The 71,364-nt window shown below is 38.5% G+C and overlaps 6 protein-coding genes and 1 long non-coding RNA gene across 8 annotated transcripts in view; 2 read left to right on the plus strand and 5 right to left on the minus strand.

The window, feature by feature from the left end:
• Positions 1-16,596: 16,596 nt before the first annotated feature.
• Positions 16,597-18,508, minus strand: LOC128612567 (rho-related GTP-binding protein RhoB). The gene has a single exon (XM_053632865.1). The coding sequence runs from the start codon at positions 18,351-18,353 to the stop codon at positions 17,763-17,765; it is 591 nt and encodes a 196-aa protein (XP_053488840.1). The 5' UTR covers positions 18,354-18,508; the 3' UTR covers positions 16,597-17,762.
• Positions 18,509-19,162: 654 nt separating this feature from the next.
• On the minus strand, positions 19,163-25,050 carry LOC128612566 (b(0,+)-type amino acid transporter 1). Its single transcript, XM_053632864.1, has 6 exons — positions 24,110-25,050; positions 23,575-23,708; positions 23,328-23,457; positions 22,939-23,063; positions 22,422-22,509; positions 19,163-20,422 (listed from the first exon to the last, which is right to left on the minus strand). The coding sequence occupies exons 1-6, from the start codon at positions 24,818-24,820 to the stop codon at positions 20,192-20,194; spliced, it is 1,419 nt and encodes a 472-aa protein (XP_053488839.1). The 5' UTR covers positions 24,821-25,050; the 3' UTR covers positions 19,163-20,191.
• On the plus strand, positions 23,014-24,261 carry LOC128612568 (uncharacterized). The gene is made up of 4 exons (XR_008386759.1): positions 23,014-23,117; positions 23,348-23,487; positions 23,618-24,002; positions 24,134-24,261. It is a non-coding gene; the product is annotated as an uncharacterized LOC128612568 (long non-coding RNA).
• A 1,087-nt stretch (positions 25,051-26,137) lies between the features above and the next one.
• LOC128612565 (b(0,+)-type amino acid transporter 1-like) lies at positions 26,138-30,402 on the minus strand. Its single transcript, XM_053632863.1, has 6 exons — positions 29,070-30,402; positions 28,677-28,810; positions 28,423-28,552; positions 28,133-28,257; positions 27,626-27,713; positions 26,138-26,627 (listed from the first exon to the last, which is right to left on the minus strand). Exons 1-6 carry the CDS (start codon positions 29,811-29,813, stop codon positions 26,397-26,399), a joined length of 1,452 nt encoding a protein of 483 aa, XP_053488838.1. The 5' UTR covers positions 29,814-30,402; the 3' UTR covers positions 26,138-26,396.
• Positions 30,403-30,509: 107 nt separating this feature from the next.
• Positions 30,510-43,242, minus strand: LOC128612569 (b(0,+)-type amino acid transporter 1). 2 transcript variants are annotated; one of them, XM_053632867.1, is made up of 6 exons: positions 42,235-43,242; positions 33,220-33,353; positions 32,991-33,120; positions 31,778-31,902; positions 31,279-31,366; positions 30,510-31,081 (listed from the first exon to the last, which is right to left on the minus strand). In XM_053632867.1, the coding sequence occupies exons 1-6, from the start codon at positions 42,931-42,933 to the stop codon at positions 30,851-30,853; spliced, it is 1,407 nt and encodes a 468-aa protein (XP_053488842.1). In that variant the 5' UTR covers positions 42,934-43,242; the 3' UTR covers positions 30,510-30,850. The 2 variants fall into 2 exon arrangements, with proteins under 2 accessions (XP_053488842.1, XP_053488841.1); XM_053632866.1 differs by lacking the exon at positions 42,235-43,242 and adding an exon at positions 34,278-35,157.
• A 2,775-nt stretch (positions 43,243-46,017) lies between these two features.
• Positions 46,018-46,740, minus strand: LOC128612584 (b(0,+)-type amino acid transporter 1-like). Its single transcript, XM_053632885.1, has one exon. It carries the CDS (start codon positions 46,555-46,557, stop codon positions 46,018-46,020), a length of 540 nt encoding a protein of 179 aa, XP_053488860.1. The 5' UTR covers positions 46,558-46,740.
• A 13,281-nt stretch (positions 46,741-60,021) lies between these two features.
• Positions 60,022-71,364, plus strand: part of LOC128612792 (syndecan-1) — an 11,910-nt gene continuing 567 nt past the window's right edge. The window contains exons 1-5 of the mRNA XM_053633201.1: positions 60,022-60,274; positions 68,498-68,570; positions 68,871-69,484; positions 69,634-69,772; positions 70,009-71,364. The exon at positions 70,009-71,364 is cut by the window's right edge and continues 567 nt beyond it. Of these exons, the coding sequence (XP_053489176.1) occupies positions 60,209-60,274; positions 68,498-68,570; positions 68,871-69,484; positions 69,634-69,772; positions 70,009-70,175 (1,059 nt within the window). The 5' untranslated portion in view covers positions 60,022-60,208 and the 3' untranslated portion in view covers positions 70,176-71,364. The remainder of the gene's footprint in view (positions 60,275-68,497; positions 68,571-68,870; positions 69,485-69,633; positions 69,773-70,008) is intronic.

Raw genomic sequence — 71,364 nt, forward strand, 5'->3', positions numbered from 1 at the left:
GCAAGGTTGTAATAGTTTAATATTATTGCAGCTTTCATTTCTATTATTCCTTTTCTCTGTGGAATTATATTAAGTTTTGATTACCCTGCTGAAAAACTCGGTCAAATCGCACACCAGCTGCCAAAACACCTGAACTGGTCAGAGTGGCATACCAGCTTCCACCTGATAAGTCATTTTCCAACTTCCTTATTACTTGTCTAAAGTGAGCAATTAATTAGTTCCAGTAATTCAGCAACTGTTTCATTCCTAGTATATGTAATGTTATATTCAGTGTAAAGAACCTTAGTGGGTGCTTTACAATTTCATTAGCTTACACTGAGCTTACACTCAATTCCAATAAGAAAGTCTAAAAAGGGGAAATGGTATTATAGGTTTCAGACTTTAGTTGAAAATAAGAAATGACCCTATTCGTGTAATTAATGTCTCATATTATATAAAACATAAAAGAACCGATGACAGAAGTAGTCAGAGCATCTGCTTTATTTATAGGAATATAAAGTCAGTTTAACTGATAGGATTAAAATAAAGTCAGTGCAGCTCTGACACTACAACCCCACCTCAACTAACCAAATGCCAGACGAACCATCTGGTCATCTACAACTTATAATTTGCTATGTATGTATGTAGGTAGGTAGGTAGGTAGGTACGTACGTACTGCTTTGTTGGAGTTATGATTGAGAGTTATTTTGCTCAATGTTGTAGCTGGATCTTAGTGCTTTGCTTTATTCCTCATAGACTTATCTTGGGTAATGACTTTGGATTGTGTGTTCTTAACGGTCTCTGAGAGCTGTCGTTAGGTCCCACTTCCTGTTTCCTGACACCAGAAATTTCCAATACGTCTCATTCACTGCAAATAAATTTGACCATTTCAGTTATTGTTACAGACAATGATTTAAGTTTTAATTAATGTAGTATTTTATGGAATTTGTGGTTTATGTTCTTAATTTAGCTTTGCATTTTTAAAAATCCAAATACCTGCCAGCTTCCTTTCTTTTCGTCATGGTTGTAGCTTGTCCCCATTTAATGGCAGTCTCATCTGTCTGGGACTACAAACAAAGCTGGGAAATGGCTGACCCAGGCTTGGTTTTTTTTGTTTTTTTACTGGACTCCACAGCTGTCATCGGCACAAATGTTTTGAGGCCCGCTTCCGCTCTGGCCCAGCTTTGAAAAGCTTTTTTTTTTTTTCTTTCTGAGGGGGAAATCCTGGTTTATAACTGAACACAAGAGCAGTGTTATCCATAGAGATTCTATTTTGTGTCTCTGGATTAAGTATAAGTTCACTGAAAAAGATTGAATGTTTTTGTGGGCATATATGCAACAGAGAAATCTACCACAAAGCAGAGCAGCAGCCATATTAATTGAATATTGATTGCAGTTTTGTGGTTCCCTGTTTACCAATGCATTTCACTGACCAATGCATTTAATCTGTTCTGTCAATGCTGGTTGCAAAACCTTGGTACCGCATATCAAGAGCTTTCTCCTTATGAGTCATTTAGATAAAAATATAATAAGGTTTAATTGGACTTGCAGATCAAGAAGGATTTTCAAGAAGATATAGTAGGTACTAGAGAGGCCTGTGTCCTGCACAATACTGTATGAGGCATTATTAATCATCACGAATAATTATATGAAAAGAAGAACTGCCTGTTGTTTTGTGGACATTGTAGAGAATTACAGTGTATTTTATTTATTTTTTCAAATATATGATCTCAAAGTTATAAGAATATAAAGTTATATATCCAGTCTAAGGTGTGGGGCGCATGGTGGCTTAGTGGTTAGCACATTCGCCTCACACCTCCAGGGTCCGGGGCTCGAGTCCCGCCGGGGCCATGTGTGTGCGGAGCTTGCATGTTCTCCCTGTGCTGCGGGGGTTTCCTCCGGGTACTCTGGTTTCCTCCCCCAGTCCAAAGACATGCATGGTAGGCTGATTGGCATGTCTAAAGGGTCCGTGGTGTATGAATGGGTGTGTGAGTGTGTATGTGATTGTGCTCTGCGATAGACTGGCACCCTGTCCAGGGTGTACCCCGCCTTGTGCCCGATGCTCCCTGGGATAGGCTCCAGGTTCCCTGTGACCCTGAAAAGGAGTAAGTGGTAGAGGATGGATGGATGGATCCAGTCTAAGAATAATTGTAATTATGTTATTTTCTTATTAGATATTGTCTTATTAGACACTGATTTTATTTGTTTGTCACACAGAGCTTAATTAATTCTTTAATGCTGTAAAGTAAAATCACTGTGATTTCCAAGCTGCTGATGCCCCACACTTGAGTTTTATTTATTACAGGGGTGTCCAATCTTATCCAGAATGGGCCGGTGTGTGAGTGCAGGTTTTCACACCCGAGTCTATTAAAAGCCAAGCTCAACTCATTAAAAATATGGAATCAGCTGTGGCTCCTGCTTGATTTAAATGAAAACCTGCACCCACACCGGCCCTTTGCGGATAAGTTTGGACACCCCTTATTTAGAAGGATGGATCCACTTTCCAAATATTAATTAAATTAATATAATCCTCAATCTATTAATGAATAATTCTGGTTGAAATATTTTGTATTTTAACCATGTCAGTTTCGCTAAACATATGTTTGTGCTTGATCTATAAATATTAGTGGCCTTGACTGTGGACTGTTTTGTGCAGTGAATCATAAGAGCATATAATCAGCTCCCTTATAGCCTATAAATGTTCACTGTGCTCGTGTGTGTGTGTGTGTGTGTGTGTGTGTGTGTGTGTGTGTGTATATATGTATATATGTGTATATATATATATATATATATTGTTTACTTATTTATTTTTTCAGGGATCTTTCATTCCCTGAATGGTCACTTTTTGTTGTTTTTCTGTCTGTCTCCTGTCTGTGTGGAGTTTGTTCCAGTTACGATAGCAGTCTTTGAGAACAGGAAATGTGCGGTAGGATCACGCTATGCCCCATATAAGGAAATCTCTAAAGGGGTCAACAGCACCATCACTTTCAGTGTGTGTGTGTGCGTGTGTGGTGTGACTTTGTGCTGTGTATGAAAGTAAGTCTGTTTGACGTGGGTTCAGTTTCATTCCTCATAATTTGACCGAAGAGATGCCTCTCTACACCACAATGGTATGTCAAGCTCATCTGAGCTTGAAATGTGACACTATTGGAGTCACCAAAAAAGCACTTGATACACACACACGCACACACACACACACACCAAGTTCAGTTTACTCTGAATGCTAACGACCGTTTAATCATTTAGGTGTCTGCTTTAATGCTGTTAGTAGTTTATTTGGTTGTGTGTGGATTCTTTTAATAATTCTGAATTCTTTGAAAAGTGACAAAATATTTCCCCCAATAGCTGATGAAGGTTTAATCTATCATGTTATTTCTGCTTCACTGTTTGTCTGACATTGTCTGACAGTAGTGAACATGATGTACTTAGACTGGGCAGATACAGGAACTAACAGGGCAGCTACAGGGGAAAATACAAGGTGTACATGATGCCAGTACCGCAGCCTGACTCCTGCTGTGCAGTTCACCAAACAATAGAATACATGTGTGCCATAGACTCCTGAAGAATACACGGATACGATGAATAAGATCAGAGGGCATGGTTAATTCTTTCTTTAGGATGTAGCACACAGAAAGGCAGTGCAACACAAACACACCCCACCTAAACCAAGTCTGGCAAGTCAGTCTTTCAGCTGCTATTTGCATTAGGTACGATTTACACTGAAATATTGGTCAGACATAATATAAAGGTTTACCTTGTAACTGCTCTCAGAGTTTATATGACAGTGAGCAATATGTAGCAGAGTTATTCTGTTTTCTGAGATTCACTAGTATGTTTTATAGGAAAAAGCAATGGTACATAACTTTAAAATGTAATTAGGACATTTTTAAACTCTGAGTAGCAGGTGGTGTACCCAGAGTAGTAAATGTTGCAGGGAAAGAAAAAAAAGTAATTACACTTGATGACTAGATTTTTCATCTTCACCCTGCTATTTTCACAAGGATTTAAAAAAAAAAAAGAAAAAAAAGAAAAGAAAAAAACCGTAAAACAATAGAACAAAGTGCTACTCAAAAACACACTGTTCCCAAACCTTCAGCATTTGTGAGGATGTTATTTTATTTTTTTAATCAACATTTCAAAAATTTTGATCTTCAATGGTTCAAGAACTAGTTGGTCAGATGAAGTTGACGGCAGGAATCTAGTGCCAAAGAACACCCCCTTTTGGTGTGCATATATTTTGTCATCTGGTGTACCATATATTGATAACAGATATGATGATAATGAGTCTTTATTGGCCACATATACAGTAGAGAACAGTGAAATTGTTTTCTTCGCATACCCCAGCTTGTCAGGAAGCTGGGGTCAGAGCACAGGGTCAGCCATGATGCAGCGGTCCTGGAGCAGAGAGGGCCTTGCTCAAGGGCCCAACAGTGGCAGATTGGCAGTGCTGGGGCTTGAACCCCTTACCATCCGATCAGTAACCCAGAGCCTTAACCGCCAAGCCACCACTGCCCCTATGGAGTGTATTCATATGTGTACAGTGCTGAGAAAAAGTATTTATGATTTCTGTGACTTGCTGGACGAGTAGTTACTGTGCTCTTGGAGGAATTTGGGGAGGTCGGTCACTTCTGGGAAGGTTCACTACTATGCTGAGTTTTCCCATTTGGAAATAATGGCTCTCACTGTGGTTCTTTGGAGTCCCAGAGGCTTTGAAATAGGTTTGTAACCCTTCCCACACTGATGTTTTTCAATCACCTTCTTCCTCCTCATTTCTGGAATTTCTTTCAATTTTGGCATAGTGTGTTACTGGGTAAAACCTTTTAACCAACTTCATGCTACATGCTACAACAATAGAAAAAGTTCTATTTAAGTGTTGATTTGATTAAACAGGGTTTGCAGTAATCAGACCTGGTTGTGTCTAATCCAGCTGAACCCCATTAAGACTGCAGTTTCATAGATTTGAGGAATTAGTAACTATGGGGGCAAATACATTTTCACACAGGCCCAGTTGGTATTGTATAACTTTTTTTGCTTTACTAAATGATGTTTTGGTAGAGAGGAGTCAGTCCATGTGAATGGTGAAAGGTTTTGAAGATGCTTTGAAGATTTGAAGATTCAGGGTAACTGACTACTACCAGGAACACCCACAACAATGGTTTAAAAATTAACACATGTATATAATTTTGTCACAGGATTAAGATGTTTTTCACCTATGTGTTTCACCTAAATTGGCAGCTTCTGTCCTAGCAGGTGTTGAATATAGTGCAGGTCACATCAGACAAGTGTGTGAAAAGCCTTGATGCAGCCTTGATGCACGAGTTCCATAGGTAAGTTGCTTTTGGGGGGGGGGGAGTCTGCCAAATTAGTAAATGTATATCTAAAATGTACGTACTGACTTGTATAAGGAATTATAACACAATTCTGTACATTGTAAACACAGTCAAAGCAATAGATTTAACGGTATGAGTCTTGCTGAAGCAATGTAATGCATAGTAATGAAGGGACATAAACACACACTTTCTGAATGCATGCTCCAAGGAGTGTTCCTCTTTTTATTCCAGACAACACAAATGCACAGAATCTCGACATGACTCATGGACCCTTTTTTTTGTTCGGTTCACTTTAACAGGCCTGGAGTCTAAAACTAGCAGAGCTCATTAAAGACAGACAGATGTAGGTCAGTTCACTTACCGAAGAAATGAGAGAGAGAGACCTCACAGGAGTAACACTTCCCAACATCACTATCAGTTTAATACTGGATTACAACTTTTCAAATCTCAAACTGATGATTGCATTGATAAGTTTAGAACACTACTGGAAAACACTGCATTCAGAAAACAGTGGCATGGTAAATATAGTAAATATAGCTACTGTAATTTGTTTGATGATAGAGCTAATGTACTCTTTGACTAATACCATTAACTAGCCTTGTTCTTTTGATAGTACACTCATTCAGCTGACACTGAACCTCTTGCAACTTCAGATTAGCATTCCACACTTTACATTTCTTATGTATGCAAAAGAGGCTAAGCTGTATGAAATGAGAGGAAATTGATAAATGAGGCATTGTCATGGCAAAAAAGACACTGGAATCGCATTGAAACTGAACAAAAGCAGAGGACTGGCCTCAAAAGCTCACTGGGTGTTTTGTAATGAGTTTTTTTGTATTCTGGTGAAGCAGCGGCTGAGACGTGAATGGATCTGAACTGGTGTGTGACAAATAAGCTGTGAATCATGGGAGCAAGCTCATCCATGAGTAATGCGAAAATGTAGGCCAGGCCCATAGGCCAGTGTAGACACACTACTGTGTCTGAGGAACGAAGTTCAAACATGTTTATGATTAGTGAGAGAAATATGTGTGGTGACCTTAAATTTCAACTATAAAAAGGTTTAAAAACTAAAAGCTTTCCTGAACTGAAAAATGAATATTCACTTTTTTGCAAGGTTAAAGCATTTTAAAGTCTAGTTGCACCCAAAAGTGAAAAAAAAGGAGAAATTGCATTTAAAGATTTCATTCCACATCTACATTTATAACCTAATCTACATTACTGCCAGATTTTAAAGAATAATGCACTTATTATTCTTTCACTGAGATTATCAGCATCATCCATGTCAGTCTCTGTCTCTTCACCTGAGGTAGAAGTCACTCGGGACATTCAAACACGAGCTCATTCTCATCTCTTCACTCAACCGACATCTGCTCACGCAAACATTGAGTAAATAATCACTGTTTAATTTAGTCACTTCTTTTCTTTTGTCTTTTTTATTAGGTCACATTGAAAAACTTTGCCCTCTGTCATCAGTACAGAGTGTGTTAGAGCTTTTCTCTGTTTTAATGATAATCAGTCCAGGAGCATCGTAGACATTTTGATTAGGCTTATGTCAATTTCACTACAGCAGATAGCTCTGCACCAACTTGCTCAAAGTGTGCTATTCTTTGTCTGAGGAAATGACACTTAGCTAGCAAGGTTGTAGGCACCTTTAGGCAGACTGACTGCATTTACTGCTGCTTTTGTTAAACTGGCTCTTTACCCAACATGATCTTAGGCAGATGCCAAAGCATGGTTAGAAAGTATTTCCACATTGTTTTGGTAACTTATATTTGTTTTCTTGCAGATGTCAAAGAATATTATTGGCAAAATAATTTTGCCAATTTTTTACCGTTTTGGTAAACAATGTTTTTTTCATCATTGTCTGTGGCTGTTTTCCAGAATTTAACCACTCTGATATCTGATAGATTTCTCACATGAAAATTTATTTACATATCAACAATCCTGAAGTCAAGCTGTTTGAAACTAAATTATAACAAGTTAAATATGTTTATAATGAAAATGTGTTGAAGAAGGCTCTCTCTTACAGTTTGGAAAGTGGCTGTGGGAATTTGTGACTGTTCTAAGAGCATTAGTGAATTTCGTGGACTGATGTCAGATGAGGGGGTCTGGCACACAGTCAGCATTCCAATTCATCCCAAAAGTGTTCAGCGGGGTTGAGGTCAGGGTTCTGTGCAGGCCACTCGAGTTCTTCCTCTCCAACCTTGAAAACCATGTCTTCATTAACCTTGTTTTGTGCACAGGTACAACATGCTGGAACAAGTTTAGGCCCTTTAGTTCCAGTGACAGGAAATCTGAATGTTACTGCTTACAAAGCTATTCTAAACAATTCTATGCTTCGAACTGTGTGGCAACAGTTTGGGGAAGATTGTCAGGCGTCCACGTACTTTTTGCCGCGTGGTGTACATTAGTAAACAAGATTCCAGCCATCTGATTCTGAGCACAGCAAAGTGGATAAGTAGCTGTGTTGTAATTTCAACAAACCAGATCAGACTGGATCCATCAACATTACTCATTTAACAGTGTCTACCACTGCTGGATTAACTGCACATGTGTTTTTATGACAAAAATACCTTTCACACTGCTCATCCATATCCATCTTCCAGATAGTCTCTTCAGATTGCAAAACAAACTGTTTAACTGAGAATGAGCAGCTTGGTAGATGTATCACATTGGTGAAATTAATCTTGTTGATAGATGTGTTGGATGTTCTCAAAGAAAAAAACTGGCATACTTGAAAATGAGAGCTACAATTACATTGACATTTACATGTATTCATTTAGCAGACGCTTTTATCCAAAGCCACTTACAAATGAGGAAATACAAGCAAAAGAGCTAGTTTTATTTTGTTGGTGAAGTGAATGTGTGACACTCTTTAAAACACAGAAGCATGATTTCAATAAATGTAACAATGCCAGAACTGTTCTGAGTTGATTCAATTAGATTTATGAGACACTCATTTCAGCTAGATACATAACCCTCTATTCATACCCTGTTTCCATAAATCATGAATGCTTTATGAAGCTTAGCAGTTCCTTTAACACTATGGCTGTTATGGTGTTACCACTCACCTCACCACTCACCTTTACATAATACCTAATAAAATGCTTTTTTTTTTTTTTTTTTTTTTTGCTCAGCACCGCCTTTCCTCACAGCCACTCCCTCTTTCAGCTTATAATGACAATGTGGTGAATAGCCTACTGAAAATGTAAGAAATTTTATGGAAATTTCATTATCAAAATTGTTTTCCTCAAATGTCTTTCCATTCAAATTGGACTATTTTTATATTGAGAGGTATGGTAATATTATTATTATTATTATTATTATTATTATTATTATTATTATTATTATTGGTGTATCATGTCAAAATCCATCATATAAGTAGTTTTTTATGGTCTGTACGTGCACATGTTTGAAAAGATTAAGCAGTATTTGAACTTCTATAAAATAACCAGTCAAAATGACCCCAGGAAATAAACTATACACTGTACATCCCATCTGAATTGATGTTGGTAAACCTTCTTCTGGAAAAAAAGAACCTTTAATCTTTTTCTTCGGTTATAGAGACACTCCAGGAAGTTCTCTCTTCTAGCGTTTCCTGTCAAAACCCAGTTTAAAATAGTAATAAAAAAAAACAAAACATAGATGACACTTAAATATCTGAGAAGTTACACTTTAGGGGTTTTAGGTAAGTTAGGGAGTGCCTCGTACAGGTACAGTATAGCCTTCATAAATGTTATGGCCATGTGACCTACTAATGATCAAGCCATGTGAAAGTTTCAAACCATACCACCCCTAGCCATAACTCAAATTTGTGCTATTTTTAGAGGTTTATCTATTTTCTAATCACAATGCTGAACCCTGAAACTGATCATTCATTATCGCAAAGGAAAAAGGGAAGAAAATGTATTCATTTGTCAGTATCTTAATCAGGCCTGAGAACATCTCCTTCAGTCATGCAGTCATTTTGGCTGTTTCCCAGACTCCGATAAAGCTTGTTCCAACTCCACTCAGAAGGGCTATTGAAGAACACTGTGCAGATTCTTGCCCCAGGTTTAGTCATGTGTTTGCAGGCTTATGTTTTAATCAGCAACGCTGTATCCGAGACAGGGCGTTTTTGATTCCTCCTCCATGGAGTTGCTGTGTATAGATCTCTGGAATGTTCAGCCCTTTATAAATCAATCCTATAAACCTGTCCTAGCAATCTAGCTCTGTGTCCTAGCAAGCTATCAGCAGCCACATTAAACATTTGACATTCTCTGAAGGTACAAACTGTAAAATAGACATTACTAAATGTATTATGATGAATGGATGCAGATCAGAAACACCATGTTTATTTGTTAGACATATCGATATGGATAATGATATCATTTTCAGTAAATTACTTCATCAGAGCTGAAAAATAATACATAGATATGTGAGTTTAATACAAAAGCACGCAGACATAAAAGCATGCACACATGGACATGCGTAAATATTTGCAAACTATCACACCTTGCCTGAACACACATGATAAAGAGCAGGAAATTCCAAGCTTAATACCCCCAGATCCCATTCTTGCAACCTTTCTATTTAAAGTGTTATAAACACTTCACCAAAAAATGTACCATGGCTTTTGTGTATCTTGCTCGTCTCTCCCCCCTCCACACACACACACATTTGAGTACAGGAATGGACTTTAAAAAAATACTACACAGTGGTGGCTGGCATTGCTCTGTTCTTGCTTGGTCTGGAAACAAACAAGCTTGGAGACCTTCCCAAGTGAGTCATTCATTAGGCCAATGACCTCAGAGCACAGATTTGGCTGGAAGAAGTGTTTATCCAGTGTACAGATCGGAACTCTTCCCCGAACTACCATCCACCAGGGAACGCTGTACAGATCCTCCAGCTCTTTCTATCCCCGTGCTTACTCAAGCATGTTGCAACTGCCTCTGATTCTTGTCTTTTGCCGCCAGTCCTGTACAAATATGACTAACAAACAATTACGACTGTCTAGATGGACCGAGCTTGAAGTGACATCAGTTGTTTTGAATGATGCTTCCTGTTTATAGAGAAATGTCATTTGCGTAGGTCTAACTGGAGGTCTGGGTCTTTGTCTTTTCAACGCCAAACCTCTAAAAGGTGAGAATTAAACATAATCAAGAACATGTCACTTTCTGTAACCAAGTTACGTAACCCCCACTTCTGTTTTTTTTTGTGTGTTTTTTTTTGGTTTTGTTGTTTTTTTGTGGGGTTTTTTTGACCACTCAGGCAGAATTGTATATTTTATATATGGAGAATTTTATCCGGGCTGAAGGGCATGGATTTCTCTACAAAAGGGATTACTGAAATTCATGAGTTATTAACATCTGAATGGTCACACTTAAAACCATACACTTAAATCTCTCAGTTATGTCCATTCGCCACTAGCAGCTATTTTGGCTATAAAACACCTATGAAAACAGTCACATTTTCTTTTAGACAAGTGTCATGAAAGCTGGATTAACTGCAATTAGTGTGACCAAAAATACAGGATAGACTTCAGATCTACTGCCACTCTGACCAGGATAAAGCTATGGTCAGTAGTTATTTTTGCTAGAAAGCTAGCTATCATTACGTAACCTACTGCTAGCAAGATTGTTATAACTTAGTTACTGAATTAGCTAATATAATGCTTAGTTTAGGTTTGGCTAGCTTGCTAGAAAGCTTGGCAAATTATTAACATTAAAAATACTTTAAAGAGATAACTTCAGCTAAGCTACCTATTATAGTCTTTTAAACTGGTGGACTAGCTATAGCCCGCTGTGTGGCCAGTGTTGTTTTCATCTGTGCACAAATAGACACTGTTGAAGGTATGTAGACGGCTGTGCTTACTTTTTCTGTATCTTAACACTCTGTGGAAAAGTTTACTAATGTAGGATAAGGATTAAGTAGTCAGACCTCCTCTATGGTGCTGCTGATTCAGAACAATGGTCTCTCGTCAGAGTTTTATATTAGGTTTCATCTCTAAGTGCTTCCTGCAGGTTTCCTGTGTAATATTAGGTGATGAGTGTAGCTGTCATTTGTTGGTGCATGCAGCTGATTTGTGAAGATTTCACCCCTACAGCTCATATCCTGTCATTGTGTAAAATCGGTATTTTCCCCTTCGGAAAAATACACACAACACTATGTATGCTCTTTATTCCATGAAATACAACAAAGGATTGAAACGCTATATGATTATACACGTGTGTGTGTGTGTATGTGTACAATAAAATATATATTAATATTGTCAGTCATATTCTGTGCCTATTTTGCACTTGCTATGCACAAATACATTATCTCCCATTAGTTAATTTGTGTTGTATGATTCCTGTGTAACTATGGGATTTGGATTTGCAGACTAACTCTTTTTTTCTAATTTTTTTTCCCGCATTCGCTTTGATGAGTACCCCAGTGACATATGGCCCTGAGACAGAGGACAAAATAAACAAAGCTAAAATACATGAATAAATCAATAAATTCACCCTTTCCTCCAACCAAACTAGTCAGCCCACACACTTCCCTTTGAGCTATCCCATCATCCTCCCCTGAGCTCTATCCATGTGCCTCTTCTCCTCTTTGATGGCCTAGATTTTTGCCCCCTATTCACCCAAGAGAATACAAAGATTTCAGGAAGAAAATGCTACACTCCATACTGCTCAGATGAAAAAGTGCAGTAATCATCAGACTTCCCATATAAAGGATGTAGCTCTGTGTGTTTTTAAAAGCCTTGACAGGCTCTAACTGCTCTTACTGATAGGAGGATGCATAATAGATCAGTCAACTGGCACTCAACAGCATTAAGTAGGTCATCTATTTTTATTTCATTTTTTATTCAACTCTGATGATTCTGCCCAGCAACAAGACGTTTTACACTGTGGTTCCAATAAAAAAATTATATGGAATTTCTTGGAAGGCGTATACAATTAGGTGCGATATAACAGTCAGAGGTAAAGCTGTAACTTAAAGTTTTCCGGTAGTTTCTATGATGGTGCGCTATAACTGGGAACAGTTTCTCAGTAATGTGACAAGCTGCATTTTTGTCTTACCCACCAAACACCAGACTTTTTGCCGTTTATTTAGCCCAAAAATAGTCAAGTCACGTGAGTTTTTATTGCCATTCCTCTGTATAGCTTGTATAAATTGGAACAAAATGTTGTTTCTTCAGGACCATGGTGCAACAAAGAACAGTATGCAGGATGACATAAAGTGCAAATACACAACAGTATGAGATGATTGCAAGGCAATAAATGCAGAGAACATGGGCAGTAAACTATAGTAACTAATGTAGCAGCACAAGAGTAGCAGCAATATTGACAGTAAAAATGAGTTTCATAATATAAAAGTGACTGATGCAGCTTTGTAAAGTGTGGTGTGCAATGGTACACAGTGAGTCATACTGGGTTAGGTGTTTGACTAGCCCAGGTGAGCGTTTGGAGGCAGTAATCTGTTGAGTAATCTGACTGCCTCAAGAAGAAACTGTTGCGGAGTCTGCTGGTGGTGGCATGGGTGCTCGGGTACCTTCTGCCAGATGGCAGGAGGGTGAAGAATTCATGGTAGGGGTGAGTGGGGTCATCCGCAATAGTGATGGCTTTGCAGATGCAGCGGTTGTTGAGTGAGGTGTCGATGGTGGGTAGAGAGCCTCCGATGATCCTTTCCGCTGTCCTCACAATTCGCTTTATGGTCTTGCTGTCGGAGGCTGTATAGTTCCCATACCACACAGTGAAACAGCTGGTCAGGAGGCTCTCTATCATCTGTCTGTAGAAGGTGGTGAGTATCGGCGGGGGGAGTTTGACGCTCTACTTGCTGAAAATAGTCATTGAAAATTGGGCTTTGTTTACTCCGTCTGATTTGATCCAAATTTATCCCAAGATGAACGTCTGGATTAATTTGATTAATTCTAAAGTTACAGCCTGTTTAGTATGAAATTCCCTCTTTTTGTTTCCAGGGACTGAAGTTCCTCACGGCTCTGTGGTGGAGTGGCATGAAAGTCTGTTGATGTTGTCTGGCTTTTACTACTCAGGACATGCAAAAAAATTTTAAAGGGTTTATTTATTTATTTATTTATTTTTATTTTTTTATTTTTTAAGTACAGACAATGCTCCTGGACGGTCTGGCAGATGTATCTGGCATGTCAATAAATACTTTATTGGTACTTTTTCTCAAGTGTCTCATTTTGAGAGTAATTATGAATATAATATAATGATATAATAATAGAATGAATATAATATATATAATCATAAATTCATGGTTGAAATTAGGTTGAATTCAAGTCTCTGAAACAGCCCGAAAAAGACGGCTTTTCACCTTTCACTTTTCAACCAACGTTGTTGAGATTTCAAAATTGTCTTTTCAACATCTTTTCATTGAGTTTTTGCTGGGTGGGTACTAACTTCAAGAGAGTGACAGCCAGTGGCTGGTAAGGGAACAACTGTTTATGCCTGTCATAATGTGAGTACTGGAACTAATTTATTTAGTGGATATTAGCAAATTGCTTTGGAATAAGAGGAATACCAGGAATACTTTGGGATATCAGGCCACATTACACCACCCAATCGTTGATTATTTTCTTAACAACATGCTCCATGATGTTTTATTCCTTACTTATTATATACTGTATATCTTATCACATGATAAGGATGAGCTTGAGGATAAGTTCTCAGGTCAGTATTGGCATCAGGAAGGAAAAAAAGCTAAATACCATTTTATTTTCCTTTACCCAATAAATGTACTTATCTTTTGCTATTGTAATAAGAATACAAAGAGGCGAAATCATATCAGGGAGTATTGTATCCTATTATAGGGTGGATACGATTTGTCACTCTTTCCTTTGTTGGGTCTGTTACATTGTTTTAATTTCCACATTTACAAATGGAAAAATAATGATGCCTGTTACAACACAAAAGTGGCATCACAATGTAAAAGCATTTCTAGGTCATAATGTTGCATCATCATCACCAACACTGTATTTTTATTGTCTTTTATATTTATATTAGTTGCATCATCAGGATGAAAACCTTCAGTGTTTTGCAAGAATGTTCTCCACATGTTTGAAGCGACTGTGATTTGGCCTTAAGCATGGTAAACGAGCCTGGGCATGTAAAATAGTCTAAAGAGCAACCCTGAACTTTCATGTGCTAATGAGTTCAAGTTTAAGTTCAAATTCAAGGGACTTTTTTTGTCATTTCAACCATATAGAGCTGGTACAGTACACAGTGAAACGAAATGATGTTCCTCCAGGACCATGGTGCTACATAAAACAACACACTAACCACATGAGACGACACGGAACTGAATAAGATCTACACATTTTTACATAAAGTGCACATGCAAACGTGTTCTAACACAAGACAGTACAGTACTACTAAAACAGGATAATAGGCACAGTAAGTGACAGTGTAGCTCCGAACAGTACACAGTTTTAATGTGGACGTGTCCGATATAACAGAAGATAGGTGCCAAAGAGTAAGAATATAATTTAAAAGGTGTAAATGTAAACATAACATGCTATGACTGAGTATTCAGCAGATTAGCTCATACCAAATATGGACATAGCAGTTATTACAGTAGCAAACAGGAAAGTGTATAATAGTGACAATAAATTAAATATAATATCTTTTATAAGTACATTAGTAGCAAAAATGCAATAGAGTCAATACAGGAATGTGCAAATATTGCAATGGGAGTGGGATGGTGTTCAGTTCAGAGTGTGTGTGCGTGTGTGTGTGTGTGTCAGTCCATTCTCTGAGTATTGAGGAGTCTGATGGCTTGGGGGAAGAAGCTGTTACACAGTCTGGCCATGAGGGCCCAAATGCTTCATTACCTTTTTCCAGACGGCAAGAGGGTGAAGTGTGTGCGTGAGGGGTGTGTGTGGTCATCCACAATGCTTGTGGCTTTGCGGATGCAGCGTATGGTGTAAATGTCTATGATGGAGGGAAGAGAGACCCCTCTGAGCTGTCCTCGCTATCCGCTGCAGGATCTTGCAATCTGATAAGGTGCAATTTCTGAATCAGACCATGATGCAGCTGCTCAGGATGCTCTCAATAGTTCCTCTGTAGAATGTGGCGAGGATGAGGGGTGGGAGATGGGCTGAGCAGAGCACAAACAACTGCTCACCAAATAAGCAATGCGGAAGTATCAGCTTTAACACTCAAATGTTGATTAAATCTGATGAGTAAAGGTCTGTAGGAGGTCTCACATCTATTATAGCCCTAGGGAATGTGTTTTGTGTGGGGGAAAAAACTCAGACATCTTGAGCATCAAATGATTTTACTTTAAGTGTAACTAGACACACCAAACACTTCAAAGTTAAAATAGGATACCATATCTCACTTTAACAACTCAATATTTTTATATTATCCATCCATTTTCTGTACCAATTACCCTACAGTGTCACGGGGAGCCTGGAGCCTATCCCGGGGGACCTGGGGGATGGGGCGGGGGACACCCTGGATGGGGTGCCAACACATCACAAGGCACAATCCCACTACAGACAATTTGGAAATACCAACCAGCCTACAGTGCATGTTTTTGGACTGGGGGAGGAAACCGGAGTACCTGGAGGAAACCCCCAAAGCATGAGGAGAACATGCAAGTTTCGCATGCACAGGGTGGAGGAAGGAATCAAACCCCCAACCCTGGAGGTGTGAGGCAAACATGCTAACCACTAAGCCACTGTGCCCTCATTTTTATATTATATTTTTATATATGCTTATCACACAAAACATGTGAAGTGTAAATGCTGTGCAGGAGTAGTTGTAAAAGACATATAAAGTCAATTTAGCTGATAAGAACACTGTTGTTTATACCTTGTCCAAAAGTAAAGAAGTGTTAACTTAAAATGATTGTTCATATGATAGAAATACTCAAATATTTTATTCTGTCCCAAAGCCACATTTTGCATTATGTCCTTATATTATCTATTCTGCGTGAGTATATTGCTATGGATTTCTTGCTTCATTTAATAGAGGTTTTATAAAGAACCATTAAGCAAGGCTATTATCATACACTAACATGTATGATTATTTAACATTATTTAAGGGTATGATAATAGATTGTAAATTCCTCAAAATTGGGGAAAAAGATTTGGCTCAATAATGTACAGTTTACCTCATTAGCTTTTATCAAAACCACAAATTTATGTGGCGAGAAAGACAGTAATATATTTTGTGCTGTGACATCTGGGTGTATAAATACATGTACAGCTATGAAATAACATATTTAAATGACTGGCTACTGTTAAATGAATCTTAAATGGCATAGTGCTCAAAAGCATCTGACCCCACCCTTGTTTTATTTCACTTCCAATTTTATTACTGTAAAACCAGTTATACAGTTAAAACCACAAGATTCCAAAAAAAAAAGAAAGAAAATTAAGCCTTAAGGCTTCCGTCCACATAAACACAAGACACATACTTATATATACACATGAAACATTTAATATTTGTTCTGTAAAACAATCAGTCATGTCAAATACTTGCTGGGTTTATGTAAACATGAACCATGAAAATAATTTTAAAACCAAACTTAAAAAGTACCACAGACATTAAGTAGTGGAAAATATGCATTTATTGTAAATCTCCTCTTAAGCTGTGTGCCTCGGTGGTATCAAACACGAAGATAAGGGCTTGTACAATGTTCTTTTTCATTCTTTTAAAACAGCAAAAAAAAAAAAAAAGGCAGTTTCTTTCAGTGCGCTGGGATTATGCTGATCATTGTAGACCTGGCATTTAATACCTCCTAGAGATTAGCAAAACAATAATTTAAATGGTATGTGCATTTGGACTGCATTGTAACCAAGCACAAATCCCCCCCCCCCCAAACAATCAATCAAATTTGGGCCATCGTGTATATATTGTGATCTCTATGGCAACATTTTAATGCACTAATATAATATTATATACGTATGTTCCCACTGGCTGTGATTAAAAGCAAGTTGAATTTTGAGCAAAGCACAATGAAACACAGGCCTGAGCCCTGACCACCCACATCCCCCACTCCAGCCATCCTCCATGCATCCTCATGCATTTCTTCCAAGCTTTTTGGAGCACTGCATGGCAACAGTTTCAGTGTAAGCAACACATTTCTCTTTCTCTCTCTCTCTGTAGTCATGTCTGGGAGCAGGATAACCCAAGGCTTCAATTTTGACCCTGTAAATATTTAGGAAGGCTGCTCATAGCTGTAAACCCCATTGTCTATTGTCGGACTTGCAGTAGACCAATAGGTTTGCCATTCAACTCCAGCCGTCCGATCCCATAATGCAACGAGCAAGGGGGCAATTCAGTGTTCCCTCTCCCCCTCAATGGGCTTTAGAGGTACTTTATTCTTCACAAAAAAGGAGACGCGCCCATTTTTACAGCAACAGCTGCTGTTCTGCGTGTGCGTTCGTGTAGCGACGGAGCAGGACACGTCGTGATTTCTCGGTATTTTTCAGAAGAGTTCAGTGAAACCAGTTCAGAGCAGTTTGCAGCACTGACCACAGCCCGGAGCGGGTCTCGTCCTCTTCTGCAGCGCGGCGCGGGTGGCCGTCTCAAACACCTCCCGCACGCCTTCTTTAGTCTTAGCTGAACACTCCAGATAGTCGTAGGCACCGATGCGCACAGCCATGGCGCGCCCGTCCTCGCCCTTCACCGGCTCCTGCTTCATGCGCGCCAGCTCATTGCGCACATTCTCATCGTTGCGCAAGTCCTTCTTGTTGGCCACCAGTATGATGGGCACGTTAGGACAGAAGTGCTTGACCTCGGGAACCCACTTCTCAGGGATGTTCTCCAGCGAGTCAGGGCTGTCCACAGAGAAGCACATGAGTATGACGTCTGTGTCCGGATAGGAGAGGGGTCGGAGCCGGTCGTAATCCTCCTGGCCGGCCGTGTCCCACAGCGCCAGCTCCACCTGCTTGCTGTCCACCTCGATGTCCGCTACGTAGTTCTCAAACACTGTGGGCACGTACACCTCGGGGAACTCGTCCTTGCTGAACACGATCAGGAGACACGTCTTGCCGCACGCGCCGTCCCCGACCACCACCAGCTTCTTTCGGATAGCAGCCATTGTACTCTTTCAGTCACTCAGAAGAGAAAGTCAAAGTAATCACTAAATAACCTTCCTAGATATAAATCTAGGCTTCAGTCACGCCGATCTATAATCTACACGGTCACTTCCTCTCCCCAGGTTTGACCACAGCGTTCTCATGAACAGCTGCTGGGCAGAACTTCTTTATAAAGCAACCTCACTGCTTTCTTAATATAGCACTCCAATGGAAAGCGGCACGATGACTTCATGGTTTCAAACACGCGGTCTGATTGGCTGAGTCAGCAAAGAGGGCGGTGTTTATTCTTTCGCCACGAGGACTAGAAGTGACCGGCCTGTGGTTTATCTTGCGCATGCGTGTTTGCACGCTAACCTAAGATAAAGGTTCTTAAACAAGATAAACATTTCAGAAGAACATTACTTTTATATATAATATATAATACAACTCATTTATCTTGGATGGATACATTTATTAGTTTTATTTAATAATATGTTATGGAGTAGCATATTATCTTCATCAAAAATTAAGACAATGAGTAATTTAAGTGACGTTTTTATTACATTGCTGCTACATTTGGTTCTTTTATTTAATTTAATTATTTTATTTATTTCTTGTCTTTTGTTATTATTTTATTAGTTTGTATTTGTGTTGTGTTCTGTTTTGTTATTTTGAAAGAAATCCCAATTAGGTTACCTGGCACCGTAGATGTGGGCCTCCATGCCCATACAGTATCTTATACCGTATATGATATGGGTGGAGGACGGTGGGGCCCACAACAACAACTTTATGTAGCTAGAACTCCCTAGCTACGGCCCTGTGTGTGTGTGCGTGTGTGTGTGTGCGTATAAGCGACCCAAGAAAAAAGCTGGAAAAAAACAGAGGGAGCTTCTTTTTTTGGCTGCTTTTGTTTCTCCAGCAACGCAAATTCCCGTCGAGCATTAGAAATATCGCGAGATGTTAGACCAAATAGATGTCCATCTTAGCGTTGACGCGGTGGACAATGAATGGACTGCGCCCTGTGGCGGTGACGGCTATTGACTGCGCCCTGTGGCGGTGACGGCTTTTGAATGCGCTTGTAGGACATGTGTTGGAGTTTCAAAGAGTCTTGTTGTCATAACAAAGGTGGCAATGACATAACAAATGTTCTTTGTCATTATAAGCTTGTCAACACAGACGTAATGTATAGCTAGATTACTTCAAAGTCATAATAACCCTTTACTGGCGAGGAAGTATATTAGCTGATAATAGTAAATGAAATGTAAAATGTAATCTGGGCTCTATCAAGTTGTTTTTGAAAGAAAAATTATAAATGTAACAAACCTGAGTTTTATTCTTGTGTGTTTCATTGGAATCCTGCAGGGCTTCATAGAAAAGAGGGTAGTGAATGTACTGCTTTTAAAGGCTTCTTTCTTGTCTTGGTCTGAGGTGATTTTGGTATGATTATTTTGACATGTGATCTTGCAGCTGTTGATTGGAAACACTGGCATTTTGAGTAAGTAAGTAGCCTACTTAAAATTATATGAATCTGTTTTCTCTTTGCTTATCAATGCTTTATTTATTTTCTGTCTACATGGAAAAATGACAAATTATATAATTTACAAACAGAAATGTATATATTCTATATAAAAGTAAAGAAATTCAATTAGAAATGTTCTTTTACGCCTATTTCTAGTGGTATATAAATACAGCATGTTATTGATTTTATAAACTCACAAAATGCCCAAGTTCTAAGACAAACTGTAAATCCTCAGCATTCAGAATACAGTGGCAATAGAAATATTACAAATAGTTATAAAGGCCCAATGCCGACCAGAGCAAGAGGCTGAAAAGCTCTGCCTCTCGGTCTGGTGTCAATGTTTTATACATTTTTGTCAGCTGGCGCCACCTCCAGGAAGAGCTGCAGGAACACTGTGAGTTTGTCCAACACGCCTGGAAACAGTTTGAAGTGAATGAACGGAAAATAAATTAAAACACCACTTAGGATGAAGAGGGTCACATATAGGTACTCGAGCTGAGGATTGTCAATGATGGGTGCTAGAACCAGGAACACAGCCGCCAGCAGCACCAGAATAGGGATAAAAATGGGTACCTGAGAAAACCATACACAGACATTATTCTTTCATTCATTTTTCTTCTGCTTTTTCTTCATGAACATTATACACAATAACACTTTCACTCAGACATTAGGAGAAACTATTTACCTTTGTTCTAACAAAATATCATTCACAGAATTACTGTTTTTAAATAATATTGTTTACTCTCAAAATATATGTGGCAAAATTATTGAAACCACAAATGAATATTTTATACAAAGTCAAATATATTGTCATTCTTGAAAAAAAAAAATTATTTTATGTTTGCTCTCAGTCCCGCAGGAACTCTGTTGTTGCTTTTAGCCATATCCTATTTTCATATATATATATATATATATATATATATATATATATATATATATATATATATATATATATATAAAATGAGGTTGCACATGTGTAAAATTCCCTTTGTCATCCATTTACATGAGAAACACCAAAAAAAAAAAAAAAATTCGATACAAAAGTGACAGTTGTTGACCTGCACAAATCAAGTAATGATATATAAATACATGTGGTTAGAAAACCTTAAACACAATTAGGACCATAAGAAAATGGTTGAAAATAACTGATACTTAATGTACTCGTTATATTTTTTACATGTTTGTTTTTACTTGCTTTCATGACATTTAGCAATATTGGATAAAGTCTAAGGTCTCCATTAAGTATTGTATAAAATTATCTCAAACATTTGTTATCTCTTTTACATTATAGTATCAGTGGAAAACAGCAAACTATGGATAGCCACAAATTTATTTTAAAAAATTGTTATGGAGTATTTTTTGTATGTGGTTGAAGAAAGGAAGATATTAAGAAATAGACCACTTTTCAGATGAATACACAACTGAGGCTGTCAGAGATTTGCAGAGACAGACGTACTGTAAGTGCAGCAGCCAAAGCCTATGTAGATATATTAAAGGACACACACTCACCTGCCACTTTAATAGGAGCACCTATAATCCTGCTCATTCATACAATTATCCAATTAACCAATCATGTTTCAGCATCACAATGCATAAATGCATGCAGATATAGGTCAAGAGCTTTAGTTAATCTTCACATCAAACATCAGAATGAGGAAAGAATGTGATCTCAGTGATTGTGACCATGTCATGGTTGTTCATGGTAGATAGAAGCACAAATAACCGCCCTTTACAACCATGGAGAGCAGAAAAGCATCTCAGAATGCACAGCATACCAAACCTTGAAGCAGGTGGGATAAAATAGCAGAAGCCCACATCAGGTTCCACACCGGTCATCCAAGAACAGCAATCTGAGACTACAGTGGGTACAGGTTCATCAAAACTGGACAGTTGAATAGTGGAAAAACATTGGCTAGTCTTTTTCCTATCTTCTACTGTCCAGTTTCGGGGCGTTCTTGGCTGACAGGCGTGGAGCCCATCTTCTGCTGTTGTAGCCCATTGTCCTTAAGGTTCAACGTGTTATGTGTTCTCAGATGCTTTTCTGATCACCACGGTTGTGAAGAGTTGCTATAGCCTTCCTGTCAGCTCAAACCAGTCTGGCCATTCTCCTCTGACCTCTGTCATCAACGAGACATTTCCATCCACAGAACTGCTGCTCACTGAATGTTTTTGCACCATCCTGTGTAAACTCTAGTGTTTGTCGTGCTGGTAAATCCCAGATGAGAAGCAGTTTCTTAAACACTAAAAGCAGCCTGTCTGGCACCAGCAAGCATGCCACAATCTAAGTGCCTAAGAACACCCCCCCCATTCTCATGCCTGATGTGAACATTAACTGAAGCTCTGCACCTGTATCTGCATAATTTTAGGCATTGTGCTACTGCCACATGATTGGCTGATTGAATAATTGCATGAATGAGGAGATGTATAGATGTTCCTTTATAAAGCAGTTATGAGTGTAAATGTGAATGCAAGTATTCTCATACCTTTATTGATAATAATCGTCTTTAATATACATTGTCTTTAATATACATCCATCTTATATAAGAATGAAAGTATTTTTCATCTCTCTCACCTTATATACACGTGAAAGATTGGACCTTTTGATTTTGAGATAGAGTAGTCCAGATATCGTAACTCCATAGAACAACCAGGATGTAAAGCTGAAGGTCAGAGTGGAATTAAAGGAACGGGTGATAAATAAAACTGATCATTAAATGTATAGACTAAAATAAAAACTGTTTGTATTGTTGCTGTTTCAAGGGTATGGAGTTTAGCCAAATTGCTTGATATCACTGTATTATCACATTCAAAACAACTCTTATCATGGACAGACAGCTCTTATCATCATCTTTTTTTACATCATATCAAGATCAGTCATATCATTTACACAACATACTGTTGTATGGTTATAATTAATAGTAAAAAAATTATTGCTCACTAAATTAATATCTTTTAAGAGGCAATAAACATTTTGATCTGCGTATATTATATGACACATATTACATTTTGTGCCCTTTAAGTGGACATAATAATAAATGTATTATGCTTGTACTGTCAGTAAAGCTGCAAATGTTTCTTGTTATCCATACCTGAAGAAGTTGATTATTCCCTGGAAGTCTCCAGGAATGAGCACAATGAAAGCGATAATGGTGGTAAAGATGAGAGCTGGAGAGGGCGTGAGACGTCGCACATGGGCCATGGACAGGATGCTAGGCTGAAAGAGCAGCAAAACATGAAGGAAGAAACATCATATGATGTAACATCTTAGGTCAGACATTTGAGGTGTACTTGATGCACAAGTTCAAATCAGAAGGTCATTAAGAGGAAAAGATACATAGCATCTATACTAAAATACTACTACTACTACTACTACTACTACTATTATTATTATTAATAATAATAATAATAATAATAATAATAATATTCTTAGTGTATTTTTAAAAATGTATACTAAAGGTTTAATCTACTTTTAACTTACCATGTGACCCTCTCGGGCAGCTACAAAGCAAATTCGTACTCCACTGAAGAGTGCTCCATTCAGTGTTCCAAAGGAAGATAATGCTGCTGCAATAGACATCACCCATCCCCAGCTGCCCAGCACCTTATTGCTGTTCTCAGAGAAAAGATGGTGATCTTCAGTGGGTCATTTTTTATACATGAATTTCATGCTGTTCCAGAAGTGTTACATGCATTATGTTCTGTGAGTGCAAACTGTGATGACATACCCCCAAGTAACTGCTACAGCACTGGACATCATCATCTCTCTAGGAGTCATGACGGCCAGATAACTGATATTGACCAGCAAGTAGAGGATGGTAACCATTGGGATGGCAATCATTAATGCCCGGGGTAGATTTACCTTTCACAAATGGATATAATGTAAAATTAAGTACAGTTATTTGTTGATATTTACAAAATAATCATTCATGCAGTTCTAGATGTCCCACCAACTTGGATTTCTATTTCCTCTGGAGCATATCTTTGGTCAACACCCTTTCAACACTTAATATCAAATTGCCTTTACACTTTAACACCTGTATACTGAATTGATTTGTAATCCCACTATCTGGTCGGATTTGTATAGACTCGTCACTCCTGTGGGGAGATACCAACTAGTCGGGCAGTAGGAAAAAAAAACAGCAAGGCCGACTGAGTATACTATATCAAATAGAGATTTGAAAAGATAGAGAAAATATACAGTATAAAATATACTATGTCAACTAGGTATATTATAACAACACAAAATCTCACACAACTTACCTCTGGTTTTTTCACCTCCTCAAGCACAAAGTTTAAATTGTACCATCCTGCGAAAGACCAGAGTCCCTGATACAGAGCCATTCCAATGGTACTGATTTCCAAAGTTGTACCCTTAAAGGCAATGTCTGGATTTTCAAGGTTTTCTAGGCCATTTTGGGCAATGGCAACTATTCCACCAATAATGATCACCATCAGACCCACAACTTTGGCCACCAGGAAGATAACCTGAATGGCCATGGCAAAGCGAATATTCAGCATATTTACGGTAGCCACCACGAAAATGCATGCCACTGCTATACATTTCACCACCAACGTAGGTGGCATGCAGCCTGGATAAAAAGGAGCCACGGCATACTGAGCAAAACTCAAGGCTACAGCCGAAATACCTGCTGGCTTCACCACGATTGTAAACGTGTATGCCACAAAGAATGCAGGTAAGGGTCCGAAGATTCTCAGGACATATATGAACTCTCCTCCGGATTCTCTGAAGATGGTACCAAGCTCTGCATAAGTGAGCGCAGCACATAGAGTCACCAGGCCACACACAGCCCAGATGATCAAGCTTGCTCCGGGGCTTCCAACATTGGCCATCACAAACTGAGGGGACATAAATATCCCCGATCCTATCATAGTGCCTGCGACCAGAGATACGGCACTAATTAACCCTACCTCCCGCTTCAGCTTCAGCCCTTTGTGCTCGCTGCTTGTCATGGTGCTTCCTGGGTGTGAGTGAAAATGAGCTATACATCTTGCAGTTTATGAAAATATGTCAATCATGATACTAAGTGCAAAGTATTTCTGATTAAATATTAACATTTATGACAGTGTGGTGTTCGGTACTGTGCAGAAGTCCTACGACAGCCTTGAAAATTATGTTTCAAGGATTTTATCTGTGTAGGAAGCAGTTCTCTCGCCTTTGGTTCATGTGAATGGCATGTGGAGCTGTGCTCCAGTACTATAAATAAGCTATATCGCACAAGCAAGAGTGCTAAAATATTAGAATGCTGTTAAAGGTGGTCTTGTGCCTAATTCACAGCCATGCTGATATTCAGTAAAACAGCACAATTGCGAGTGTGATGTTGCATGCAATGTTAACAAGAAATTCATATTGAATTACAGATATTTCAGATACAGTATGACTAAATATTTTGTTTATTTTTGCTCCATCAAATAAAATAGTTCTCAAAGAAGCCACAGCAGGATAGAGCTTTGCAATTGCCAAGCAATGCACAGATTGACTGAATGAAGTGTAGTAATAGTTTATGTACTATAAGTTTATAATGTAACAGTTAGATCAGCTAACTGTAATCACAAAATTTTAGTCACACAATTTGTATTGTTAGTTCAGAAACTAACAGCTTTGCATTGGGTGCTCTATAAAGTGGATACGTTTTATAGGGACTTTCAAGGAGATTTTGTCCAAATTATAGCGAAATATATTTACTCTTTTGTCCTTTGAAGGTTTTGATGTCAGTTCACTGCACCACATGAATACTTCTGCTTATTTTTTGTCATGAAAAAAGAATTTTAGTGTGGTGGCCACTGTATATGTGAATCAGACAGCGAATACAAAATACATAGGAAAATGATATTACAACTATAGTTTATACTAGATTTGCAAAATGTTTTGCAATCATAGACATGACAAATTACCTGATAGAAAAGCAGTAACTAGGCAACTAGCATTTTGATTTATATTAATTTATTAGCAATGTACAATATTGTCTATTGAGACTTTATTCCTACTTCCCTACTTCTTCCTGACTGTAATTCTGTACTAACACAAGGAAATGAATTAAGGATCAGAGCACTAAATATTCATTTAATAATATTTTATTATTTTCTAATACATAATTAGATAAAAGGTTAATAAAAGGTTAAAAAAGTTAACTGTTTCTAAAGTATATTTAGTAAATTTATTTAAATATTTACTAAGTATTTACTGTATATGCACCGTATTTACTATAATATACTGTAAAGTATATTTATAGAAGTACAAATGTATATGTTTATCATGAAATTAAAATTATATCTGGCAAAAATGTTTATGTAGACTAGAAAGCAATAAGGTTTCTACTTGCACTATAAGTCAAGACTGCATGATTTAAAAAAATAATAATAAAAGCAAACATGCACACATTTATTACTTCTTCTACAATTAAGACAGACTCTAAATGCTCACCATGCATAATACACTGGTAATAAAATGATGAAAAAAATTTTAAGGGCACAATATTGACCAGAGCAAGAGGCTAAAAAGCTCTGCCTCCCAGTCTGATGTGGTGTTTTATACATTTTTGTCAGCTGGTGCTACCTCCAGGAAGAGCTGCATGACCACTGTGAGTTTGTCCAGCAGGTGTGGACACAGTTTGAAGTGAATGAATGGAATATAAATCGAAGCTCCACTTAGGATGAAGAGAGTAACATACAGGTACCCAAGCTGAGGTTTGTCAACAATGGGTGCTAGAACCAGGAACACAGCTGCCAGCATCACCAGGATAGGGATAAAAATGGGTACCTGAGAAGATCATATAAAAACACAATGGCTTAAAGATCTTCTTAACATGCATACAAATTGAATTTACACCGAAATTGTTGACCACCCTAAAGAAGATTTTGAATAAATGTTGACAAAATACAAATTGTCCTCAGTTCCTAGGAGCATTAAAGATGTCATGTTTCACTGGCATGCAAATATGAGGTTGAATGCATGTAAAAAAAAAAAAAAAAAAAAAAAAAATTCCATTTGTAATCCATTACCATGGGGAAAAAACCCCAAAGAAATTCCAACATAAAAATCAGTTAATTACAATTTTACAAAAATGTTCTTAAATTTACTAAATTTCCATAATGTGTACAAAAACATTTCACTTTCATAAGAACAAGCTGTTACAAGTAAGGTTGGTAGGTGTCCTGTGATAAGGGAGATCTAGTTACTGGGTGGGAATTGGCTAGACCAAAATTGGGAAGAAAATCCGCTCTCAGAATTTTTTAAAAAAAGAAATCAGAAATGAGAATACAAGCAAGGTCAATACACAAAACTAAATAGAAATGCAAAACAAGGAAATGTAGGTGAACATAGCTTAGATACATATATTAATTATATGATTTTGTGATGAGACAAAGACACAGGAGGGAATAAATAGACAAACTAATCAAGCAATGAATTTAGAACACACTTGGGAAAACACCAATGATAGGATGGGGCAGAGACAAGACTCAAGTCAATATAAAGGAACATGACAATGTAAACAGAAGCCACACTGACGGGAGGAATTTGTGACATAGACAGTACAGGAAAAGACTCAGTGCTGTTATTTTCTACAGGGAAGGCATCACAGAGTATTAATTGTACAGCTGCTGATAATTTTGTAGCCATTGTTTTGTAGAAACATTGCACTATAGTATGTTGTACATTGTATCTTTATTATTATTTTCACCTCCTCATATAGGAATAAAAAGAAAATATATTAGGCCACAGTTCAAGGGAGCTTTGGGCATGTGAATATCTCCCACCTTGTAGACACGAGGAAGATCCGACTTTTTCATTTTGAGATAGAGTAGTGCTGATATCGTAAGTCCGTAAAAGATCCAGGATGTGAAGCTGAAGGTCAAATGGAGTGGAATTAGAGGAAGAATAGGTTGATGCAATAAAACTAATTACATCACATTACATGCATAATCTAAATTAAATGCATATTTATATTGTTGATATTTCAAAGATGTGGAGTTCAGCCAAATGATTTGATATTGCTGTATTTCTCACATGTACAATAACAACTCTTATTTTGGACAGACAGCTCATATAATCAATTCTGTCATGTGTTCCTCATCAGTCACATGATATACACAACAGCAGTACTGTTGTATGCTTATATTTGTTGCACATTTATTGCACACTAAATTAATTTTATTATTCAGAAGCACTATTAAGCATTCTGGGTATATTATAAGGCGTATAATACATTTGGTACCCTTTAAGTGGACATAATAAGAAATGTATTGAATTATTGTTATCCATACCTGAAGAAGTTGATTATGCCCCGGAAATCTCCAGGAATGAGCACAATGAAGGCGATAATGGTGGTAAAGATGAGAGCTGGAAAGGGAGTGAGACGTCGCACATGGGCCATGGACAGGATGCTAGGCTGAAAGAGCAACAAAACATAAAGAATTCACCAAAGAAAGACATTTTAGGATATAACATTTTAGGACAGACTTTTAAAGTGTTCTTGATACAAATATAAATAAGAGGGTCTTAGTTTAGTTTTAAAAGGTATACGTTAAACATTAAAGTTTTTATAAGTACTTACCATGTGACCTTCCCGGGCAGCTACAAAGGCAATTCGTCCCCCACCGAAGAATGATCCATTCAGTGTGCCAAAGGAAGATAATGCTGCTGCAATAGACATCAACCAGCCCCATTTTCCCAGCACCTTATTGCTGTTACCAAAGAGAAGATGGTGATCTTCAGTGGATCATTTTTTTTTTATATCATACATGCATGAATTTTGTGCTGTCGTGTTACATGCATTATGTTCTGTGAGTGCAAACTGTGATGACATACCCCCAAGTAACTGCTACAGCACTGGACATCATCATCTCTCTAGGAGTCATGATGGCCAGATAACTGATATTGACCAGCAAGTAGAGGATGGTAACCATTGGAAGGGCAATCATTAATGCCCGGGGTAGATTTACCTTTCACAAATGGATACAATGTTAAATTCAGTACAAATAATTTTTTCTAGTATTTACAACTCTTAAAAATTTACAAAAAAAAAAATCATTCATGCAGAAATAGATTTCTGTTTCCACTAGAGAATATCTTGACACTTTGTTGTGGAAGGGTGCATATTTACCAACTAAATATACCATTTGAACCATTTGAGACATTAAAGATCTACTTTGTCAAGTGTGTCAAGTATATCATATCAACACAAAATCTCATGCAACTTACCTCTGGATTTTTCACCTCTTCAAGCACAACGATTAAATTAGACCATCCTGAGAAAGACCAGAGTCCCTGATACATAGCCATTCCAATGGGACTGAGCCCCAAAGTTGTATCCTTAAAGACAATGTCTGGATTCCCAAGGCTTCCCATGCCATTTTGGGCCATGGTAACTATTCCACCAATAACGATCACCATCAGTCCCACCATTTTAGCCACCAGGAAGATAACCTGAATGGCCATGGCAAAGCGAACATTCAGCATATTTATGGTAGCCACCACCAAAATGCACACCACTGCTATACATTTTACAACCAACATAGGTGGCATGCAGCCTGGATAAAAAGGAGCCACGGCATACTGAGCAAAACTCAAGGCTATAGCCACAATAGATGCTGGCTTCCGCACGATTATTAATGTGAATGCCACAAAGAATGCAGGTAAGGGTCCATAGATTTTCAGGATGTAGATGAAATCTCCTCCGGATTCTCTGAAGATGGTACCAAGCTCTGCATAAGTGAGCGCAGCACATAGAGTCACCAGGCCACACACAGCCCAGATGATCAAGCTTGCTCCGGGGCTTCCAACATTGGCCATCACAAACTGAGGGGACATAAATATCCCCGATCCTATCATAGTGCCTGCGACCAGAGATACGGCACTAATTAACCCTACCTCCCGCTTCAGCTTCAGCCCTTTGTGCTCGCTGCTTGTCATGGTGCCGGGTGTGATTGAAAATGAGCTATACATCTTGCAGTCCAAGAAAATATGTGAATCATGGGTAATAAGATACTAAGTACAACAGGTTTCTGATTAAATATTAACATTTAAGAATGCTTGGTTTACGGAGCAGAAGTTTTAGGACAACCTTGAAAATTATGTTAATTTATCTGTGTAGTTACTAGCAGTGGTTAACTTGTGGGAGGGAGCTTAAGGGAATTGAGCTCTCTCACTTTTGTTTCATGTGAATTGGAGTTGAGCTCCAGTACTGTAATTTGACATAAATTTAAACCATCATTATTTAAGGGCAGTTATGTAATTTAAGGGCATTGTAAAATGTTGTAAATACACATTTGATTGGTAAAGTTAAATTTATTTTTTTTTCATTAAGTTTATTTTACTCGTTTAAAGGCCTTACTGTATCACATTTCTTGCCAGAAAAAGAATCTGATAATATTTTGATATTATCTTAATTCTTAAAAACTAACAAACATCTGAAAACCTAATATCTGGCCATCTATGTGTATTTAGAAATACTAGACCTAGCCTTTTGGAAAACTCAACCAAAAATGATGAATGCTAAGAAATATAAACACTCCGCTTTGAATTTTGTGAAACATTGTTATGGGAACATTAATGACCATCCAATCAAGGACTTAGTACATAAACGGATCTGGTGAATTTACTTAATTACATTTCAGTGATCTCATGTAATAACACAAATCATACAGTTTCCACCTGTTTATTTGTTTGGAGAAAAAAAAACCCCACCAACATAGGAATTCCTAATAACATAGGAATGTAAGCATATTTCCTCAAAAGTATAATAAAGATTATCTTAATACAGTACAATGAGTATCTAGTGTGATGCTTGCTCTATCATTTAATAGCAATCTTTGTGATGCAATGCTTTTAAAGACACAGCCAAAATTTATAATTGATAAAAACTTAAACAGTGTAAGCTGTAACTGACTGATGAACTTGGTGAAACATTGATTTGGGAACATTAAGGGCCAAAAATTGACCAAGAGGCCAAAATGCTTTGCCTCACAGTCTGACATGCTGTTTTATACATTTTTGTCAGCTGGTGCTACCTCCAGGAAGAGCTGCAGGACCACTGTGAGTTTGTCCAGCAGGCCTGGACACAGTTTAAAGTGAATGAATGGAATATAAATCAAAGCTCCACTTAGGATGAAGAGGGTGACATACAGGTACTCAAGCTGAGGATTGTCAATGATGGGTGCTAGAACCAGGAACACAGCTGCCAGCAGCACCAGGATAGGGATAAAAATGGGTACCTGAGAAGATCATATACAAATAGAATAGCAAAGGCTTAAAGAAATAAAGAGAAAGAGTAGCTTTTTTCTTTGGTAAGTTTAAGCTTGTGTCGTGGTGCAGAATGTGTATGTATTCTTTCACGATTTAATTAGCAGACAAAGTATCTTCCTTATTTTCACATCCGTAATAGTGTAACAATCATGTGAAGCTCTCTCACCGTGTATGCTCGAGGAAGTTCAGGAAATTTTATTTTTATGTAGAGTAACCCTGATATCGTAACTCCATAGAAGAACCAGGCTGTAAAGCTGATTATCAAATGAAATTGATTTAGAGATACAGTACAAAGATATTTTCGTGCATTAAAAAAATTGTCTTCATATACAAAACCCAAATTAACTAAATATTCATAGTGCAGATGCTTCAAAGGCATGAAGCTTAGCCGAGTGTTTTTATATTGCTGTATTGGTATTTACAATACAATATTTATAATAACTCCTATCATGCAGAGATAGCTCCTATCACATTATTTACTTTACATAACAGCAATAATGTTGTATGCGTACACTTTAACTTATAACGTGATTGGACGAAAAGGTTGTAAAAACATCACACCATTCAAAACACTCCATGCTCACACTGCGTGAATAATGCGTGAATGATAATTATGTATTAAGCTTGTATTGCCAGTGAAGGTGCAGGTTACATGTCATCCAGACCTGAAGAAGTTGACTATGCCCTGAAAATCTCCAGGAATGAGCACAATGAGGGAGATGATGGTGGTGAAGATAAGAGCTGGAGAGGGAGTGAGGCGGCGCACATGGGCCATGGCCAGGATGTTAGGCTGAAAGAGCAACAATATATATATATAACAGTGGTTTACATTTTTTTGGGTCTGCGCATTTATTCAACAAACTAATACTATACAACAACATTTTCATAAACTAAAATAATACATGAGAATCTAGTTTTTAAAAAATGGCATGGTAGTGTCTCATGTAGCATTGCCTCTTCACAGTTCCAGGGTTTCATCCTGAGCTTGGATTACTGTTTTAAATGTTCTCCCAACGAACATACCGGTAGGTGAACTGGCTACTGTAAATTGTTCATAGGTGTGAATGAGTGGATGTGGATGTGAATGTAAATGTGGATGTGTTTGTGCATGGTGCCCTTTGATAGAGTGGCATCCCATCCAGGGTGTATTTCCACCTCATGCCCAGTGTTCCTGGGATAGGATCCATTATCTATCCATCCATCATGACCCTGACCAGTATAAGCGGTTACTGAAAATGAATGAATGAAAACCAGAAACATTGACTACGTTTACATGCACATCAATATTCTGACATTAATGGGAATTTGGCAATATTCTAATTAGCATTAAGTCGTGTAAACGCCGCAGTCCGATCGCCCGATTCAGATTAAGACAATATTCTGATTCCCCAAATTCTGATTCCCACCCCTGGAATACACCTGTTTCAATTGGAAATTTGTTACACGTGAATACCTTATTCAGAAAATCCACTGAAAGGAGATATATGTGTATGCTCAGTCCGCAAGGAATTTTGGGTGTTAAGAGATGCTTAGTTGTAGCCTAGGTATTTAGGAATGGCAACTCAGGCATACTTACAACAACCTTGTATACAGGAATATTCAGATGCCTGTACACATATAAACATCGTATTCTGAATATGGCTGCAACCCAAATATAGACCTTAAATGGAATTTGATGTGCATGTAAATGTAGTCATTGCCTCAGAAACTAACCTAAATACTGCAGTAGACTTGGCTTCTTGACAACATTCTAAAGAGTGAGAGTGAGAACTGTCTTAACAGACTTTCCAAAATTTAACATTGAGTGTGTTACCTGAAAAACAGGCTGCTGTAGTTAAAAGGATGAAGGTAAAATAATATTTTTTCTCTTGTCCTTACCATATGACCCTCTCGGGCAGCTACAAAGCAAACTCGTCCTCCACTGAAGAACGATCCATTCAGAGAGCCTAAGGATGACAGTGCTGCTGCAGTAGACATCACCCAGCCCCAACTGCCCAGGACCTTATTGCTGTTTTCAGAGACAAAATGCTGCTCAATCACTGACCAGCAACCTACTCAGTGTGCCATGCCATTTTTCTATGTGCAGAGAAAAAAAAAAACAACTTACCCCCAAGTAACTGCCACAGCATTGGATACCATCATCTCTCTTGGAGTCATGGCAGCCAGATAACTGATATTGACCAGCAAGTAGAGGAGTGTTACCATCGGGATGGCAATAATTAATGCCCGGAGGAGATTTACCTTTCACATATGGATATACATAATTTAGAATCCAGTACATCTTTTACCGAAATAATAATCACTAACTGACTTCCAGATACCCTTCAAATAAGTTTCTGCTTCCTTAAATCATGATAGAATAACATTTTGCTGTAGATAAATGCATATTTGTAAAAATTAAGTATTCTGTAAAAACAGATCCTCAACACAAAATAGCTCAGATCTCATCTCTGGATTTTTCAACTTTTCAGTCACAAAGTTTAGATTAGACCATCCTGTGAAAGACCAGAGTCTCTAGCGGTTCTACAAAGTGCTTTACACTGTTTCTCATTCACCCATTCACACCAATGGAAGCAGAGCTGCCATGCAAGGTGTTAGCCTGCCATCAGGAGAAACTTGGGGTTCAGTGTCTTGCCCAAGGACACTTCAGCATATGAAGACACGTGGGCCAGGAATCAACCCACCAACTCTACAATTAGTGGACAACCTGCTCTACCCTCTGAGCCACAGCCACCCCAAAACCACAATGAAAAGCACAATGAAATCTGTCTGCTGGATTCTGTGAGACACAGAAGGGGCTTTATCATGGACATTACAATCAAAATGGTAGGGAAGTGCTCAGGGACAATGGAATAATGAATGCTGAGAAACATAAAGGGAATTCAAACTACTGTATATTTCACTGATATGCAGACATGTAGAAGGCTTTGTAGACAGAATTGCCCATTTTTGACCTGAGAATCACAGTTCCACACCAGAATGTGGTAATAGATCATCTGTCACACTCTTAAATGGTAAAACATGATTTACATCTGCACCACTGTTAGTCACCTTTTCTTATTTTGCATTGTTTCATCATTTGGATTACATGCAGCAAGACTGCTGTTACTGCTGTTATCTATCTCGTCATGTTTCTTTATCATTCTTTATCAAGATAACAATTACCTGAGGACACTTAAGCTCTTCAGTCACAGAGTTCAGGTTGTTCCAGCCATCGTAGGACCACAGACACTGATAGAAAGCCATTCCAATCACACCAATGCTTTGGTTGGTCCCCTCAAATGCATTTTGAAGATTACTGGTGTTTCCTTGAATAAGCAACACCACACCACAGATGGAAATAACCAGCAGTGTAAGGAATTTAACTGCCATGAGGATTGTGGTGACAGCTATGGAAAAGCGTACATTCAGGCAGTTCACTATGACTAAGATTAAGAGGCCAGCAGCAGCTACAGACTTCACCACCACATCCGGAGGTGCACAGCTTTCATAGAAGGGTGCAACAGCGTTCTGGGCAAAGCTGAGAGCCAGTCCTGTCATACTGGTTGGTCTCACAACCAGCACAGAGGTGAAGGCAAAAATAAAAGCCATCAGGTTGCCAGAAGTGCGTATTATATAGATGTATTCACCTCCAGATTCACGGATTACTGTTCCTAGCTCAGCGTAACTCAGTGATGCGAGCATTGCCAACAGTCCACAGCAGGCCCATATCACCAAGCTAGCCCCAGGACTCCCGATGTTTATCAGTACAGTCTGCGGGGACATGAAGATCCCTGAGCCGATCATGACCCCGGCAATGAGAGACACTCCTCCTATCAGTCCCACCTCTGACTTTAGCTGAAGTTTCTTAGATGTGCTATCCATGTCTATATGTGTATTAACAAATGGATTTCCAGTGCATATACTTTGCACAGACACTGCAGGGTGATATGTGCACTATGCCCCACCTGCAATTAAGTCAGTTAATAATTACAGGATTGAGGCCGCATTTAAACTTAACCCTCTATTCAGTATTACCTACAGAGTAAGAGAAGCTGTGTTTATGTCAAGCCACTCATTTAACATCTTGTGTAATATTTTCCTCCTTAGGTCACAAGTGTTATAAAATTAGGGATGTTTACACATGTCTTTTCTGTTTGACAAGCTCTTGTTTCTAATTATTTTATCAGCATCAAAAGGATTTCGTTTTTACAAGGTATCCATAGTAGTCAAACTATTAAAACCCTATTTTACTTCATAAGGTTACGAGCTTCAGAGTAACATTTAAGCCTGATCAAGACTGAGCAAATAATGTAACAATGAGCAGGGTTAAAAATCTATCTAGATATTTAACTAAAAAATTCAGTGAATCACATAATAATAAATACTTGCATTGCACTGTTCTTAATTTTTTTTAAGATAACACATAAAATAATTTTTTTGTTAGCTTAATCTTTGAAATATGTTTGCTGCTGTTCTTCTCAGCATTCTCGTCGGTTCCAGTCTGTAGGCTTTCTATTGCTTTAACTTTAATCTCATGGATTGAGGCTGGCATTTAACCTTGAAGGTTTGCAGGATCTGTTATCTAAAAACTTTTAAAAACACACTTACTCCTTACAGTCTTGCTAAACTTCAAATGTAATCAAGTGCTGTCTTTAGAAAAGCCACATTTCCATTAAACTTAAGGGCCAAATTTTTATACATGTAGCATGTAATTATAATTTCAGGACAAAATGAGGTTTTCATATGACATGGTAGGTAGCAAACAAGGAATAACTGTCATGCCAATATCTTGTAATGACATACTGGTCTATAAGATGTCATCATATAGCTAGTTTATCCATTCAGCAATCTAAAGTCAGCACTGGCTCTTTTGTGATCAAACTAGTAGGTATCAAATTGAAATCCAGACTGACTTTATGATAATTGTCACAATGAGTTGGTAATTATCAGCACTTATTAAAGTAAAGCCCTTTCTAATAATGGACTTCTTTAAAAGTGAAGTATCTCACAGACATACCTGGTACACAAATCACTCACTTACATTTAATAGGTGGAATTATTACTGGCCTCTTGTGCAAAATGTCCTCAGGTGGATCTAACCACACTGAGAGCAATTCAAATGCCAGGGCTGTACAGTGGTGTGGTGGATACACTGTCAAGACAGTGCATACATTCAGTGTCTACACCGTGTTGGAATCAAACCATAATCCATGGAAAGTAGCAGTGCAAAAAAGGTCTTGCTACCCATCTTAATCCCAGAAGTAAATTTTTTGGCCTAGTTGCTGCATCCTGCCAAGTGGGAAAAATCAGCAGTAAAGGAGGAAAGTCATATATCAGGTGATGAGGCTATCCATGGGCTAGAGCATCCTATGCCAGAGGGCTGTCTACCTGTGCGTACATGTGATGTCTACATGTGTCTACATGTGCCTGGATAAACTTCTCACAGATCTGGGCTACCACAATATTGTAGAAAAACTTCCCTGGATGTATGTTGACCAGCACAATGTCGTCTCAGCTCTCAATTCAGGCTGGTTGATGCACCTTAAACCAGGAGGCCACCTGCCCTCGGTACCCCTCTGGCACGAGACAGCTCATCATGTGAGGGAAGCATCAATGGTGTTGATCTCTCTTGTGGAAAACAGCTCCCAATCTGACTTCTGATAAAAAAAAAATGCCCTTTACTTCCAGCAGGCAGGTAGGTTCTGCAGGTCTGAACAGCACATTTTTGGTCGGAATGGATTGTACCAAACAGACCTGAAGTTGAATATAAAGTTTGTAGAGCGTATTCACATATACTGGCCCAGATGCCAGTTCATGCCATACCTGATGCAATATCATAAGTTTACACCATAGAGTCATCAGTGCAGCTGTACTCAGTACTGCACACATCTGGATGTAGCGCTTCATCCAGTAAAACCACCAGTAATGCAACAAAAAACATCAACAGCAGGCATATGTCCAAGGCCAACCTGTACAAAATGCATAATATTAGCTGGAAGACACACCATGGAGCCTGGGCATTGGTGAACTGGGGGCCTATCAAGAATGGTGAAGTTCAATGTTCAAAGACTCAGAATGCTTTCTAGGCTTCTTGCTTATGTGTTGTCACTGGAACTGGACATTTACAAGCAACAGGCTGTTTAGACTGATGAGCCAGAGTCAGATTCAGCTCTGAGCCAGGATTAAACGATGCCAGCAAGCACATGTGTCAGCACTGTCATTAGTCAATACAGGACATGTCTGAGTTAGACCCAGTGTCCTTAAGATGGCATTGGGCAGATAGCCCATCACTGTTTTCCAAGAGATTCAGAGTCTGCATGAGCACAAGCATGCTTAGTCTGAAAATTTGTAACCATAAATTGAAATGAAAATCAAAGCAGCTCATAATCATTCTGACTTCTCAATACAAAATGATTTTATTATTGCTGTAGTTACATTAGCTGCATTAACCAGGAAATTAGCAGAACTAACCAAAGAGTGGAACAGTCTTCAGGAGTATTAATATTAGGAGAATAACTCTGGCAGGAAAAATGAGAGGTACTGTTTTGTTCAGGGAATTGTGCAGTTTATCAGAAACTATCCGAGGTGAAGTATACCAGCATGCTTACAAACAAAGTGCGAAGCAACTCAGTGAAACTATATGGTAAATAATATTCATGTAGTGTGGGCAAGGTTGGCAACAGAACAGAGAGAGAATTAAATTTGCTGGAGTCTGCTAGAATTGAATATCCATAATATAGAAACACTGATTGCTAAGTGAAAAGCAGTACAGCATACTATGGATATAAACAACTGAAGGCTAGCAGGTGCTATGCTGCTTTGCAGCATTTAAAATAATGCTTGTAATATAAGAAAGGAAAGAACACTCACTGTGAGACTCTCTGACAATAGTCAAAAATTGCTACGCAGACATCTCAAGATTGTGTTCGAATTTTCAGACATGAGCGCAGGCATCAAGGAAAAAGAGTTATACAGCACTATGTGACTTTGTTGAAATATGCAATATATGTGCATATGCACACATCCAGATGTTATATGCCATCCCTGGCATTTAGCAGAGGAGAAATATAACTCATCAACGTACAATGGGAAGTACAAATTAACCGAGAAATTAATTTAAAGGGACACAAAGATTTTTAGCCAGGAAATCTGAAACCAAAAATTGAAAAGAAAATCACCCCTTTTAAAACTAATTCAGCTAAGACTGCCTACAGTTGAAGAGTTTGTGCTAGCATTTCTTTTTCTTAGATTTGTGCTTTTCAACGCTTATAGTTTTTGGTGTTCATTGATAGGACAATATATATATATATATATATATATATATATATATATATATATATATATATATATATATATATATATTTTTTTTTTTTTTTTTTTTTAAATGACTAGATTATGGCTCTTCAAGGGCTCACAAAAATGCTGATGTATCCCACACAGAATGAGTTTGCCCCTGCTCTAAAGGGACAAGTACACCCAATTCATGCCAGCAAAAAGCCTTCACAATATAAGTAATCCACCTATTTTTTCTTTAATATGTCATTCATCTGTATAGCATATGATCGTTACCTCAGGATGCTTAAGATTTTAATGGTTGTTCCTCTCAAATGCATTCTGAAGATTACTGGTGTTTCCTTGAATAAGCAACACTACAGCAAGAATGGAAATCACTGCCAGTGCAAGGAATTTAGCTGCCATGAGGATTTTGTTGACAGCTACGGAAGAGGGTTGGAGGTTCACAGTCTTCAGAGAAGGGTGCAACAGTGGCCTGAGCAAAGCTGAGAGCCAGTCAGTTAATAATTACAGGCTTAAGGCTACATTTAAACTCAACCCTCTATTCATTATTACATACTGCATAAGAGAAGCTATGTTTTTATCTCTGGTCACTCATTTAACATTTTGTGTTGTATTTTCCCCTTTGATCAGTATTTAAAGTTAAAGTGTTATAAAAGTACCAGTATCTTCTGGTTGACAAGCGCTAGTTATCGAACATTTCATTGTATGATTGATAAAATCCTTGTTTTATTTATTTTTGACAAGATAATCATACTTCACTCTCTATTAAAACCTTACTTTACCTTATAAGGTTACACAGTAACATCTAACTAACAACCTAACATGAATCAAGATTAAAAAAAGTAATAAAAACATCAAACAATGATTAAACCTGGTAGACATACAGTACTGTTTTAGACACCTTACTTTTTTTTAGTGCAAACTTTGTTATAGATTTTTTATTTTATTTTATTACTTTTACATTATCAAGTCAGTTCAAAATATATTTTAGATTCCCAAACATTAGTTTTCTAGTACAAAATTAAATGTTACAGAAAAATGTTTGTATGTCATTAAATAAAGCAGCGTATTACGTAAGAGACACTTTTCAGACAAAAAACATAATGAAGGCTGCTGGGATTTGCTGCAAAAATAAGAAGCAAATGAGACAGCCAAAGTCTCCAGAAGAGCCGTGGCGGGTTCTGCAAGATGCTCAATAAACCTTATAGCTTGTTTCCTTATAAAACTGCACTAATACTACCAGAGACTACAATTTTTTTTTTATTACACCAAATATTGACTTTGTTTCATTTACTGCATTTACCGTTAACTGCTCTTTACTGTATTTTTTTTAATGTAGAAACATTTTATTTAATTATTTTGAAGGCATCTTTGCTCTACAGCATTTCTTTGCATGTGCCTAAAACTTTTGCACAGTACTGTAATAATAATGTGAAACAGTGAATACTTGCATTATACTGTTCTTCAGGTTTTTCATAAGATCACAAAAGACATTTAAATATTTATGAGACACATTTAGTTGCATGTTAATGAATGTTGTCCCTGCTGCCATTTTTGTAGCAAATGTTACAGAGTCAGAGCATACGTGGGGGCGTGGTCAATTTTGCCACCCATTTGTGACAGCAGATCCACTTGCTCAAGAAGCTGCCAGTGTGTTTTGACACTCAGTAAACCAGTCGGTGGAAACAAAAGTGTTGCTGATCATGTTGAGGCCACAAGTAAAGCTCTCTGGCATAGTTTCTGAATTCTGCACAAAGTAGAGGAGGAAAAGCCTAGTAATGAAGTAGTGAGTAGTGAGGCCGTGAGAACAGTCATGGGCCAGAGCATCCTATCCAAGAGGACTAAATATTAGAGGAATGGATAGACATTTCAGCAAGGCATCGATGCCAAACAAACAGCCAAAATAACTAACATCTATTTTCTAAAAATGAAGGTGGATGTGCTTTCATGGCCTAGTCAGTCTCTTGACTTTGACATTGTGAGTCCATATTTGGGACCCTATTGACCTTGGGAATTGAAGACCATTTGCCAAGAGGAATGGGCCAAAACTGAACCACAGTGGTACAAGAATCCATTTACTTCTTACCTTAGATATCTTGACGCTGTAATTGCCAACCATGGCTTTGCAATAAAGTATTTATTTTGGTATTCCCTACCTATTTTTTTTTTTACATATATTTGTTTATGAATACATACATAATTTTTATTCATATTTATTCATATCTAAGTACAAAGTCAAAAGACATTATGTGTGTAAATTTAAATTTAATACATGCACTGGAAGTATATTCCATCCATCCATTTTCTATTCCACTTATCTTTCAGGGTCGCGGGGAACCTGGAGCCTATCCCAGGGACTATCGGGCACAAGGCAGGGTATACCCTGGACAGCGTGCCAATCCATCGCGGGGCACAATCGCATACACATTCACACACTATGGACACGTTGGACACAGCCTACTGTGCATGTCTTTGGACTTGGGGAGTAAACCGGAGTACCCGGAGGAAACCCACGTAGCACGGGGAGCACATGCAAACTCCGCACACATGGCAGTAGCGGAAATTGAACCCCCAACCCTGGCAGTGTGAGGCAAACATGCTAACCATTAAGCCACCATGCGCCCAGTGGAAGTATATTAAAGTGTACCTATTATGGTCTTGAAACGTGCATAATTTAGTTTTAAAGGTCTCATACAATAGATTTATATGCATCCAAGCTCAAAAAAAAAACTTTAATGTGCTCATAATTTAAATTGCAGCATTACCTTTTTCCCCCAGTGTCACAAACAACTTGTTCAATGATCCGGTCTAAAGGATTCATTCTACACTCCTCCTTTCAGAGAGCATACTCTGCTCTGATTGGTCAGATGTCCCAGTCTGTTGTGATTGGTCTACCGCTGTCAGTGTGTTTCAAAAAGGAAACGCCCACTACCATAACGAGTTTCAGCTCCCTCTGATCATGAACAGCTGATGAAGACCAGAGGCGGGGCTTTTTGTTACAAACCTACGTAGGTTAGTACAGGAAGTAAGTCTGGAATTACTAACGACTCGTTTCAGCTGTTCAGAATCACTTCCTTCTTTTGGGAGTCAATAACTCTGTTTCCCGTGCGCTTTGATTTTTGAAACTTTACAGACTTTTTACACTCACAAACAGCTCTATAACACACTACATGAAAGGTAATATTTGACAAACCATAATAGGTGCACTTTAAATAAAAAATAAAAAAGTGTCTGAATGCTTAATTCCCCCTCACTGTAATTGTGAAGATTGTATCAATTATGGTTTCAACTGTGCTTTAATCTGTCTCATTAGGCTGTATTAACACAAGAGAGGATAATTCTGTCTGAGGTTTATTTTCTGTGATGGAAAATATGTACTTTCTAGCCTATAATGCTCTTTGTTAGTCATCAGTGAGATTCAGATACATACAGCAATAGTTTCCAACACTAATCCTGGAGTACCACTGGCCCATATCTTTTGAGTATTTTCTTGCTTGAAAAGCACTGTTTCAGGTGTGTTAGAACAGTCTAAATAATACAATTTGCTGGACACTACTATACAGAATCTTTTCATTTAGATGGCTATATTTGAAATTTGACTCTTTATGACGAGGCATTAACTAGGCTTGTGAGATTCTCATCGTGGAACAGAATACTGCCATCAGGATAGAAATGTTTCATCATAGGATAAAGGTCAGAATATCTTCATACTGATTTGCAGTGATGCTCCCCTTGAAGGGGAGAAGTGGGCTCTAACCATGCCAGCAAAATGCAAAAAGTAAAAAATATTCAGTCATTTTTTTTCTTTAATTTGTCATTCATCTGTATAGGATGTGATAATTACCTCAGGACGCTTGAGCTCTTCAGTGACTGAATTCAGAGTGCACCAGCCATCGTAGGCCCATAGACACTGATAGACAGACAGTCCAATAACACCAACGTTGTAGTTGGTCCCCTCAAATGCATTTTGAAGATTACCAGTGTTTCCTTGAATAAGCAAAACAACACCACCAATGGAAATAACCAGCAGTGCAAGGAATTTAGCTGCCGTGAGGACAATGGTGATAGCCATGGAAGAGCGCACATTCAGGCAGTTCACTATGGTCAAGATGAAGAGGCTACAAGCAGCTACAGCCTTCACTAACAGTGTTGGAGGCACACAGTTATAATAAAATGGTGCAACAGCATTCTGGGCAAAGCTCAGCGCCAGTCCACACATGCTGCTTGGCCCCACAACCAAGAGGGATGTGAAAGCAAAAATAAAGGCCATCAGGTTGCCAGAAGTGCGTAGTATGTAGATGTATTCACCTCCAGATTCACGGATCACGGTTCCCAGCTCGGCAAAGCTCAGTGTTGCTAGCATTGACAAAATGCCACATCCGGCCCAGACCACCAAGCTAGCTCCAGGACTACCGATGTTCTGCAGCACAGTCTGCGGGGACATGAAGATCCCTGAGCCGATCATGACCCCTGCAATTAGGGACACTCCTCCTATCAGTCCCACCTCTGATTTTAGCTGAAGTTTCCTAGGTGTGTTGTCCATGACTCTTGTACATGTATTAGGGAATGGCCTTTCCAAGTGATGTACTTTTTACTGACACTCTACAATACTGTAGTAACCACTGCCCTACCTACTACTACCTCAGTTAATAATTACGGGCTTAAGATCACATTTCACAAACTCAACCTTCTATTCAGTATTATCTACCTTAAAGGATAAGCTATATTTGTATCTCTGGCCACTCATTTAACTATTTGTGTTATATTGTTCCCCTTTGTTCGGTACTTAAAGTTAAAGTGTTACAAAAGTACAAAGATTTACAAGGCTTTTCTCTTTGACAAGCTTGTTATCAAATCACTAGTCCCATCAATGGCAAAATCCTTGATTTATTTTTTTAACAAGATAATCATACTAATCTTAACTATTAAAACATTATATTACTTCATAAAGTTACACAATAATATCATATCCTGATGTGAATCAAGACTGAAAAATTGTTATCTATTAGATATTTTACAGTCTGAGACATGTTTAGAACTGTAGAAAAGTATAATATGGCCAAATGTTTGTGGACATTTGACCATCACACCCATATGTGCCCATTTCAAAACCATGGGCATTATCATGGTATTACATGGTATTATTTTAAAGGCTAAACATTCAGCTCAACAATGATAATTAGACTTAAGCAAAGTTGAAACCATAGTTGATATAATCATCACAATTATATGGCTGATTATATATTACTTTTATATATATATATATATATATATATATATATATATATATATATATATATATATATATATATATATATATATACACACACATATTGTACTAATCCTATGTAGCAGATTTCAGTAGTGATGGCTTGTTATAAAATCATTCAAATACGACATGTGCACAACTCTGTGATGTATTGCTTATAACTGGTTTAAATGTTTATTCATGAACATTTCATCCACGGAAACTAAACCAGTTACACCGTGTTAATTTAATTGTATTTGTTTGAAACATTTTATCATATTAACATGTTTTTATCATTTTTTTTATACTATTATCATATTTTTGCACAGAGGAATTATCAGGACGAACCGGTCAATTATGTGGCAGCACAAAGTGACTTTGAATGCGGCATAGTTGTTTGTGCCAAAGGGGCTGCTTTGAGTATTCCAGAAACTGCTGATCCCCTGGGATTTTCACGCACAACAGTCTCCAGAATTTACACAGAATGGTCCAAAAAAGGTACAAAAAAACATCCAAGTTCTCTGAGCAGAAATTGAGGACAGAGGTCATAGGAGAATAGTCAGAATCTTTCAAGCTGACAGGAAGGCTTTGATAACTCAAATAACCACTATTTACCACTGTGGTGGGCAGAAAAGCATCTCAGAATGCACAGCACTTTAAGCTTTGAGGTAGTTTGGCTACAACAGCAGAAGACTACATCAGGTTCTACTCTAGTCAGCCAATAAAGGGAATCTGAGGCTACTGTGGGAACTGGCTCACTGAAACTGGGCAGTTAAAGATTGGAAAAACTTCACCCTGTCTTCAACTGCCCATTAGCCCATCTGCCCCAAGGTTCGACATATTGGGCATCTTACTGGCAGAACTGCCAAAGAACTACCACTCATTGGCTATTAGAAGAAGTCGTCTTTATTTGTCGCATATTCATTACAGTGAAATTCTTTCTTCACATATCCCAGCTTGTAAGGAAGCTGAGGTCAGAGCGCATGATACACTGCCCCTGGAGTAGAAAGGGTTACGGGCTATGCTCAAGGGCCCAATAGTGGCGGCTTAGCGGTGTTGGGGCTTGAACAGGGGCCCAATCACTAACCCAGAGCCTTTAACCACTGAGCCACCACTTCCCTAAATATTTTGCATCATTTTGTGTAAACTTTACAGAGTGTTGTGCAGGAAAATCCCACAAGATCATCAGTTTCTGAAATATTGAAACCAGCCCCGCTGGCACCAACAACCATGGTCAAAGTAACTGAGGTCACATTTTTCCCCATTCTGATGTTTGATGTGAACATTAACTGAAGCTCTTGATCTCTGTCTGTATGGGTTTATGCATTGCACTGCTGCCACATGATTGACTGACTGTATAATTGCATGAATGAGCAAGGCCCTAATAAAGTGGCCAGCGAGTGTTTACATATATCTATTGTTATCCTCAGCAGTCTCCTTAGCTCCAGTCCTTCTGTTGCTTTAACTTTAATTTTACAAATACAGGCTGGCCCCTTAACCATCATGATTTGCAGTCTTCCTAAACATCAAATTTAATCAAGAGCTGTCTTTAGAAATGCTGCAATATTTCCATTAAAAACTTAGGACCAACAATCAATGTAGCGTATAATTATATCTTGAGGACCACATGAAACTTTTCTATGACATGGCTAAAAAGTAAAAAATCTTATCTGTAATTACTTTAAAATGATAATCTCTCAACTGTAATAGCTGTAGGGAAGTAAAAAATGAGTTTATTAGATTACAGTATCTTGTAATGGCAAATTTATCCAGAAGATGTCATCATATATCACGTTTACTAATCCAGCAATTCAAAACCAGCATGGTATCTTATGTGATGACACTTTTAAGCACTAAAGGCATGGAATTCTGAGCAATCCAGACTGACTTTAGACTGTCTTTCAACTTTTCAGTCACAATGAGTTGACAATCAGAAGTGCTTATCAATGTAAAGACATTTGCACCTAGCTTGTAATTCAATCCCTCTCTATGTGTATTATTGTTTAAAGTATGTATGCTCTGACTGTTGGCCTTCACTTTAGTTTTAAATTAATCTGAAATCATCTTCATGAACTTAGTTGAATAAAGTTTTCCTTGCTGCTATTTTGGTAGCTAATATTACTGAGTCAGAACAAGAAATGCATTTTCAGTTGAGTTGCAGTTAAACATTGCACTGAAGCCTGAATACTACAGAAATAAGCATATAAACTGGTGGCCGTGGAGGCATGGTCAAGCCCATTTTCAACATCCATTTGTGACAGCAGATCCACTTGGGGAGGAAGCTACCAGTGTGTTTGACAATCAGTGAAAACAGCAGGGCAAAGAAAGGTCTTGCTGACCAACTCAAGGCCACAAATAAGGCTCTTTGGCCAGGGAGAACTACAACTGGCAAAGGGTTAACTTGACACAGGCAAAGTGGTCCATATGTACCTGGACAAATTTTTCCATGGAAGAGCGCACATTCAGGCAGTTCACTATGGTCAAGATGAAGAGGCTACAAGCAGCTACAGCCTTCACTAACAGTGTTGGAGGCACACAGTTATAATAAAATGGTGCAACAGCGTTGTGGGCGAAGCTAAACGCCAGTCCGCACATGCTGCTTGGCCTCACAACCAAGAGGGATGTGAAGGCAAAAATAAAGGCCATCAGGTTGCCAGAAGTGCGTAGAATGTAGATGTATTCACCTCCAGATTCACAGATCACTGTTCCCAGTTCGGCATAGCTCAGTGCTCCCAGCATTGACAACACGCCACCAGCAGTCCAGATCACCAAGCTAGCTCCAGGACTCCCGATGTTCCGCAGCACAGTCTGTGGGGACATGAAGATCCCTGAGCCGATCATGACCCCTGCGATGAGGGAGACTCCTCCCATTAGTCCCACCTCTGATTTTAGCTGAAGTTTTCTAGGTGTGTTGGCCATGTCTCTAGATGTACAACGGAATAGTATTTCCAAATGATTTACTTTTTACAGACACTGTATAATGTTATAGTGCACACTACCCCACCTACTACTACATCAGTTAATAATTACAGGCTTAAGGCCACATTTCAATTCAAACATCTATTCAGTATTATCCACTGCATAGGAGAAGCTACGTTTATATCTCTGGCCACTCATGTAACTTTTTCTGTCCTATTTCCCTTTTGGTCTAGACTTATGGTTAAAGTGTTATAAAAGAACAGATGTTCAAACAGTTTTCTTTTTCACAAGCTTGTTATTGAATAACTACTTTGATCAATCAAAAACGCTAAGAAAGTTTTTGCTTTTTACAGGTCAATCTGACCTAATGTTAGGTTCTTTTGACTTTATTGTACTTCACACCCGCAGTAACTTATTTGAACAGTTTAGAATCATATAAGAGGTGGCATCGACAAACTAGCAATCTGAGAAGCTCATAAATATATTTGATACTCTCAAAGAAATACGCTTTACAGCTGGCCATTTCATCATTCTCCTCAGTTCCAGACTGAAGTATGTCTCTTGCTACAGTTCAAACTGGCTCTAATCAGTGGGCAGTCATAAAGTGCGTGGCATATTAACCTTCAGGATTTGTAGCTTTGTAGCCACAGTACTGCAATACTACTTATAGTCTTGCTAAACACCTACATTTTTAAGAAACTCCACACCAGAGCTAAAGACCTAATTATGGATAGATATATCAGGATAATTTCACAAATTATCACAGATTATCGATCAAAAATCTAAAAAAAAAAAAACCCCAAAAAACAAAAAAAAAATATGAATTTATATCATGTTTAATACATGACATTTTACTTGTGTTGACTTTTGAATGATCATTATTAAACTGTAAATTGTAGATCAGCATGAAATGAACTAACTTGAAGTCAGTATCTTGTAATGACTTGCTCTTCCAGAAGATGTCCTCATACAACTAGTTTACAGATTCAGCAGTCAGATTCATTAGTATTGATCTAGGCAGGTGGGATCAAACTTGCAGGTGCTGAGGGCATGGAATTGTTTGAGATACACATTTTAAGTGGGGGAAAATGCTTGATTCACATTTAAATATTCAAAGTTAATATCATCAATAATTGTAGCATATCCTGTAAATACAGCTGAGAAAGTGCTGCAGATCCATCTGCGTCTGTCCCAGTAAAACCATAAATAACAGAAATGCACATTTATTTATTAAAGTGGTAAAAATTCATCACACATTTTATTTGTAAGTAAATTCACCACCCATCTTATTTTTAAATATGCACCCTTATATATTAACAGCCTGATAAAATGTGACTGATTTAGACCTTCATGTCTTTTATTATTAAATGCCTTCCTTGTACCCTTTTCCCTTGTACATAACCGGTGGCACTGGTTACACACACCTTATAAACCTCTTGATGTTTATATTGCATAACACAGTTTGAGGAGGCAAAGCAGCCACAGTGTGGCTCCTCACCCAACATCAGTGCTTGACATCACTAATGCACTTTTTGTTCACCTTTAGGGCGTGATCTTAAATTGCCCTACCTTAGTATTGATACAAGAATGCATTGCTGAAATACAGGCTCACTTCCTGTTTGCCTTCATTGCTGTCAACTTTATTGGGGCGTGATTAGCAAACAGTTATGAATATAAAAAAGTCCTTTGATCATTTTTGTGAGAAATAAAATATCAGAAGTAAAATATGCTTCTTATGTTAAGAACAATATTTACCATAAAGCATAATTAAACTTCTTGCCTAGCAAATTATGTTACAGTATCTATAAGAATCAATGCTAGACAAGCTGGCATTTTAGTAACAGAATGCTAGCCAACTTAGTTAAATATAGTCAGCTAATGTTAGCAAATTTGTAAAACTTACCTCAACATGCTTTTCAAGCCTTTGCTTAATCCAGCATATTGAAACGTTTTACTGAGAGACAGTGCCAAGCTCACCCTCAAGTTCAACACTGCATTCCAGTGGCTTATCCATCTTCAAAGACATAGAGTTATAGTGTTAACTATATTGTGTAGCATGAGAAAGTCATGGCCAGTGAAGAATTGCCAAGATTTAATATACAGTGCATCCGGAAAGTATTCACAGCGCTTCACTTTTTCCACATTTTGTTATGTTACAGCCTTATTCCAAAATGGATTAAATTCATTATTTTCCTCAAAATTATACAAACAATACCCCATAATGACAACATGAAAGAAGTTTGTTTGAAATCTTAAAAAACTAAAAAAAAAAAGCACATGTACATAAGTATTCACAGCCTTTGCTCAATACTTTGTTGAAGCACCTCTGGCACCAATTACAGCCTCAAGTCTTTTTGAGTATGATGCTACAAGCTTGGCACACCTATTTTTGGGCAGTTTCTCCCATTCTTCTTTGCAGGACCTCTCAAGCTCCATCAGGTTGGATGGGGAGCATCGGTGCACAGCCATTTTCAGATCTCTCCAGAGATGTTCAATCAGGTTCAAGTGTGGGATTTGGCTGGGCCACTCAAGGATATTCACAGAGTTGTCCTGTAGCCACTCCTTTGTTATCTTGGCTGTGTGCTTAGGGTCGTTGCCCTGTTGGAAGATAAACCTTCACCCCAGTCTGAGGTCCAGAGCGCTCTGGAGCAGGTTTTCATCAAGGATGTCTCTGTACATTGCCGCATTCATCTTTCCCTCAATCCTGACTAGTCTCCCAGTTCCTGCCACTGAAAAACATCCCCACAGCATGATGCTGCCACCACCATGCTTCACTGTAGGGATGGTATCTGCCAGGTGATGAGTGGTGCCTGGTTTCCTCCAGACATGACGCTTGCCATTCAGACCAAAGAGTTCAATCTTTGTTTCATTATGGTCTGAGAGTCCTTCAGGTGCCTCCAGGTGGGCTGTCATGTGCCTTTTACTGAGGAGTGGGATTCCGTCCGGCCACTCAACCATACAGGCCTGATTGGTGGAGTGCTGCAGAGATGGTTGTTCTTCTGGAAGGTTCTCCTCTCTCCACAGAGACACGCTGGAGCTCTGTCACAGTGACCATCGGGTTTTTGGTCACCTCCCTGACTAAGGCCCTTCTCCCCCCATCGCTAAGTTTGGCCGGGCGGCCAGCTCTAGGAAGAGTCCTGGTGGTTCCAAACTTCTTCTGTTTACGGATGATGGAGGCCACTGTGCTCATTGGGACCTTCAATGCTGCAGAAATGTTTCTGTACCCTTCCCCAGATCTGTGCCTCGATACAATCCTGTCTTGGAGGTCTACAGACAGTTCCTTGGACTTCATGGCTTGGTTTGTGCTCTGACATGCATTGTTAACTGTGGGACCTTATATAGACAGGTGTGTGCCTTCCCAAATCATGTCCAATCAACTGAATTTACCACAGGTGGACTCCAGTCGAGTTGTAGAAACATCTCAAGGATGATCAGTGGAAACAGGATGCACCTGAGCTCAATTTTGAGTGTCATGGCAAAGACTGTGAATACTTATGTACATGTGCTTTTTTGTTTTTTTTATTTTTAATAAATTTGTAACGATTTCAAACAAACTTCTTTCACATTGTCATTATGGGGTATTGTTTGTAGAATTTTGAGAAAAATAGTGAACTTAATCCATACTGGAATAAGGCTGTAACATAACAAAATGTGGAAAAAGTGAAACGCTGTGAATACTTTCCGGATGCATTGTATATATATACTTTTTTTTACTTTTTATTGGGAGAGCACGGTGGCTTACTGGTTAGCATGTCTGCCTTGCACCTCTGAGGTTGGGGGTATGAATCCTGCCTCTGGCCTGTATGTGCAGAGCTTACATGTTCTTCCGTGCTTCAGGAGTTTCCTCCCGGTACTCTTGTTTCCTCCCCAGTCCAGAGACATGCGTTATAAGCTGATTTGTGTTTTTAAATTGTCTCTAGTGTGTGAATGTGTTTGCAATTGTGCCCTGCTATGGGTTGGCACCCCATCCTGTGTGTCCCCCTGCCTTGTGCCCTGAGTTCCCTGGGATAAGCTCCAGGCTCCCCGTAGTAAGCGGTATGGAAAATGGGTGGATGGATGGACCTATATTGGATGCTAAACTGAAATAATTGAATATTAAACTGAAATGACTGGATGCTAAACTTAGCTCATTCAGTTGATATATATTGTACAGTCATGGGCTGGATGAGAAGTACTGATTTGAAAGTCTAAATAAAAATGTATGTAGTAAAAAAAAGTAATTAAGTAATTACAAATATTCCATTTTAATAATACTTAAGAAAATTATAAATATGTCAATTTCAAATTTGACAGCTGGCTTAGTGATTAGTAATTAATCAACTACCTGTAGAAATGCTGCAGCTGTGCTATCTTTATTTTTGATATATTGCATTTGTTGTGGCTTATATACAAAGTAACTTGTTCAGTTTACTGTAGATATTACAAACTAGGCCTGACATCCAGGATGTGTTTTGCAATCCTGTCTATCACTGTACTTCACACTGATTAAATTACTGTATGGATGGGATTACATTTATTGGCCAGCCACAGCCTGCTATAGAGCTAAAACGCATAATGAAGGTGTGACGTGACATAAATGAAATGTTCAAACACATGCACATGAGGGTCACAAAGACATGTTATAACACAGAGCGAGAGAGAGAGGGAGAGACTCAGAGATATTTCTCTGTCTGTAGCAATATTCACTGAGTTACCAGTGTATTACAGTTTACATATACTATATAGGATTCTTTTATTTTCAATTACAAAACAAGCTCCATTTGTGGTTTATTTTCTGTGCTAGAATCTATTCCGTAATCTAAGTGTTCCTATAATTTATTTTAGTCATTTTCCTTATTGTATTTGAAATGCGATTAGAGAGATATATATAAAAGAATTAACTAGGCATATGTACTGTATAGGCCAAATGCAGATTATCTATCTGTTTAATCTATTGCTATAACTGGCATTTTAAATGTTCCAGGATACTATTTATCGTACTGCCCAGCATTTTAAGTGTATAATGCTTCAATGGAATTTTGGCTCAGAGTCATATCAAGCCCCACATCACTGAGCTGACAGAGCTTTAGTGTGGCATGAGGCAGACGCAGACATCAGATCAACAGCCAGCTGCTCCCAATTACATTCAAGCAAAGCTTGTGCAGGATCCCTCATTAAGAATGAAAAGCCAAAGCCACATGGCAGCAACCTGTGGGAATCATGGAGCAATATGAAAGCCTCTTCACCACAATTATTGTCACACTGACACATGCAAGACTTATAGATGTGTAGCATAAAACCGCCTTTTTTCTGTGTCTCCAAACATATGTGCATGCCTATTCTGTGGTCATTTTTTTTTAAAAATGTTGTACCTTGGAATATTGTTCAGAATTGTGAATATATCTGTTATAGAGTATCTACTTTACCTGTTACTTAAATCAAGAATGGATTCTGCTTTCTGAACTAACTATTTTGTCCAGACAAAGAGCACAAAATTCATTCCACATTTACAGTTCAGTCAGCAGAAACTTCCAGACAGGAACCCATACCATAAACGATGATGCAGTGTGTAATCATGCTGACCACAGAGGGAAAAGACACTGATTTCGTCCGGCTACATGGGAAATGATATGACTTCAGCTGTGCAATCATCATTTCCTACAAGTTCCACGAAAAATATGAAGCCTTGTAAAAGTCTTCAGCAACATTCTTCATTGGATTGTTAGGTGGTAATTATGCTTAACCCGGAGCCTCGCTGAGTTTATCTTGAAATGCCTTCAATCGTAGCTCAATTCATTTGGCAGAAATGGTCTGTTACTGTACTGCAGCACTGTTCCAAATACCAAGGAGAAAATAAACAGACTAGTGAGTGAAATAATACAGTATATGGATGCAGTAATGATAGTGTCACTAAGTAGGAAATAACTCAGTCATGGGTTTAAGTGGTTGGATAACTCTTCTTTGAGTTGGCCATTGTGGGTACAATTTTTGACTAAAATGACTAAGAAAAAAACATATTTTACTATCAGATGCTTTAAAATCTGAGATTCTCTTTACCAACAGAGAGAGTGGTAAAGATGTTGGACTTTCAAGTAGTTTTAAGTGGTGATTTTTACAGGAATATTGGTGCTCAAGAGATTCTGATGTGGCAGAAGTAAAAACCAAACATGACTGGAGGTTTAATTCACTGTTAGTGTAAGAAGTTCAGGGGATCCGAACAGATGAACTACTCATACAGATGAACAGAAAAATCCTCATAAAAAAACAACGAATTAACATATAAATACAAAATTTTCTCCAAGCAGTGTAATGCCAGTGTATGTTTTTGTCTTTTATCTAGTTTCCTTTGATAAATATGCTTTGCACTGAGAGTATGCTAAGCAAGCTAGATACTGATAATAGATCAACCACTCACATTGTCTATAAGGACAGCCCACCATTTTTACCTTAATGCACTTCCTATGCTACCACTCAAGTCCTGGCTTTTACCCTTCCCCTTGATGAGTCTATCTGGTTACGATTAACTTCCTCACTGGGTCTCTTCACACCTCCTGCAAGGACTTCCAAATCACACTTCCAGGATACCAGGGGTTTTCAATCTTTTTGCAGCCAGAAACTTTGATAATGTCTGGGATTTCCACCACTGTAACAAAAAATGGAACACTGACTCTGCCTCATGGACCCCTGGGGGTTCCAAGACCACTGTTCTAGACACAATACAGCTACATTTTGACCAAAATATAAGACCTCTGAAAAAGACCTGCACAGTACAGCATTTCAATATAGTTGTTTACTTTGGAGTTCTTTGGGGATCTGGCTAGCGTAAAGCAGAACCTGCCAAGAACTCTAGCCCAAGTTCTCAAAGTCATTTCCCCTTCCTCCTCTCCCTCCTGCCACTCTTCTAAATGAATGAGTTAGGAAACAACTGAAGTTTGTGAAAATACCATATCAGAAACTTCACCTTCCTCCCAGTTCACTTCCTATTAATTCCAATCTCTCTCTCTTTTTCTGCTTGTGTTGAATTGGCTGCACCCACCACCTTTATGTCTCCTCCCTACTATTCAACAATTCCTACCCAAGACTCTTCAGGGGGCCTACCTGTCTAGCTCACAGCAGAAGCACAGAAGCCAGTCAGAACTCCAGCCCAAGTTCTCAAAGTTCTCCCTCAGATTACAGTTCTGCAATCACTCTTCAAGCCATTTAGTTGAAAACGTGGTCTGTACCAGCAAACTATGCTTTAATAAGGTGCCTCATAATGTTTTTCAGCCAAAAAGCTTAACCACAGTCACCAGATAAGATGATTACTCATAGAGGGGAGGAATGTGTCAGATGCCACAACCTCACATGAACACAGCTGGCTGACAGACTCCTAAAATATACCACAATCTTATTTCATGCAGCACACAAACACACAAAACATTCATACTTGTCTTCAGGGATGTCACTGGAATAGCATACACAATTCAACCCTATGTCCATATTCCATCCTGTCCACTACTGTCTGCAAATGAATATGTCTGGGGTTGCCATTACTTGAGGACTCCATCCAAATACTTTTCTTGATGGTAGAACAAGCTACCAACTGTGATTCTAATACACTCACATGCTCCGTATGTTCCCTGATGCTTTATGCCTTAGTATGTGACTGTTACATTTGGTTGCATGTTGTGTGATATTTGGCTTCTCTCCTTTTCATTTCATTTTTATCCTTGAATTGTATGTACTGTGCACTTACAGTGTCATTTAGCTCTGGCAGTGAGGTGAAGATTCTTTTACACCTTAAATTATGGCACTACTCAAAGTTGTGTGTTGCACAGTATTGGGATTCTCTTTATTATTTTATATTGCTGAATTGTACTTTGCACCATGTTTATCTGCACTAGATAACTGTGCCTTGTAGCTCTTGGCAGCACATTTGCTTTTTCTTTTGTCACCTCCAAAGGAAAGGGGAAGCGTCCACTGCTCCTGAAACCACGGCTACAAACCCCAGTTCATATATTGCTCAAGTGCAATTTTGCTTTGACACTTCACATTCCTGTTGGCATGAGACACATGTTTGTTAATTACTGTATATGGACCTCTGCTGTGAAAGAATCAATAACACCATGATCTATATTTTATGAACAGTAATAAAAGACACAGTGTTTGTGAGTCATTCCATTACAGTAGTAAATTAGCCTTCATCTCAAAGACATCATTTACGTCATCATCATTTACTCTAAATGATGTTCATGATTAGAAAAGTAATTAAATAATTTTATTTATATAACACGTTTAAACACAGAAAAGCTGACCAAAGTGCTGAACAGAGTAAGAAAACTCAGCTAGAGACCAAAAGAAGGCCAGATGCAGAGCTTTTGCTAGTTTTGTCAGCCATTACTGGCACTTCTGTACCAAGATCTGTGGGTGCAGGAGAGGAGCCAGCAGTGATATGCCAATGAGCAGTTGAATGTTATGAAAATAAAATAGCACACATGAATTATGATCAGGGCTGAGTTTCCCATAAGCATAACAAAGTTAAGGTCATCCTAATTGGGAGGGAGAGTGTTCATTGAAATGCGACCATTAAGAATGACATTTGTTCTGCGATGCTTTTGGGAAACTCACCCCTGTTTTTATTATCCATTGTAGCAGTAATGAAATACAGGCCATGCATTGGATAAGTACCTGTATATGTATGAGTTTGTTCACCCAACAGTACAAATTAGATTTATTTCTTAATGTCACATATCTAGAAATACATAATTAGATTTGAAACCACCTACCAGTACAAGTATATCATGTTTCTAGCCATTAACACTGCAAAATATCTTTCCTGTAAAAAAAAAAATCAAATCAATCTGTCTGCTGAATAAAGTACCTCAAATCTGAAATTTTCATTTTTGCATTCATACTAAAAAAAAATCATATCAAATTGATCAAATCAAACAATCTACCAATCTAACAGTCAGAATACCTAACCCTGAGTCCTGGCACTCTCATATATACAGTTATGATTGTTGGTTGGATAGCAAGAGTCACGTCCTCAGTCAGTAAGACTGCAATCTTCCTTGGAATATTTGGAACTAATAAATATTTTCTTCATCTCTAACAGCACTAACATAATAGAAGATTAAAAAGCATTACATTATTATTGGTGTTTCAGTGTTATATATTCTAATATATAGTTTTGAATGAGTAAAACATCACTTTAGTCATCATGGCACTGAACTGCAACAGTAAAGGGATTTTAAAACCTTTATAAAGGAGTCTTTTCTAATGTTTAAAGCTTATATTAGATATTGCTGCTTATACAGGTTAGTATCGTCAAACAACATTTATGTTCCATAATTAAGGTAATTTAATGGGATTACCCATACATTTTATTTGTCACCACTAACCTGCTAACCATTAAGTGATGTCAAGAAGCTATGCAGATAAAAACTTTAAAAAAAGATTTTAAACTGTTTGGAGTTACCTAGATTTCTGCATAAGTGCCTCCTAAAATGTTCTACAATCTTCATCTAAAGCCAACTTTACACTGTATGACTTTTGGTCTGATTTTGCTGTCCCATCACATGTCATAAAATAATTCTCTAGTCATTGCTCTTAGAACCCAGAATGTGATGTGTTCAGTTGTTACTGATTTAGTGCCACTGCAATCAAAGACAGGGGATGACAACATTCTTGCAGAGTCAGAAATTTGTCATTATAATCTCAGAGTCTTACTATGATGCTATGATGCTCATCTTAAAGCCACCAATAGTTTCAAGTTTCAGGTTTATTTGTCATGTGCACAAAATGTCAGGGGCAGTTGTATATTCAAATGCTTCTTGTGAGCCTCAGGTACTCTACAACTGTGCAATAGAAAATAAACAGATGCATCTCAAAAATTTTGAATATCATGGAAAAATTCATTTTTTTCCCATAATTTAATTCAAAAAGTGGAACTTTCATATATTCTAGATTCATAACATAAATAAATGAAATATTTCAAGCCTTCGTTTTTATTTATGATGATTACGGCATACAGCCCATGGAATCGAAAATCCAGTACCTCAAAATATTAGAATAAAGAATTTATAATACAGAAATGTCTCGGTGTCGCATTCCTAGTGTCAAGCCTTGTCCTCATCCTGAACCATAGACAACGTCAGAAGCACCTTACGTGGGCTAAGGAGAAAAAGAACTGGACCACTGCTCAGTGGTTCAAAGTCCTCTTTTCAGATGAAAGTAAATTTTGCGTTTCATTTGGAAATCAAGGTCCCAGAGTCTGGAGGAAGAGTGGAGAGGCACAGAATACAAGTTGGTTGAAGTCCAGTGTGAAGTTTCCACAGTCAGTGATGAGTTGGGATGCCATGTCATCTGCTGGTGTTGGTCCACTGTGTTTTCTCAACTCGAGAGTCAATGCAGCATCTACCAGGAGATTTTAGAGAACTTCATGCTTCCATCTGCTTACAAGCTTTATGGAAATGCTGATTTCCTTTTCCAGCAGGACCTGGCACCTGCCCACAGTGCCAAAACTACTAGTAACTGGTTTGCTGACCATGGTATTACTGTGCTTGATTGACCAGCCAACTCACCTGACCTGAACCCCATAGAGAATCTATGAGAGACATCAAACCCAACAATACAGATGAGCTGAAGGCTGCTATCAAAGCAACCTGGGCTTCCAGAACACCTCAGCAGTGCCACAGGCTGATTGCCTCCATGCCACGCTGCACTGATGCAGTAATTATAGGCGTATTAGGACTTCATATGGATGGTGCCCCTGGGCAATAACCGCCCCCTCCCCTCCCCTCCCCGCACTCAATAAAAGAACATTCTTTGTTCCAAAGTGAATCAGCATTTTGAACCAATGAGTTCAATGAATAATTCATGATTCAGTGATTCACTCATCTCATGACTCATGACTTGACGCCACCTACTGGCGATTTTGGTTTTATATTTAAAAGTATCATTTAATTTTGTCAATAATTTGTATCAGATTTTTATTTTTTAAAACATTACGTTTCTTATTATTCTAACTGAATTGTTTTGTTATATTTAAGAATTTCATATAAAAGCTGACACAAACACATTTAATAAGGTTATTTAATGCACTTAAAGAAACTTTAATAAAACCAACATGACACCTTATTGTCTTTATAGAGCAGAACACCAAAAAATAATAGAACTCTCTGTTATCAAGTATTTTTAAGCAACTGTATTCTTTCTTTATCTTTTTTTATTTTTCGTTCGGCACTGCCACTTAGATGCTACCGCTTATCCATTACCTCTCGGCTTTTTTGGTGCTCTGCCCAAGAATCACGTTTTCGCGCAATCACGTGTCACGTGTCATGCGCAGCGCGCTCACTCGGCGCAGATGCGGGACTCAAGTCTTAAAGAAATAGGTTAGTGCTTACGTACATTTTTAGAATTTGAATTTTGTATTGGTGATTAAGTTGGTGCCCCCCTGAAGTCTTGGTGCCCCTGGGCACGTTCCCAATTGACCATATGATTAATCCGCCTATGGCAGTAATTCGTGCAAAAGAAGCCCTGACCAAGTATTGAGTGCACTTTTCAGAAGGTCGATTATAAATTCTTTATTGAGTGCACGGTGGCTTAGTGGTTAGCACGTTCGCCTCACACCTCCAGGGGCGGGAGCTCGATTCCCACCGGCGCCCTGTGTGCGCACACAGAGTTTGCGCGTTCTCCCCGTGCTGCGGGGGGGGGTTCCTCCGGGTACTCCGGTTTTCTCCCCAGTCCAAAGACATGCATCATAGGCTGATTTGCGTGTCCATAGTGTGTGAATGTGCCCTGTGATGGATTGGCACCTTGTCCAGGGTGTACCCCACTTTGTGCCCGATGCTCCCTGGGATAGGCTCCAGGTTTCCCTGTGACCCTGAAGGAAGGATAATTGGTATAGAAGATGGATGGATAAATTCTTTATTCTAATATTTTGAGATGCATGATTGTGAAAAAGGTGTCTGGGTGTGAATGGGTGTGTGAATGTGTATGTGATTGTTCCCTGCGATGGACTGGCAATCTGTCCAGGGTGTACCCCGCCTTGTGCCCAGTGCTCCCTGGGATCCAGGCTCCAGGGTCCCTCCGACCCTATAGGATAATTAGCATATAGAAAATGGATGGATGGATTTTTTACTGACAGTTGAATCAATGCACTCCCAAACAACTCAGCGCGGACTATTTGAATTCGCCTCAGGTGGAGGTAGCGGTTTATACACGGACAGACTGTTAGATTTATTTGGAGAAATATTTATCCATAAAACCATTACTGTACACTAAAAAAAAAAAATTAAAAAAAAATGTGCGATAACAATCCAGTTTACATGACACTAAATGCATCGCTATCTTCATTAGCTTTGGCTTACTTGTCTGTAATGCCCACTGGATCGTAAGTTGGTTACTCTTTTTTTTTTTGGATATTTTAAATGCCTCCTTTGATCAATATCTGATGTTTTTGTCTTAAATATATGACTTATTTGAATCATTTACTTCAAAGTCTATATATAAACACCACTGTAGCAGCTCTAGCAATACATTTCTGAACACCTTGTGTATAAATAAAGGAGATACCATGTTGACACATTTGTTCATAATGTGATATATTTGACATTTTCAAAGGGTAAAAATAACCCTGAAAATATTAACCCATTTATGAAATAAAAGTAACCCAGCATCTTTGGGTTGAAAAACTTGATGGGTTAGTTTAGCCCAAAATGTGTTCTGTCCTATATTTATCCAGAGGTTTTTTTTATTATTATTGTTGCAGCCAAAAACGCTTGATTTTGCTGTGGCATTTTTCATTATTTGTGATGCAACTTGCTGCTTTTTTCTTTATACAGAAAACTACTTGAATTGACAAAATTGCAATAGCCCGAAATTGTTTTGCACGGCCTTACCCAGTGGTGTTTGTTGGTAAATGAGGCCTTTTAGCTCTACTCATGTTCGACGCACGTGAATCAGAGAGGGCTTTGCCTGAACGCGTGTTGTGATGAAGTTACATGAAGTGTCTTCGCCCCAAATCTGCGGAAAGTCTGCAGTAATTTTGTAATCCTCTAGGGATTGGCTTGGGTGTAATTCATGATACATCTACAAACACACTAGTGGCAATGGCAAAACATAAACAAAACATGCTAATAGACATGATCTCATGATCTTCCTAGATCACTTTGAAGAACTGTTCAGAAATGTTCAGCCCAGTCGTTCTGACTGATGAGACTGATGAGATCAGGTCCTTAACAGCAGGTCTATCATTACAGGATCATCTTATAATCACACACACATCCTGCATTGTGGCAAGTAAAAATCTTAAAAGACTCATGTAATCTCACAGTGTAAAACTTAGCTCTGACCTAATGAACAAGCATGAGGATATGTTTTGATAGAGACGACAAAGCACTCCTGTAAGTCGCACATGATAAGCAAAATGCCATAAATATAAATGCAAATACAATACAGTATACAGTGTTGGAGGATGTGACCATATTTGTCCGTGGGCGGAGCCATATCCGCACTCACCTTGGGTGAGTGGGAAGGTGGGCGGAGTCTTGTGTCTCTCTCACCGAGCCTGCGCTTTATTAGTGCTCTTGTCGGTGTTTGATACTTTCTGAGTTTAACTCTGTTCGTACTAGAAGTTCAGTCTCTCCGCGAATCGACGTGAAAACACGCTGTCGCTGACCGCCGAGTGAAAATGAGGCTTCGCCGTGAAACCGCGCTTGTTGTGTGTCTCTGCTTGTGGATACCTGTTGCTCAGTCGGTAAGTTGTAAGTGAATTAAAGCCACGCGTTCGGCATTTACACGGAGTCTGAACCATCTCTTGTTACAGATTTCCTTTCTTTTGCGTGGCATTGTTGTCTGTGATGCGTTGTTTTCACACGTGGCACATACAGCATGGTTCAGCGCTCGAACTCAGTGTTGTTGTTGCTGGGAATTGTTCTGCCTTTTATTTATTTATTTATTTATTTATTTATTTTTATTTTTTTATTTTTTTTCCATTAAAAAGTGAAAAGTAATAAGCACAACCCGAAAACTTGAACCGGGCGGTCCATTCGTAACTTCTGTGTTAGAAACAATTTTAGTTTTATTTTGTATCCGAGAAACTATCCGTGTTTACTCTAAACAGGTAAGTAAGTGTATTAGGAAGAGCAGTAGGCACGCGCAGGTCAGTTAGGCCACGCGCTCAGAAAACAAACCTGCACTTCATTATTGTTTTACATCTTTACATGTGATCTTTATAGCCTCTGAATGCCATGAGCCTAAACCTCCCAATCCTCTTTCCTGATCACTTTAAGAACCTGGATATCAGATCTTCTATATGCATGTTAGATTCCTGTGTTATCTCATATCTTCATGGGGAAAAGCTGAGATTCAGTATCAGAGGAAAGCAGTTTGATTGCAATCTCGGATGTCTTTTCCTTGTGTGGTAAACTGCACTGCCCTCACCTTGCAAGCATTTGCGCATGACTTCTCAATCAGGAATGCTGCAAGTGGAAGGTTTGAATGGCCTGGGGGCTTTTATGGATGGTTATTGCTTTCAGCCAAGCCTTAATTAGACTGCTCCTTCTCTTACTTGTAAATGGATTTTCACTCAGCGTCTGCTCTGTTGAGATTTTAAACAAATTGCTTTGCCATATTGTCCCACCATGGTTGCCGGAGAATGTAATTATGCTAAGCACAAGCTTACAGCTATTTTTAGAATTACAGCCCATTTTTGGTTGCTCCCCTTCTTTGGTTACTGTATTGAATTCAAGAAGTGCAGAGATTTCTGCCTTTTGTAACGTTGTGCCATATTTACACTTGGGGTTGTCTTAAATATCATGTATCCAGAGAATACAAGACTGGGACATGCAATTCATGAATTACAGGGTTGGTATGATGGCAAAAGCATAAGGAATATACAGGACTCTATAGAAAACTACTCTCCAAGCTTCATCAGAGTGACTATGTAAATTGTATGTCTTTGTAAACCCTCTACAATAGTGTATGAGGGGTTGGTACTTTTTAGGTTGTGCTTATCAGGGGAAAAAAAAAAAGGAACTACCTTTTGTCCCTTGTTTTACATGACCATTTCCTGAGATCCGGGATTAGCAGCTCTTTTGTGACGTACAGTAGCTGAGTGAAGTGTATTTTAACAACGAGCAGGCTACCAGGTTTTATCTGCAGCAAACATTAAGGAACATAAAGACAAACCGAACACACCCAGGCACTCCATTATCCAGGCCATTAGTTCCTCTTGTCTGTCATGCCCTCTCAGCATGTTTGGTTTTCTTGGCCTCTAGGATTGTTTTTTTCTTAGTTGCTATGAAAGCAGAGCATGTTTTTATAAAAGAAACTTTTCATGAGGCTCTCTGGTACGAAATGAGAAGGTTTGTGAGTGAAGATCATACACCCATTTGCTCTCAAGGACAGGTACTTCTACCACTGTGGTCTTTTTTTTTTTTCTCTCTCTCTCTTCTTTCTTTCTTTTTATATATAGCCATTTTTTTTCTCTCTCATTATGATTTTGCTCTTTCATCTGTCTCATAATAACTTGTCTAGATACTGATTGTACTGATCGTACCATAGTTAAAGTAATCCTTTGGTTGGGAGTGTTTAATTTTATACACATCCTCTAAACTGTTTCTTGCACAACCGAAATAACAGATTTTTCTACCTGGTTATGTGCTGTGGTTGCTGTCATAACAAAGTAATTGCTGTGACTACAGACTGGTTCACATGGCCATGTCATGTTGCCTGACTCATCGAGCCTACGTCTGAGAGCGCCGCCGTACGCACACAGGAGATTGCTAATGCATGTCTTTATTTGAAGGAATGTCTTTTGTTGGTGTTTTGTACTGCACTAAATCACACCCTCTTTTTAATTACAGCGATGAGATGCCCTGTATTTGTATAAGGCCTTTTCAGACATAAACACCTCTCCCCACCACCATCCCAAAAAAAAGGTGAATCGGTGTAATCTCTTAGTGATTAATTAACATAACTAAAACAGACTCCCAAGTACTCTGATGAAATGTAAGTGAATCACCATCACTGACTTTTTTGTTCTTCACACCTTCTCTGAGGTGCTGTATCTGCCTTTTATTCACAATAGTCATTGATTGGCAGCCTTTTTGAGTCGTTATTGTTTATACTATTCAGATAATCCTGGTGAATGATTTGGCTAATCTTCCTTCAGCAGTGAGCATGTGCTAGTTTAGACATACATTCGAATGACTCATCACTACAGTGAAAGTGAAAATCCAAATTATTAAGCATCTGGTAAAAGTGTATATCACAGATCTTAAAAAAAAAATGGCTTGTGATCTGTTGTCTGGAAAAATTGCACATTATACTTTGCTAAGAAGCTTTAGCAAAGTTTGTCCATATGCCTGTTGAATGTTTGCAATGACATTCTTCTTAAGCTCATGACTAATCACGGGTCTGGACAAATCATACATTTTATTATTGGATGAATAGAAGCTCCATTGTGCTGCTCAGTCCCATGTCTTGGTTACCAAGGAACCTAAGAGAGTAGGGTAGAAAATGGTACTTAATGTAATGTAGTAATTTGTTGTGAGCTAGTTAGATAGTTAAGTGCATTAATAAGGTAACTCCTATGGTCATGTAGCATATTTGCACAGTCAAATGATAAGTCAGTGAGTCCTTGGTTGACATTTCAGCTGTAAGATTTGGTGTTCTCTCTTTGCATTACGTGTAAGTTATATCACTTTTGTCTGGCCTGCTATTTCATATATATATATATATATATATATATATATATATATATATATATATATATATATATATATATATATATATATATATATATATAAAAAAATATATAAATATGCATTTTTAACTGCAAGTTTGCTGTGTTAGTGGTAGGTTTATGTCAGCCAAGGTTTTATTAGTGTTTCGACATATCTGTATGTTCCTGATTCTGATATGATTATTTGTCCTCCATGCTAGGTAATTAATCTGCTAGTAAAAATGGTCCCGTCATCAAAAAGATGATGCCTCGGCCAATGTGTGTAGTGCAGTAAGCAGTACGATTAAGAAAATATAGCTGACATTATAATTACATCATGGACGCCAATGTCAGGCATGTTAAACATGCATACCAAATAAAACATTTGTTTTGCGTAAGTCAGTAAGGAGTGGGGTTTATTTATGGGGGTTTTTTTTCCCAATGGGCAACTATGAATAAAAATAAACAAAAAAAACTATATTAGTATATTTTTTTCACTGCTATTGCCTTATCCACACACACTTTCTACCTCATGCCTTTGCAGTAAGGATAATATACCTTTTGTGGTGTATGCCTGTTTGAGGAAAATCCCAGCTCTGAATTCAAGTCATTGATATGCCTCAGCCTGTTTGTCACATGCCTGAAAGCACCAGCTATGGTTATTGGAGCATGGCCACTGAATATTCCTCGGTGTACTTGTCACGCCCAGCTTTGTCTAAGATGTATTCATACTTTGCAGTTCTCTAACCAGCCAAAGCTTGCGTGACATTTACAGGTGTGCATCATGTGGTCAATGTTTTTTCTCTTCTTTTTCCATTGTCCTGGACCATCAGTGACACGGGACCTGAAAACAGGTCTTGAGAGATGGGAAGTTGGGGGGACAGAATTTCCATCAATGGTGGACATGAATGCTTTGTCACTTGAATGTGTGATCACTCCAGTTGTGATGGTCGTCTGTGAAGTATTTAGGGTTTAACGAGGCATTTCTCATGAATCCTTGACCTCATCAGCAGGTTGTAAACACCTGATAGTTCCTCAGGGGAGTTTACATTCTAGTAAATGTTTGTTCTTGCTGAAGTTTCTTTTTTTAATGTATTTGGCTTAAAGCACCACCTATTTGGACAGGTGCTGAAAACTTCCTGTCAGCGTTTTCAATATAACCTCAATCCTCACATTCCACGTGTAGGGGAGTGAAGCCCTTGTACCCTGTATTTGTATTTGTAGTTTTTGCTTAGAGAGAAGAGTGCATTTTCCATATAATTTTTTTTTCTTCAATGACCACCACTGCAAAACACACGCGGTGATGTACTGTAAAATCTCAGAATAGCGTAACATTGTTTTGAATAACGGCAAGGCTGAACTGTTTTCAAATGACCTTTTTACTATGTATGTACTATGTATGTACTGTATGTTTGCTGTCACCGCATTAGGTGTCTGTGGCAGTTTTATGCAGGAATATGAAACAAAGGTTAATCTTGGTACCATATCCATATGAAAAGGCTGGTTGTTGTTGTCTAGTTGTGTAAACATGTATGACAGTAACAGGATTGTGTTACGTCGTACAACTTGTTTTTCCCCTTGCCCTTTTTCCTGGATTAAACTGTTTTGGGGATGTACATGCAGTCAGTTATAGGGGCCAGCTTGTGAGGACTTCCTTTTGACGCCTGGCCTGAGAATGGCCTGTGTTTATATAGGTCGTGTCATGACCATAGATGCTGAGAGTACCAAGCAGTGAAAGATTGCGTGTCCCTGTCTGATCTGTTGGCTGAAATCTTCCAGATGCTGCTTGAGTCACGTCGGGGTTCTGTCTGTTGGAGTATGACTGTCCTCAACTCCATTATAGGTGGCGAACAAGACTTAATATTTTAATTTAAATATTTATTTTTCTCAGGATTTCAGTATTGATATGCCTGTATTTGTATCGGGCATTAATGTGATGTGAATCCCCCCCCCCCCTTCCCCCTTCAGTGTGTAAGGGAGGAAATTGGAGAAATTGCTCATTATTTTCTGGAATGCCAGCATGTGTGCAGTTAATCTTCAGTCTGCACAGTCTGCAACCCATCCACAAATCCTCTCCATACATGTTCTTATATTCTGGTGTATATTATCACAGCGTCATGGATTGAATTCAGGAAAACCGATTGCTGTTCTCTTGGCAGAGCCAAAAGTCGGGAAATCAGCACATTGTGTCAAATGTGTCTGCCCCCTCACTCTTCCCCAAATAGTACTTAACTTAACCCAGGGCCGAGAAAACTTAGAGGTGAGATGTCACACATGTATGTGAGTGTTTAGTGCAGGGGCCTGCGCTGGCTCTGGGCTATTTATACACGGGTTTAGCCTCTCAACAACTCATTGCTACCCCAGTAAACAAGTGACTTTGCATAGTCGTTTACTGTAATTCAGTTCAGCAGTGTCCAATATACACGATAGGCTTGTGTGCGCCATTGTATTGTAAATCAGGGCCTGAATGGAGTGTAAATATTATGTATGTCAATACCATGCACTAAATACATACAGCAAACTGTTACTTAAAGTCTGACAATGAATCAAGCCATTTGATTTGCATATAAACAGCAATGGCATGCTTTTCCTTCATTGTCATGGAAAAAGCTGCATGTGTTCATGAAGGCACACAAATGGTTTTTCTGTTTTCTGAGTTTTGCACCTTGCTTTAAAAATGCCTGCATCAAATGGCCTCAACTGGCCAAAAAAACTGTTAACGGTGAAGTCTGTGAGAGATCTCGGATAAGCATGGGTACACTGTGGACTTGTAACGAGGAGCCTGGGGACTACTAGAACACCCCCAACGTTCTAACTGTCTGTTAATTGTACAGTCATACAGCTGTTGGGGCTTGTTAGCTGACCAAAGTAGATTTTGATGAAACCTGAACTTGAATGCCAAATGGTAGCAGGAGGGCAGAATATAGACTAGCTTTATTACCTCATGAAAGATTTTTATGGTCCTTTTTTCTTTTTCTTTTCTTTTTTTTTTTAAATCCCATTGGATCAGCCAAAGCACCTGAAGTTGTATGCATTTTTGTAATGTGAAGCTGCCCCACTGGCCTTCATTGTGATTGGCCACTGGGCTGAAACTTTTTGTAAAGTGATAGCCTGAGGCCTGTGGCTCAGTGACTTGCTGGAGACTTACTTTTCAAGTGTGAATCACTTGAGTAATGTGAAATGATTGAATTCAAGCAACTTCGTGGTGAGCCTTAGTTCATGGAGTAGTGATTTTCTAAGTGGGGTCTGTATAAAAAAAATAAATAAATAAAAATAAAAAAAAATTATTGTGGTGAAAATCACACATCACTGTTATCAAAGCTGAATTTCTTATCAAGTTCTTAGTTATTAATCCATTTAACTGGTCACTTTTCATGTAAATAGACCAAGTGTGTTCTGTCGGTATAAATTTTAGGAACCTGTATGGCTCCAGTGAATAGCCAGAATCTCTATGCCTCCAGTCAATAGCCAGAATAGTATTGTACACATTATAAAATAAAGAGCCTAATATTTTAATAGTTTTAATAGTAAATAGCTACTCCATATCTGTGCTGAGGGGGTCCTTTTGATTTTTATTTCTTTAGTTATTTTTCTGCAGGTGCTTGGTTGCAAAAAGTTTAAGCTCCCCTGTCTTAGCGTTGAATTTTCAATACATAACCTAATGTGCTGTGTTAATGTATCAATTGACATTTATTGCATAGTTGCTAAAATGACTAAATTTTCTCTAGAGAACAGGTTAAATCTAGAACCTTATGGTCTACACTTTGTACCTCACAGAGCCCTACTTTTAGAAAGCTTAAATTCCTTATCTGTCCAAAGAACACTTTTTATATTAAGGCTATTCATGTATTTGGTTTCAGTGTCACAGACACCAGGTTGTGCTTACTAAGCTGCCTGTTTAACAGTGGAGGGCTTTCTTTTTCTCATTTGAATCACCATCTGTACCCACCTTTTATTCTTTTATCATACTTATTTTTTTTTATTACTCTGCATAATATTTATTTAACTGGAACTTCAGCTGTCTTATGCAATACTTCTCATTTATGATGGTGTCTTCTGAATGTTGCCTAAGATTTCCCTTCCTTTTTTAAAAAATCAGTTGGAACTGTTGAACAGGAAAACAGTCAGTGGGATTCTTTCCTGTTATCTGACTGTAGATCTGAGTTAGTGAACCATAATCTGTTTTTGTTGTCTCACTCCAATTTCCTTCAATGCAAGAAAATCATGAGCAGTTGACTAGAGGCTTAACAGCTTTATTTAAAGGAGGCATAACTTCAACACAATATATTTCACAGGCAAGAAAAATTTTATGTGGTTAACACTGAGTGGAACAACTGCTGGCAGACCACTTTAGCTAAACTGGCTCCATGGAGTCTATGGCTCATATTCAGCAACAGGGTTTGAGGGGTCAGAGGGCAGTGAGCATCATATAAAGCTACAGGACCAGAGGATGGTGTGGACAGCAAGAACAGAGGCTTTAGGGCTTCATTTTGGGAGTTCTTTTGATCTGAATACTTTGAAAATCTACTGCATGTGCTGGTTAAATTCAATCTCGTATCAGTTATGTATGAATCTGTTTTGTATGAAATCAACTGAAGTGAAACAAAGTAAAATCTGATGTAATATTAAGGGACTACTATAGGCTACACTTTTAAAGTGAACAAACGTGTACAATAACCGTATGCTATCATACACTATATGGCCAGTTGTATGTGGACACTTGACCATCAAACCCATATGGTTCTTCCCCAAAGTTGGAAGCACACAAACCAGTTCCAGCATGAAAATTTCCGTGTGAACAAAACAAGGTCCATAACATAGCTTGCCCAGACTGATGTGGAATAATTAGTGTCCTGCACAGAGCCCTGATCTCTACCCCACTGAACACCTTTGGGATGAACTGGACCACCGACTGCATGCCAGGCCTCCTCGCCCATTATCAGTGTCTGATCTCACTTAATGCTTTTGTGGGTGAATGGGCAAATCCCAACAGAAATGTTCCATTATCTAGGTGAAAGCCTTCCCAGAAGAGTGGAGGTTATTATAACGTCACTGGGGCATTAAATCTGGAATGGGATGTTCAACAAGCACATATGGGTGTGATTGATTAGGTGTCCACCTACTTTTGGCCATATAGTGTATATAGAAAAGATCACAGTTGTGTGATGGTAAAGAGGAGATAAACTTGTGGTTGTAATGATAAAACTGTGAAGAAACTAAGCTAAACATTCTGTCTTTGTTTCTTTTCATCAGTATGCAGCTCCAGAAGATCAAGATGGATCAGGAGATGATGATGAGTTCTCAGGGTCAGGGTCAGGAGAAGATGGTAGGAGATGTTTCTCATTACAAGGTTTTAATGAATTTATGATTAACAGTCTAAATCTGTTCTTTACTTTCTATACCTAAACATGTTTCTTAACCTATGTCAGCATGGTGAAGTTAAGGTGTAGTTTAGTTTCTTCTCAGATAACAGTTAATCTCTTAACTTTTGGAAATCAAATTCTATACAATTGCTTTATTTTAACATCTTGTATTTTATATATATAAAAAAAAAGTCTGTGTGTATACAGTGGATGCAAGTTAGTTGTGGGTCTAACTAACATTAATTCTGCATTTTAATTTGAAGGCACCTGGATCATTGAGCCTGAAGTGACAACCCTGGCAAATCCTAACACTACAAAGACGGCCTGGTTCACAGATGCCCCTGTTGGTCTTCCAGAACATTCTGTTACCCAGTTTGTTACTTTTGACAATGAGTCCGAAGCATCTGGCCACATCACTGAAGCTCCTTTGCCACACACCACCCAAATCACTGAGACTCAACCCTATCCAGTAGTCATCATCAAATCTTTTGGCTCAGAGGAAGATCAAAAAGTTGAGACTACAACAATCGGCGAAGTGGCACAGCCAGTGACCACTGTACCTCCAGCTGTGAAACCACCAGTGGTGCCAACGTATGAGGAAGAATACACAACCACAGCATATTACGAGGAAGACAATGGAGAATCATCTGTCATAGACCAAGATGAAGATGAAACTACAGTTCTTGTTGAAACTGTGACAACTGAAGCACCTGATATGGAGACCACACCACTGCTTCTGACAACAACATTGGCTAGTAATTTAGCTGATACTGAAGCTTCAGGTGATGCTGTTGAATCCACTACTGTTTTTGGTAATGATGTTGAAGAAATCATCATTCCAGAGAAGCTTGACCCAAACCTGGAGAAACCAACAACGGTAAGAGGACTTGTATTGTATTAACATATTGTAGATGGCAAAAGTAATCTGTTAACCATATATACAGGTTAATGTACATACTATATAAAGCATGCCCATTAAGAAAAAAAAAATCCAAAATATCTCACACCATTACTTTCTTTTGGCAGAATGATGACTTTAACTTTGAGAGTGAAATCCCTATCAAGCCGAGACAAAAAACGGAGCTACCTGGGTCCGGGTCTGATTTTGCTCGAGGCGGCGCTTCCGACAACGATAGCTTACTGGATAAGAAAGAGGTCCTGGCAGGTATGTGTTATATTAAACCCACATTGTTCCAATACCGTGATATTGGTATTTGGATCCAGTGGAACATGCTGGCTTTTTCAGCTTTTAAAAACCTTCATTTATAATGCATGAGTCAGTTCGTTTTCTCATTCAACATTTATTCCATACTTCCATCGGTGTCATAGTACAAAATAACTTTAAGAGGATGAGGTCATTTCAAAAGATGAGGACTAATCTTTTCCATGTTGCCTTCACAGGTGTCATTGCAGGTGGTGTGGTGGGCTTGGCTTTTGCCATCATGCTTGTTGCTCTAATGGTCTACCGCATGAAGAAGAAGGATGAGGGTAGTTATGCACTAGACGAGCACAAACACCCCAATGGAGGCTACCAGAAACCACAGAAACAGGAAGAGTTCCTGGCATAAAGACTCTTAAACATATCGTCTCTGTCTCTTGATTCTATGCTTTACTGCCACTTAAAACTTCCCAACTCACCAGATTCCACATGCTTGGTGACCCTTTTTTGTTTTGTTTTTGTTTTATATCCACGTTGGATTTGCAACACATCGGATTTGTGCTTGAATTGGTTGGTTGATCTCCAGGAAAGGTTTGCTTGTGTTTCTTTAGGTTTTTTTTTTTTATTCCTTTCTAATGGATTCTCACACTGTGGATTGAGACTGTCTTCATGAGCCCTAGTTCTGAGTGAGGGACTGTGGAGCTGGCTTTTTTTTTTTTTTTTTTTTTTGTGTTAGGGCTCTGCTTTCTACCAGTGCTGGGGGAACCACAGCAAACGTGAACCGGCTTCTCATTTCCACCGTGCCTTATTTCCTGTCCCAGCGAATTGAAGCGCACACTGTGCAGTAGCGAGAGCGCCTCACCAATTGTTTGTTGCCTTGGTAACAGATAGTTGCCATAGGGACGGAAAACATGGATTGCACTTTTGACATGCAAACATTACAATCCTCAATTACAATCACTGTTTGCTTGGAACTGATTGTGTTTCTGCTTCGCCTGGGCTCTCTTACTTTCACTTGTTGAAATTATGTTCCATGGTATTTTATCACTCGTGCGTGGAAGGAGAGCTGCCTTGCTTAACAAGTGGAATTCCTTTCCATTTCCTCATCGTTTTGTACTGGCTCCGAAGATGGCATGTCCGAACAAGCAAGGCAGAATTGGTATTGGGGAAATTGTACGAATTGGTGATTAGACATGACTGTCCTCTTATTGCTGTATTTCCTAGGGGGCTAAATAAGTTTTGACGTTCTGTATACCTTAAATTCTTAAATACACTGTATGGAATTTCTGAAAAAGTACACAAATCCAGTCTTTTTTTCTGCTACTCCAGCTCTATGTACATATGCTAGTGGACCAAATTGACGGCTTGAAAACCTTTACTGAGATAGAAGATTGCTAATGTATATTACCAGGTCATTTGAGACCTATTTGTATAAGTGTGTACATGTTTCTGTTTTTACTTATGTGTATTAAAGGACTGCTCGGTTGCGATGAGCTTACTGGAAAGCGTCATCAATCTTGTTTGATCATGTGCACCCCAATTCTGCCTAACGAAAATTGTCTATTGTGAAAGAAATGTGTAATAATGGCTCCCTGGAA

This window comes from Ictalurus furcatus, chromosome 9, assembly GCF_023375685.1.
Source record: "Ictalurus furcatus strain D&B chromosome 9, Billie_1.0, whole genome shotgun sequence".
NCBI lineage: Eukaryota > Metazoa > Chordata > Actinopteri > Siluriformes > Ictaluridae > Ictalurus > Ictalurus furcatus.

What these genes read in the sequence shown, in the direction of transcription:
- LOC128612567 (XM_053632865.1), bottom strand. Translation starts at nt 18,353, where the DNA reads ATGGCTGCTATCCGAAAGAAGCTGGTGGTGGTCGGGGACGGCGCGTGC.
- LOC128612566 (XM_053632864.1), bottom strand. Translation starts at nt 24,820, where the DNA reads ATGACAAGCAGCGAGCACAAAGGGCTGAAGCTGAAGCGGGAGGTAGGG. An exon ending in GCTGTAGCAGTTACTTGGGG is followed by an intron (nt 23,458 to 23,574) that starts GTATGTCATCAC and finishes CTCTGAGAACAG; the next exon opens with CAATAAGGTGCTGGGCAGCT. An exon ending in CTGCCCGAGAGGGTCACATG is followed by an intron (nt 23,064 to 23,327) that starts GTAAGTTAAAAG and finishes CTGCTCTTTCAG; the next exon opens with CCTAGCATCCTGTCCATGGC.
- LOC128612565 (XM_053632863.1), bottom strand. Translation starts at nt 29,813, where the DNA reads ATGTATAGCTCATTTTCAATCACACCCGGCACCATGACAAGCAGCGAG. An exon ending in GCTGTAGCAGTTACTTGGGG is followed by an intron (nt 28,553 to 28,676) that starts GTATGTCATCAC and finishes CTTTGGTAACAG; the next exon opens with CAATAAGGTGCTGGGAAAAT. An exon ending in ATCTTCCTCGTGTCTACAAG is followed by an intron (nt 26,628 to 27,625) that starts GTGGGAGATATT and finishes TGATCTTCTCAG; the next exon opens with GTACCCATTTTTATCCCTAT.
- LOC128612569 (XM_053632867.1), bottom strand. Translation starts at nt 42,933, where the DNA reads ATGGACAACACACCTAGGAAACTTCAGCTAAAATCAGAGGTGGGACTG. An exon ending in GCTGTGGCAGTTACTTGGGG is followed by an intron (nt 33,121 to 33,219) that starts GTAAGTTGTTTT and finishes CTCTGAAAACAG; the next exon opens with CAATAAGGTCCTGGGCAGTT. An exon ending in CTGCCCGAGAGGGTCATATG is followed by an intron (nt 31,903 to 32,990) that starts GTAAGGACAAGA and finishes TTGCTCTTTCAG; the next exon opens with CCTAACATCCTGGCCATGGC.
- LOC128612584 (XM_053632885.1), bottom strand. Translation starts at nt 46,557, where the DNA reads ATGGCCAACACACCTAGAAAACTTCAGCTAAAATCAGAGGTGGGACTA.